This window comes from Lactuca serriola, chromosome 1 (genome assembly GCF_051521515.1).
Source record: "Lactuca serriola cultivar US96UC23 chromosome 1, Lser_US96UC23_V15, whole genome shotgun sequence".
NCBI lineage: Eukaryota > Viridiplantae > Streptophyta > Magnoliopsida > Asterales > Asteraceae > Lactuca > Lactuca serriola.
In genome coordinates, this window is record NC_136408.1 from 51603509 (window position 1) to 51675042 (window position 71534).

Consider the following 71534-nt stretch of genomic DNA (forward strand, 5'->3'; position numbering starts at 1 on the left):
CGTAGGAACAAGAAACGTGACATGCGTTCCCTTTGGATTGAACGCATCAATGCTGGCACTCGCGTCCATGGTGTATGTTATACCTCTATCCTTTAGTATGGAAGAAATACCAATGATTTGTTTATTATATTTATAGCTTCTTACTTTACTTTATTTGTATGTTAAAAAATCTACATAAGTATATAGCAATATTATCTAACTTCAATGTATGTCACTCATTTTCTCAAATATTGCACAGGTGAATTATGGTAACTTTATGCATGGACTAATCAAAGAAAACATCCAAATTAATCGAAAGGTTTTGTCAGAGCTGTCTATGCACGAACCGTATAGTTTCAAGGCTCTCGTTGATGTTTCTCGCACAGCTTTCCCTGGAAACCGCCCACTCTCAACCACACCAAAGAAGGAAGGCCTTGCGATTCTAGTATGATTTTTTTTTCCAACAACTTGTAGTCAATAATGTTTTAGAGTTCTAATTTTTCATCATTATGGGATTTACGGAGAACATTTAAAAAAAAAAAAAATCAAAAACGTTATACTTATACCCCAACAGTATCTGGTGTTGACATAGTGCCTTTCTGTCAAGAGATTGGGGGTTCAAATCCCGTTTGGGATAGTTGTCTAATTTAGTAGACTAGAGTGTGGTAATCTTTCAATCTTACAAAAATTCTACAAAAATATATTTATTACTTTAATATAGTAGATTTTTGTAACATAGTAAATGAACTTTTTAGAAAATTCTATACAAGTGGACAAGAACCTAATACTCGCTCTACCTGGTCAGCCAAAAAGCTTAGAAAGTTCTGATATTGTGTGTAAATACCATCATAAGAAGTTTGTATTAGCTCATAGCTATATGTGGATATTCGATACTATATCTTATATACAAGATCAGTAACTCAACTTTTCAATGATTAAACTCATACACTTATTTCGTTTTTTCAAAATATGGAAGTTGTACACATAATTGGTCGTGAATGTAGATTTAACTATTTTTTAGTACGATAAAAAATGTAAGAGTCCAGGCAATAGGAATATGTTTGATAGTTTATGATCTTTCTAAAAATAATACTATCATATACCTATTCTATTTCGAATACTTATTTTTTACTTCTTCTCCAGTCTTTTGGTCGTAAAGTCTCCATCTCTAGTCTGTTGAACTGTTAAATTTTACGAATAGAGACTACGGGCGTATTTTTTGCATGACGTTTTTAAAGGGAAGTTAAATGATTATTAAGCAATACAATTATCTTTTTTAAGTGTTTCATAAAGCAGAGTTGAAAACTTAAACCTGACAATTGGGTTGGGTTCGGGTTGGTGGGTCAGAATAGATTGATCCAACCCAACATATATAATATATGGGTTGGTGGGTTGGCAGGTCACGGGTTGGCGGGTTGAAAACATCAACCCAACTCAACCCGTATAAGTATATGGGTTCGTGGGTCAGTGGGTCGAACCCAACCGTATAACCCATTTAATAAGCAACAAATTTTAAAATGAAATTAAAAATTACAAACAAAATGAAGTCATAAAGTCTTAAATATTCAACATAAAGTCATAAACAAGAGTTACAACAACGAGTGATGTGCGACAGCCGGAGGACGAGAAGACGAGTGGTGTGCATGCGACACTGCAACAGTCAGTGACTCAATGCCTCAATCGATGGAGATGGGAGATACGGAGTCGTGAGTTTGGAGACTGATGATTGAATTTCTTTTTGATTAGGGGATTCTTAGGGGCTAGGCACGTTAATTCGACTCGAAGATGTTTTGCAGTTTTGGAATTCGAAAAACGATTAAATGATAATCAAATATATATATATATATATATATATATATATATATATATATATATATATATATATATATAATCTCATCCCAAACCTGTTTATTTTCGTGTTGGGTTAGTGTTGGGTCGAGGATTGTCACCCCTATGAAAACTTATGCTTTTAAATACTAGAATTGCATTAAGGCTATGGGGAGTGGTCACCAACAACCCACCGAAAAAGCATTGTCACATTTGTGTACAATGTCAGCTTCATCACCAACTTACTGGAAAATGTTTTTTTTTTGCGATTAAATTAAATAAAAACATAATAAAATGTTTGACATTAATTGAAACCACGTTACATTAAAACATAGAAAATTAAACCTAAATTATTAAAAAAACATTAAAAAAAATTAAACCTAAATTACTAAAAAAACATAGAAAATTAAACATAAATTACTAAAAAGCATAAAAAACATAGAATCTAGTTGTGATATTTGTCGAGAACTTCTTGTTGAATTTTTAAAAATGCCCTTAAATTTTCCGGATCGAGATTCGGTTGCGGCACCATGTTTAAAATTTGAAGATCGGTGAGTGTCATTTTTCGCCGACGGGCTTCCTACGTTCATTCAAATTTTCTTTCTAAAAAACTTAAAGTTTTGTCTATTTTCTCCGCTAGTACGTCCTCGTTGGTTGATTTTCCGCTTGAAGATGCCCCATTTCTCGCTTTGTCCCTTCCCAAAGGTCGACAAAGTTGGACGTCCGGTGGACCCTCCTCCTTGGCGTCAAACTCATCATTGAGGTCGAGGCTAACACTAATGTCATACTCGGACGTTCTCGCCCTTTTGTTGAAGTCGGTGGTAGATCACGAATGCGTTGTATCCGAATAAAGGACCCATTTTGGACTATTACGACAAACTTCCATTTTGAATTGACCGAGTCGTATGTCCGACTCGTTTGCCTACCTAATAACGCGTGGAAGTTGTCTAAAACACGATTCCAAAAACTTTGATGCGTTTGCGCGTTGCTGACATCCCCGTCTTGTGATAATAAAATCCAAACTTTAGCTGAAGTTTCCTCCTCCTCTTCGGTCTATTGCGTACTTTTCTTTTTCCTTGGATCTTTTGATTTTTTTTTGCCTTATACGCCTTGGTTGTGTTGCTTCAACCCATTCGTTGTCGTCGTCATTGTCGAGGTTTATAGGTTAAGATTAAGATAATGAAACTTGATATGATTGTGAAGGTTGTTGACGTTCAGAAGTTTGAGGTTGAAATTGCGGAGAAGGTGTTGAAAGGCTTGAAATTGGGGTTGATTGAATTGTAGTGGTTGTTGTTGTTAGTAGTAGTGTGGGTCGTATGAAAAATTGATGAATATAGATTGTTGTTGGATTTGAGATATTATCAATTTGAAGTGTTTGGGTGTTTGAGTGTTTTGATTTGGATCCATAAAAATATGTGAAGTAGGTGTATTTTTTGTTGAATAAGAGTGTGTGTGTGTTTGAAATGTAAAATGTGTATATATAAAGAAATTTATTAATAATTGAGTGATTATTTATTTATTTTAATTATCAAGCGGTCAAATATCACCCAACCCCCCTCCCCCAACGGTCAAAACGAGAGGCCCAATCAAATCATTTGTCTTTGCATCCACGCCACAATCAAAGTGTTCGCTTTGGGGGCGGTGTTCACGCGCCTTGAGGGGCTCCACGTTAGCCTCTCACGCGTCTTCCACCTCCCACACCGGATAGCCTAAACGTAAACCTAAAAGGTGGCAGAAGAAGCCACAAATTCTTCTTGTCTCCAAAACATTTAAAGCATCTGGTTGTTAAACCTTCAATGCATACAACTTTTAAAACCTCGTAAAATGAAAAGCTACCAAAACGTCTATTCGATATCATGCCAAAATCTTATCAGTATCTAGGAAATAATGTGGCATTAACTTCCAGTTCCTTAGGGAGGAGGGAGTCCTTCCCTTTCAACCCACTCAACCCACCGCCACATCAGCTTTTTTTGTATCTTTCTCAACCCACGACACATGGAAACCCTATCTTTTTCAACCCACTCAACCTATTTGCCACATTATTATTTTTTATTTAATTAAATTAGAAAATATAAAAAATAAAAAATAACATTTTTTTCTTTAAAAAAACTTTTGTTAATTTAAAAAAAAATCTAAAATATTTAAAAAAAATCATGCATTAAAAATATGAAATGTGTACAAAATTATATAACCTAAAAAAAAAAAAGACTGAATCACGTGAATCACATGCACGCTTTTAATATTTATATGCAAATTATTATCAAGGTCTCAATTTGTTTGTTTTGGAATTAATTACATTGCTGAGTGTGTAAAGAAGAGAAGAGAGAGAATTTAGAAAGAGATAGAGGATGCAACAACGGTTTGTAAAGCTCGCACAAAAGCTCCAAAAATGAACCCGCATGAGCCCGCACATGTCACGGAAGCATAACTTAGAGGTACCGACGGTACCTCCCCAAAAAACCAATGGTTCCGTGCTCCCTTAATGCTCCACATCGAGCCTTGCAAAAATTTTGCAAAACCAAATTGAAAGCGGATTTCCACATTTTGAAAGGCTTGTAAAAATTAATTTTGGCCATTTTAATAGTATTATATACACGTTTAAATATTCAAAATTTGTTACCACTGTATATTTGATTTTAAAATTGGTTTAAGAAAATCACGATATCAGTTTTAAAGAAATCAAATTTTTGTTAGCTTATTTATTATTTTATTATTTTTTATTTTTAAAGGTAACCTTTGGTTTTTTGACTTGTATATTGTCTTTATACTTGCATTGTTTAATATTTAAACTAACGTTGAATATATATATATATATATATATATATATATATATATATATATATATATATATATATATATATATATATATAACTGTGTTTTATGTTAATTTCTTACTAAATAATTACTCATCACTAATATTTAAGATAAATATTAAAATGTATAAATTAGTTGTTGAAATGGCGGTAGAGGACCACTTTCGAAAGATTAGTCATATTGCATTGATATACGAGTAATTGTAAAAGCTGATGTGATATATTTAAAAGATTAATGATATTGCAGTGATGGATAACCTTAAAACAAACAAAATTAGTAAGGGTGTTCATAGACCTTAACCACCATATAAAATCACATTAAAAAGTAACTCCTCTTAAACAATGGCAAGTCATTATTCTCTCAAAAGTACCAACTGATTCTTAAAATCAAGCAGGATGTGGGGAGGTACAATTAAAGAAGGAAATAAGTTATGAACAACTAGAAGAAATAAGTTCACTAATTAAACATAAGAAGTGAATGGCCGAACATTTTTATGCATTTTCTTACTGTACTTAAAAGTTTTAAGACAACTCTAACTCACTAGTAAAAGATGTTCAAAACCACTTTTTTTATACAAGTTAGGTCTAGTTTTTAATGCAATGTTGTAGAACAAGATGGTATTTCTTGAGAAGCTCATTGATATATATATATATATATATATATATATATATATATATCATGGTTGCAGAAATCGGGATTAATCGGCGATTAAGTCGCTTGGCGTTTTCCAACCATCGAGGATTAGTCTATTAATCTGAAACAGGTTTGGCGGGATTAATCGGTATTGACGGGATTAATCGGTCAACAAAAATCAACAAAAGTAAAAAGATAAAAAAAAAATTAAAAATTTTCAAAAAATCAACTTTTTTTACTCTACAATTTTCAAAATTTCAAAAATTATACCAAAATATTCATATTTTCGTATTTTCAAAATTTCAAATTACAAAATTTCTTATTTTTTAATTTTGAAGTACTTGTTTTTCTTAAGATATATTAATATTTGATTAATTTTAATATTTTATTAATCATCTATGGTGTCCGATTAATCCACGATTAATCCTCGCCAAGACCGATTAATCCCTTAACACTAGTCGACCGTCGAGCTACCATCGAACGATTTTTTCAACCTTGATATATATATATATATATATATATATATATATATATATATATATATATATATATAAAATTAAATAAAGTGAATTAAACAGAATTTAATGTCATATTATTCATATGGCTAATTATTTTAGTATGTGTAGTAGCATAGTTAACTATTAGCTAATATACGGTTTTTAATTTTGCGTTGAAAAGTTTATGTCTTTATTAAGGAATATATTCAAATGTTGATACAACTAAATAAAAGTTTAAAATTAAATATCAAAAGTTTATATCGAACTGATATAAAATTTACCGTACTTATATTGTGAAACCAAAATAGAAAAATATTTCTATCTCAACTCAAAATCATATTTATATTTTCTTAAGATATATTAATATTTGATTAATTTTAATATTTTATTAATCATCTATGGTGTCCGATTAATCCTCGCCAAGACCGATTAATCCCTTAATACTAGTCGACCGTCGAGCTACCGTCGAACGATTTTTTCAACATTGATATATATATATATATATATATATATATATATATATATATATATATATATATATATATAGTGAATTAGACGGAATTTAATGTCATATTATTCATATGGCTAATTATTTTAGTATGTGTAGTAGCGTAGTTAATTATTAGCTAATATTCATTTTTTAATTTTGCTTTGAAAAGTTTATGTCTTTATTAAGGAATATATTCAAATATTGATACAACTAAATAAAAATTTAAAATTAAATATCAAAAGTTTATATCGAATCAATATAAAATTTACCGTACTTATATTGTGAAACCAAAACAGAAAAATATTTCTATCTCAACTCAAAATCATATTTATATTTTTAAAATAAAATAGCAATACTATTATTTGTATGGTAACATACTTTTTTTTATAATAATACATCATACTTTTTTTTATAACAATAAAAAAAATGTTTATATAAGATAAACGAAGATAAATTTTTAAAATTACATAATGTAAAAATTAAAAAGTAATAAAGTGATGTTTTTATACTTTAAATTTTTTTAAAATAAAATAAAAAAACCAAAATATTTAGTTATGTATTGTAGTTTGAGTATTTTAGATAAAGTCTAAACAACAAAAATTATTTATATATTAAATAAAATATATTTATATGATGATTAAAATTTATAAGTTTTAATTTTTTATTTATATAAATATTACATTTCGTGTAAAAATAGATATAGTTCATAGATTTCATGTAAAACAATGTTGTAAAAACTAATTTCTAAAATTCTAACTTTAAAAATATATATAATGACGAAGTTGTGAAAAATTAAGAAAAAATTTTAAAAGAAATTTGAATAAAAAAAAAGGTAAACAAGAGGGCAAAAAATATAAAAAGGAAAAAATGAAAGACTAACGAGGAAATGACACAAATGTCCTATAAAGTTTTTAGAGTTGGCCGATTCAGTTTCTAAAGTTTTTGCCGGACTTTATGAGTCCCTAAACTATGATATGAGCTGCTATTTTAATCTCTGTCAACCTATAATAGCCGGTTCACAATGCGACAGTGACCATTTAAACCAAAAAAACTCACATTGTTCCCCTATAAAGCAAAAAAAAAAAAATGGGGAACAAATTCTTATGCCACAAAATGGAAGTGATTTAGGAGAAGAGAAAACTTCCAAATGAGAAAAGAAGAAACTCTTAGTTTCAGAAATAGAATGAGCTATTGGAGAAGCAATTTTGAAAGATCCTGACATCAACAATATCAACAAGCATATTCTTCATCTAATAAAGTGAAATTCAATGGTTTGTTTCTTTGATCTTGTGGCATAAGCATTTGATCCTTGAACGTATTTTTTTGGCTTTATAGGGGCACAATATAAAATTTTTTGGTTTAAATGGTCACTGTGTATGGTGAACTCGCTATTACAGGTTGATAGAGACTAAAAGAGCAGATCGTTTCCTAGTTTAGGGACCCATAAAGCTCAACAAAAATTTTATGGATTGAATCGACCAATCCTAAAAACTTTGTAGGGCATCTGTGTCATTTCCCGAAGACTAACTTTGTAATATTTTAAATGATTATTGTGTAAAATTTCACAAATGATCACTAAGTAAGTTTCATAAAATGACATAAATTATCATTATCTACAATTCTTTCAACTTAACGGATCTATCCACGGTAAGGATCATTTGTGTGCAAGATTTGTTCATTAGGGACCATTTTAGAGAAAAAATTTCATAGGGACCGTTTCATGGAAAACGGTAAACCTAAAGGACCAATTTGTGAATTTTTTTTCAAAAAGCTTTATCTTATACGACACGCTTCTTTTTTCAAACTAACGCGGCTCTTTCTGTAACCTGCTTCTGCCCGCCCTCCCCCACGATCACACAAGCAAAAATGGCTCACATATCGACTTGGCAATTGCAAAGAAAGTTGGTCCCTGCTGAAATGGAGGAACCAGAACTTGACCCCATTAAGAATTCAAGTAAAAGGAGAAAGACAGAGAAATCAGCTTCAGCGAAGGTGAAAGCTCACAATCAGAAGAAACTCCGCCGAAAAAACCCGGATATCAACGTAATTTCAGTTGTTTACGACCGTTCTTGCTCGTTTTCATACGGAATCATCACGCAAGTTGCTATAATTTTAGTTTGATTTCTTGTAGGTAGGAAATGAGGCTGACAAGCAGCTGAAATCGTGCCATCAATGTCATAGGAGTGAAAGAGATCGCGTTGTTGAGTGCAAGAAATGTCAATCGAAGAAATATTGCGTCACATGCATGACTAAATGGTAGTAATTTTGAACTTGTAATTACATTTTCTTAAGAGAATCCTGTACAACTTTGTGATTATGTGTTCGCCTTGAAATAGGTACCCCAATGTATCGGAGGAGGAGTTTATCAAGGCTTGCCCTTTTTGTCGCAAAAATTGCAATTGCAAAGCATGCTTGCGTGACTATTCACCTAAAGTTAGTTTTTTGAAGCAAACTCTTGGTTATTGTTAGTTTGTTACTTGTGTAATTCCACATACTCATAACAAGTTTGTTAATAGTTTATGCAGGTGATGCAGGGGTATTCTTGCTCCAAACCTGATCAAATTCGATACTCAAAGCATATCATACAAAAAGTTTTGGCTTTTGTGAAACGTCTGAATGCAGACCAACTGAGGGAGAAGCTAATAGAGGCTAAGGTTAAAGGTAGCTTATTTTGATTCCTTTTCTAAGTAAGATATTCATATACTTAAAACTATAAACAAAAACCATATTTACTACTTTCCTAATATTATCTCATTGGGCAGGATTGTCTCTATCATACTTACAATTGCAAGACGCTGAGTGTGAGGTGGATGATAATATATACTGGTAGGAGTCTTGCTCTCATGGGATGACTACTTAATCTTGTTAAAGAATGTTACTGTGTTGACTATATGAAGGTATTAAAACTTATATTTTTGTGTAGTGACAAATGTGGAGCATATATCTTTGACTTGTATAGAAGTTGTGAATGTGGTTATGATCTATGCCTTGTATGTTGTCAAGATTTGCGTGAGGGAAATATGGGTATGAAATCTGGATGGAAGTTCTCTATAGATGGTAGCATTCATTGCCCACCAATTTATATTGGTGGATGTAATGAGGGAATTCTTGAGTTGAAACGTATAATGCCTGTTGATTGGGTTGTAAATATCTTGGAGAAAGCACAAGAGATATACAAAATCAACACAAGTGATGATATTGATATTCATCAAACTTCTACCAAATGTGGCATGTGTTGTTATGATTCTGAAGCTAATGAAGAAAATTCTAATGGATGTTATTTGTATTCTCTAAGTGCTAAAGACATTCAACCTCAACAAGACATGCAGCATTTCCAATTGCATTGGTCAAAAGGCGAGCCTATAGTAGTCAATGATGTGCTTTCAACTTCCTCAGGGCTAAGTTGGGAGCCAATGGTTTTGTGGCGTGCTTTTCGTGACATCACAAAAAATAGCAATCGTTCCCATACATGTGAAGTGAATGCAATCGATTGTTTTGATTGGAAAAAGGTGAGTGTTGATCTTCACAAATTCTTTAGGGGATACTCAGAAGGTGGATTCAAAAAGGAGATTTTGAAGTTAGAAGATTGGCAACCTTCTTGCTTATCTGAAGGAGAATGGCCACGTCATTTTGTTGAATTCATTGGCTGTTTGCCATTCAAAGACTACACACACCCTAAAAGTGGCTGCCTGAATGTGGCTGTTAAGTTGCCTGATTTGTCTTCCAAACCTGACATGGGTCCACGTATGGATATAGCTTATGGAAACTCTGTTACAAAGCTTCACTATGATAAATCTGATACTGTATGATTTCTTTCTTTTCTTCTTCAAACCCTATTTTGTTCTACCTTTCTTACTCTGTGTATGATTCTTAGTTTCTTCCTTACATGTTTTTTTTTTTTTAAATAACTTGCAGGTGAATGTCCTGACACATACTGAATCTCCTATCCTTTCATCCACAAAGCTTAATAATACCAAAATGGTGAAACATCAAGATGAAGCTTTAGTTTGTGAGGAGGAAGGTGCTCTGTGGGACATATTCAGGAGGCAAGATATACCTAAATTAGAGAAATATCTTTGGAATCACTCAAGTGACCTTATGCATGCTGATTGTCTTGCATTTGAGAAGATTGTTCACCCTATACATGATCGGATATTTTACCTGAACATAGAACATAAAAGGAAGCTGAAAGAGGAATTGGGTATGTCTTGATCTCGAGTATGTATTTCACTATTTTGGTGATTGTTTGTTATGTTTATACAGATTTATTGATCCTGAATAGGAATCGAACCATGGAGCTTCAAACAAAAGCTGGGTGATGCTGTTTTTATTCCAGCTGGTTGTCCGTATCAAGTTAGAAACTTGAAGGTCAGATCAGATTTTTTCTCACTATATAATACTTAATACTTGTATGAATGCAATCTTGTTTTGTTTGTTATTAATTTTGCTGATTAAAAAAAAAGCCATCTCCTTATAGTCAAGTACAAAGATTGAACTCAACTTTGTTTCACCCGAGAGTCTTGGTGAATGCATCCGCTTACAACACGAACTCCGTATGCTTCCCAACAATCACAGGGCCAAACAAAATAAGCTAAATGTAAAGTCTCTCACGTATTAAAGTATTGCTTATATTAATAAGTAATTTTATTATCTAACTTGTTACTTTTCTGTGGTATATTTAGATTGGGAAAATGATGCTATATGCATTAGACCATGCCATGATGGATTTGGCAGGGGTCAGTGATTCAAACAACCCCATTGATGATCTGAAGGTACCTGAGACTTCAAAGGGTACATAAACCATCACAATTAACCTATCTTATAGTGGCTACTTTTAAATTTCTGATTTCACATTGCAATTTGTGAAAACGCAGATGATCATGCAAATAATTTCAATAATAGCAACGGTTGGGTGAATGATACTGAGAGCGGTGACAATTCTGACCAGACCAGCAGTAATGAGTGGTTGACTGATCATACTCATGAAGCTTCTAGAACATTGATGCCTGATGAAGGATTGTGGCGGGGGAATGTTGTTGGGTTGGAGGTGAAAAAGCTACTGGAGGCTGTTGAACACCAATACCCAAACACATTTCAAGGGGTTCAAATTCGTGCAAAAGAAATGTGGATTTCCATTTTGAAAGAATTCCATGCGGTCATCAAAAGTTTTCTGGAAACATCCGTGGATGCAGTGGCGGAGGACCGGTTAGCTAACCTTCGGGAGGATCTTAAAGAATTTGAGAGGTTTGGATTTGATCTGTCGTGGGCCCACAAGAGGATAGACATGGTTGAGAAGCTTAAATTTGGAAACGAGCCTTTACAACAAGAGTTGATGGCGTTGAAAGAATCGTTAGAGCCATTGAAGGAAAGGTTGGGTGGGAGATGGAAACAGTTTGTGGAAGCTCAGGAGATGTTGAAGGTGGCACAGTTAGAGTATGATAATGCTTCAGATGCTCTGAAAAAGAAGGCACGGGAGGTGGCACACAAATTTGGTGATGAATATGATCAGGTATTGAAGGGCCATCTTGGTTTCGGTATTTTGCAAGGCTACTAGCTCACTTGTGGACTACAAGTATTCAAAATCTATCTTTTGTAATATCTAACTTAATTATTAGAAACAAACCCTGTGCCACGCCATGTTGCGGAATTTTTGTATATTTAGGCAAGAGAAGAGATGATTTACAGTATGATTAGATCTAATTATAATATAACAAGTTAAAAACTTTAAAAATAATTTAAGGCCAAAAAGAGAAAAAGGATAAATGATATGAAATACATCAATAAATTGGAAAATCCATCCATTTTCATCATCTTTGTATTTATCCAATAGTTTTGATGTGGTAATAATCTTTTTGTGCCAAATAAGCAAATCGTAAAATATATTTTATTAATAAAAATACATTTCAATGATTTTGTTGATGTGTAAAAATTAAAAAAGTTTAATTGTAAAATCTCATAAAAACTATTTTAAACGAAATAAAGATAATACTTTTAATGTGGATACGACCAAATGAAATTTATGGAAAAAATATTATAGAAAAGTTTAAATATCTAGAACCCTAAGAGTAAAAATTGGATAAGAAAACTAAAAAAAATTGAGGGAGAAAGTATTAGAGTTAAAGTGAAATACGTATAATCTTAGAGGTAAATTCACATAAAAACCCGAAAGAATGAAGGCTGTATTTCAAAATATCCAAAATTCTACGTAAAAAGAATAAATAAAACCAATGCTGTTACGATTGCAACTCCGACACGATCCTACGACCGCATCTAAGTAAATTTATCTCAAGGATTGTTTTTCGGAAAGATTGTTGTAAGATTGTAGGATCGTAAGATCGTAGGATCGATACTATTTTTTTTTCTTGAATTAACTATGTATAATATATATTTTGAATTGTTTAATGATGTATTGGATATGTATTTTTATATTTTATATTATTTATTGTTAACTTAATAATTAAGAGATGGATGAAAATGTATTTGTTATGTACTAAAATATTTTTGGTAGGATCTTACGATCACAATCTTACAAAATGAAAAAAAAATTATATAAGATTCCGATCTTTACAACTTTGAATAAAACCAAAAAATTACAAATTTCGTTGTAGCGAAAGGAACTTAATATGGGTCTCTCAAGTAATAGATAACGAGAGATTTCATTGGAGTGAAAATGAACTGAATTTGGGTCTCCCAGGTGATAGATAAAAAGTAAGAAGTCAGTAATAGAAAAACATAAAAATTTATTTGTAAGAAGGGAATCGTACTCAGTTGTCAAGATCTTTTACAATCTACAAAACGACACAACACCATACTTATACAAATTAATAAGACAGGTGATAAAAATATTATTATAACTATTAATCAAGAGTTAATAATTGTTATGTGCCATTTAAAAATGGTTAATAACTGTTATAACTTAAAGTTTTTTTTTGTTTGTATTGTTTTCGGGAAACAAAAATTCAATTAATTAGAATCATGACCGAATACATTGTTTTCGCATGATTTAAATACATTGACTTCAACGACATGTCTTCACCTTCGTTTTTCAATTAAGTAGAGTTGTGTACATTTCAGTTTGCTTGTGGCAGGCGATAGCAGTGTTCGGTTTTCATCGGAGTTGAAACAGTAAACGAATTTCAAAAATCTTCAGTGACATGTGGAAATCGATTTTTAAAAACCGATCTTATATGTAAGCTTTAGAGTGTCGATTGATTTTAAAAAATCGAACCACAACTCAAACAAGGCGTCGGCTAGGGTTATGGCAAGAGAAGAGAGGGATTGGTCGAGAGGAAACCGATGAGTTTTCTAGAGATGTTTTCGGTGAGAAAAAAGAGGAATGGGAGGCTAAGGTTTGGTTACTTGTGATTGGATACAATGGCGGTGGAAGGATGAAAATTGAGGGAGACAATGTTGCAGTTTTTATAAACGGAGGTGATCACACATAAAAATTGATGTCAAAATTAATTTAAAAAAAACAACCAAGAGGAACCAAATAATGTTCATAAGGTGCTCCCTCGGAATATATATATATATATATATATATATATATATATATATATATATATATATATATATATATATAGAGAGAGAGAGAGAGAGAGAGAGAGAGAGAGAGAAATGAGTTCTATGGAAAACGAATAACTAGGGCAACATATAGAGGAAGCAATAATCAAGTGCCACGTATTCATTTCTTTATTCACAAGTAATATATTGTGGAAGTTATTTAACTAGACCAACATATGCAAGAACCAATAATAGTCTTTTTAGCTTGACTAGGGACTAAATCCGATATAAAACCGAATGATACAGACCCCTGAGTTGGAAAAAAAAATATTGATCAAACGCGCAAAGTACATCAATTTAATTTACAATTAAAGTAACACATGGTAAAATACTATAAAAATTAAATCAAATTAACAAAAAGAAGAGTAGTTTTAAGTTTGATGATGAATAAACACACAAATAAATTGGCTCAGAAGAGCATAATCTATAAATTTAGAACTTTTGGACGACCAAAATAGTCCGTAAAGTACATCAAATGTTTTTGTAAAAGCCTCCAATTATCTTTATGTTCACACAAAACTTTATATTATAACTAGTAGGTATGCCCACGCTCCGCATGGGACGGAGGTTTTTTTTGGTTTAGTAAGCAGTTAACCTTGTTTAAATAGTAGCAATTGGAAATGAATTACAACATTTTCTTTGGGTAAAGGTCCTCACACATGTAAATGTAATTGTCATCAGGTGCAATTCCAACGCCTGTTGGATCAACAAAAATATTTTCCAACAGTTGGGTTCTTGAAGGAGCATGTGTTTCATTTTTTTCCCTTCCGCTTTCTACCACGACATTGCAACCTCCAAATTCACCTATGTTCTTCTCATTTCTGTTTCAAGTTTTGCTTTCTGGTGACTTTCCCATGCTTGAATTTTTATCTCTTCGTGTATAAATCCGAACATACATCATAAATAATGTTTAAAAAAAATTAAAAGGTGAAATAACATTAAAAAAAACAAATAAGAGTAGATGCCCGTTTTACCCTTTTGTTTAAAAACACATACTTTGCATTAAGTTAAGATTCTCGGCATATTCTCACGCAACCACCCGTTTCTCAAACTCAACTCTGAACGCCTCCTCAGCCAAAATGTCCGTGGTGCACTCCATCGCCTTCTTTTCCGTGTCTTCTTTACTTGTCCAAGCCGCAATGTTCATTTTTCCAAGTTGTACCCCTACCTGTAAAGGTCCGATTAATCCAACAGAACCTGAACACAATAATAAACACACAACTATGAGAAATTGAAAAATCAAAAATCGAATCAGTGCCTAATGAAGCAATAGGAACCTGCAATGGAAACTGATTGCCCGTTTGGATCAATGATATAATTTCATGAATTTCTTATATAAACTATAATATATCATATAAAGCAATATCCAATTTTCTACAATATATTTAAAAAAGGATGTCTAACTTTCTATTCTATCTGAACAATCAGCATCTAATTTATCTAAACTAAATAATTTTTGATTGATAGTGATGGTAATGATCGATTTTTACATACATAAAAATGGTCAAATTTTAGTTTCATAATATTTGGATTTAGATAAAAAGTTGATCCTGAAGATAACAAATAGATTGTTGAACATGTAATTTGTTAAAGTTATATATAGGTATTAATAAATAAAATTATATGTAAAATTGTTGACTACATGAAAGACATAATATTAAAAAAAAAGTGATTATATTGTAATGATACCTTCCTTCCAGTTTCGAACTCAAGAGTGGGTTCTCCTGTTAATTCGATTGCAACAACTCTAACAAGGTGAACATTTCAACATAATTTTGGGAATTTATAGTGAAGCAATGACCTTTGCTAGAAATCATATCGAAAAAAATGTGCAAGGATAACAATAAGCGCAGGTTATTGAATTTTCATTTGTTACAATTCTATCAAAATACAAAAAGTGTAAAATTTAACCACCAAAACAAAGTTATTAGTATTAAGAGCCGAAAAGGTCCAACATGTAAGAAAGAGTTGTAATTGGTATATAAACAATCACCTTATAGAGATCATCGTATGTAACTCTTCTATGCTTGGCCTTCACTTCCTGTGTTATTAAATACGTAATCAACACAAATTAACTTTATCATTAACAATACAAAAAGACACTGGAAAACACATTCTGAAGAGGGACAAATAAAGATTAAGATTGATCAATTTGGGCTTAATTTCTTTGTATTCATGATTGAAAAACGAAAAACTATACTTTATTGTAAAAATTGCATTAGACCTCTAGAAAACTGTAACCACTTATAGTATATGAATATACAAATAAAAATTTTATCACCTCATCTTTTTGCAAGAAAACTGTAGAAAATTGTAACCATTTATGATGAATGCAAATTGGATTTGTATCACGTGATCTTTGCACAATGCTTTTTAGAGACCTCTGAATCATGCGTTGATAAAGTAATAAAAGGAAAAATACAGTTAATAACTTTTGGAAAACCAAAAGGATAAAGTTGACATAAAATATAAAGGGAAGAGAAGTTTGCAAACCTGGACACCACAAATATATTCCCTAATACTCCATGGTCCAAATCCAAGGTTTAAAGGCTGAAAGTTAAGCTTCAAGTTATTGCATATATGGTTATAACTATCCCAAATAAAATGGTCATCAATGTGTACCTTATAGTTTCTGACGACTTCTCCCACCAAAGCCAACTCCGGTGGTCCAGCTTCTTCGGAAAAAGCTTTGGATTCCTGATTTCCACACTTCATTGGTGTAGTTGGAGAGAAAAAACAATGTTGTGAAGAACATCTGAAATTTGTTGATTCTTAATGGTTGGATATATAAGAAATAATCAATGAAAAAAATATTTAAAAGAGGTGTTAAATATACGTGACTTCTATAGAAATCCATGACAAAAGAACATTTGAACATTCTTTGAGACATTTTGTCGAGCACCCGATGTGCATTGTATCCATAATAAAATTGTAAACATAATTCATTACTTCTAACTAACCTAAGAAGAAAAAAAAACAAATTTAAGGTGTTCAAAAGTATAAAATAACTAATATGGAGAAAAGGTTCATACCTATAAAGATCATCATTTTTTCAACTTACAGGAAGTCACGGAGAATTCAGAAGGCAAAAAGACATACATGATTTACAAAGTGAAGTGAAGGTTTGGTTGTCAGAACTAAAATGGTTTGGTGAATCGATTGTTAGAGGGCGGACCAAGTTTGGTGATTCGGTGGTGTTAGAAGGCGCTAATCCAGAAAACCACGCACCTCCTACTTCCAGTTGTTGTTCGACTCACCCTCAATCTCTCACTTCGTCTTTCCCCTTCCCTCTCAATTTCTGGTAACAATGGGTCGCGAACGAAGCAAATCCAAATAGATACAAAGTGAGAATTAGCGGATACCCTAAAATTTTGAAGAAGTTTAAGAATTTGTAACGTAAGACAAAACGTTGATGATATTGCGATCAATAGTGAGTAAATCAATCATATTAAAACCAAGAAAATTAGTTCAGGAGTTGACTAACCAAATCGTAATGCAATACGATGGTGAAGTGAACGATAACAGAAGAGAGAAGGAGGAGGGGCAGAGAACTGATTCTTCTTGGATGTGGAGATTTTAGATAAAAGGTAATGGGTTTGCTGATTCAGGAGATACAACCGATTAAGGGATGATAATGGTGATCGAGTCGGTCACATTTTAGGGGAACGACGGGAGAATAACAGAGATAGAGAGCATATGAGGGGGTACCTTGAAAGAGAAGGCGGTGACACCAATCGATATATTTGGGGCGGTGGCGGACACGATTCAGACTATGAGGCAGACACGTGTAAGGAAGAGACTAAGAAAAAGTAAATGTGGATCACACGTGGCGTACACATCGACCCAACCATTGACTACCCACTTTCAATGAGGCAAATTCAGGTCCACAAAAAACTGAGAAAATAGCATAAAACGCCCCTTACAAAAAGCAAGCGAGAATTGCAATCAAACCCATAAACAGGGGACCTTTTCTGCCAATTTTCTTATGAAAGTATATTGTAGTTAAGCAAAGAGAATTTTAATATATATATATATATATATATATATATATATATATATATATATATATATATATATATAAAAGAAAAATACAAATAATTATTCATATCTTCAAAATTTGATTACACATATTATTTTTTCGCATATAGATGTATGATTGTACCTTTTTCAATATAAGTGAATAATTAGTTGAGTTTTTTATATTTTTCTAAACTAGTTGTGAAACCGTATGTTAAACGGGTTGGATAAAACAAAAAATTAACCATGAAGGTTTAAATAAAAATTTATTTGAATTTTAAATTTGATTTTTTAAAAGCAAACATATTAAATACTATATGCGTTGTAATATTATAATTTATTTGTTATTTTCAATTAAGGCGACTATTAAATGAGATGTAAATATGAATATGTTAATTAAGAAAATATAAAAAAAAATGAGAAAATGACAAATGAAAAGATATTTATTCAAAAATACCAAAAAATGACATGTGTCCAAATTAATGAAAGAGTGACATATGACAAAATTATTTTCATTTATCAAGAGGGATTTATCTAGATATAAAAATAATTAAAGAGTTTTTCGAACATAAATAGATAATTCTATATTTCAATGTATTTTATTTTAGAGTATAAGAGTTTATCTAAAAAAATTAATTAAAAAGTTTTCGAACATAAATAGATAATTCTATATTTCTATGTATTTTATTTTGCAATTTTGTCGAATTAAAACAACGTGTTTACCCGTGCAAGTGTATGACACGTGTGTTAGAGGAGCGTGGATAACGCGCTAGATCCCTGGGACACCGTCGCCAGCAGCTCAATGTTGAAGAAGCGCTCCTGCCCTTCCCTGCAGTTCCTCCCCACCGCCGCAGCCGTCATGTCCCTCCGTCCTTCCCCATCTGTAATCACCCTATCCATCCCCTTCAAACCTCACACACGCATTCACTCACTCGCCCATATACTAATGACACTTTATCCAATTTCCACTTCATACTAATTGAGTTTTCCTTGTTGTTGTACATGGCAGTACAGAGGCGGCCGGAATCAATGGCGAGGCAGAGGATTCTCCAATCGTCCGCACGCAACCGACAAGATTATCAGCGGTAATAACGATGATAATGGTGAATTCCGGCCAGATTATAATCCTCCGCCGCCGCGTTCCCATTTTCGACCTAATTCCGATCCACGTTTTAATCAGGGCCAATATGTTCAGCCACGGGGACAGCCACCTCCACCGTATTCAAATCCATACCAACAGTTCGCGCCACCACCTCTTTACTATCAGAATCAACAGTTTCAACAGCAAGGACAACCTCGCCCGCATTTTAATCCAAATCAACAGTTCAGGCCACCTCCATTTTACAATCAAGGCCAACAGCAGTCGAATTTTGATCAGAACCAACAGTTTCGGCCGCAAGGACAGCCACCACAGCCTTATGGACAGTTTCGCCCGCAACAGCGGTTCCGGCAGCGTCCGTCGAAGCCATTGGACTATCGTAATTGGGAGCAAGCAAAACCAGGGCCTCCTCCTGGATGCGGTAAGTAATGTCCGTGTAAAATTCTGTAACTTTCTTCAAGTTGGCATTAACATATTGGTAAACATTTGTGCAGAGCGATTTACAATCCTTTCTTACAATATTCTTGCTGATTACCTTGCTATTAATCATCGAAACAAACTTTACTTTCACATTCCTCGCCATATTTTGGATTGGGAGTTTCGGAAAAGAAATATCATGTTTGAGCTGGGATTGTGGTCGGCTGATATATTATGCTTTCAGGTTTCTCCTCTGTCTCATGTTCTGTTAAGCTTTCTTTCTATTTCCTTTTACAGTCTGAGTGTCCATACTCTATAAAATTGAGTTTGAAGTAAATAAAAGTCTTAGCTCTCATTAGTTGTTTGTTTTCTGTTTTTTACAGTAGTTTATTCATTTATGCAGGAGGTTGATAGATTTGAGGATTTTGAGGAAGACTTAAAGATGCGGGGCTACAGTGGTATTTGGAAGGTAAATGCTGTTAGTGGTGTCAATGTCTCTGTGTGGGAATTTTCAAATTTGTTTGTTTGTTTCTAATTTTTCTCCTTTTTCTGTCTATCAGATGAGAACTGGTGAGGCAGTTGATGGTTGTGCAATATTTTGGCGTTCATCAAGGTATCCCTTCATTTTCATCATATGCTTTTACTATGAAATCAGTTGTGAGATTTAGGCTCTTATCCTAGATTCAAGCTTTTACATGAGGAAGCCATTGAGTACAATAAGCTTGGACTGAGGGATAATGTGGCTCAGATATGTGTTCTAGAGGTGTGTTTGTGCTTAAATGAAGTGTTAAAAACTTACAAAATGCATATTTGTGTTCATTATTTCACTAAATGTTATTCTTACATTGAACAGTCACTAAATGGCAAAAGTTCCACCGAATCACCTACACCAATATGGTAAGTTTAAGTTTAGCATATTCTTCTATTTTTATAAATTCTTCTATTCTTACATTGAACACTTTTTATGTGACTGCAGCTCTAATAAAGTAGTCATATGTAATATTCATGTGCTTTTCAATCCTAAAAGGGGAGAGATTAAGCTTGGACAGGTATATATCTGTTTATGCAAAGATGTCATGATTTGTGAACCTTGTAAATTTACTTCTCCTTCACATTTCGCAAACAGGTTAGGGTTCTTCTAGAAAGAGCTTATGCTACATCAAAACTTTGGGATAATGCTCCTGTTGTTCTTTGTGGAGATTTTAACTCTACCCCTAAGGTATGTATGATGTATCTTAACTCTTCCATTGTACATATCTAAACCTCAAATTTTGACTGTATTTATATCCCAATAACTGTTTCCTCTTTTTTACTTCAGAGTTCATTGTATAACTTCATATCAGATCAAAAGGTTAAAATTTAAATAACGTTCCAAATACTAAAAGTTGGTTAAATTTGTTATTCTTTGCTAAATTTACCTCTCCATGCAGTTAAATGTATCTGAACTTCCTAGAAACAAGATATCAGGTCAAGATTCTGGTGAAATTCGACCCAAAAGACAGTTTACTAATACTTTCAGGTATGTATCAATATCATCATATCATAATCTATTTAGAAATTACAAAATGATGGCTAAAAATAAATAGGTTGCATATTTTTGTAGAACTCAGCCAACTGATAATGCAACTCAATCTCCTGATAACAAGGAAGTCCAGCAGGAAGACGAAAAAACCACTAGTTTGCTTCCTGATAAAACACATGAACATGAAAAAGTTGAGGGCAATGCTGGAAACACTACTGTGACATTATCAACAGAAGAAATATTTGAAGGCATGGAAGATGTATCTGTAAGTGTGAGTGAGGATTCCACTTCATTTTTGTCTGAGTTACACGGGGCTGATGGATCTGAGTTTGTGGGAGTGAACATGAGCTCTGAGGGTGGTGAGCTGGATTCAGGAGGAACTCCTGAGAAGTCTGGTTATGGTTATGACCCATCAGGGTGGACCCCAATGGAAATAGAGGCTGCAACAGGAAGTTCAGAATGCACAACTATGGAACATCCTTTGAGATTAAGAAGCACTTATTCAGAAGTTGAGGTGCCCATCTTTCTCTTCTTGTTTGCATCCAATTTATTTATTTTAAAAGTTAACGAGTTTTTGTAATTATGTTTGTAACTTTGTATTTTAGGATTATTCAGGAACAAGAGACTCGAATGGGGAGCCCCAGGTGACTAGCTACCATAGGACTTTCCAAGGGACAGTTGATTACATTTGGTGACTCATCATCTCCCTTTCATATATATATATATATATATTTTTAATTATAAAAAAAAAAAAAAAAAAAAAAAAAAAAAAAAAAACAAGGTTTGACTCGTATTTGTTTACATGAAGGCGATCTGATGGTCTCCAGACTGTGAGGATCCTTGCTCCTATACCAAAACATGCAATGCAGTGGACTCCTGGATTTCCTACAAAGGTATCTTTTACTTGTATTTATTCTTATCATTATGTTATGTGAGTTATGAGAATATGTTATTTGGATATATATGTCAAAATAATTTTTGTCTTGACAGAGATGGGGAAGTGATCATGTTGCATTGGTTGCTGAGTTGGCTTTCAGTAAAGACGTGAATGATGAAACATCACAAGATGTTTAGGTATGGATCTTTTATTCTTCCTTTTATGTTAGTGGCATTATTGTCTTTTGTCTGTAAATTAGGCTTTTTAACTCTTCTATTCAAAAGCCAATATACATACTTTCTTTAGGCTTCATATCAGTGTATAGATGATCTTTTCCATGTATACGGATGATAATTAACTTTTTGATGGATTCTTGTTTGATTATATCAGTTTGCAAGAATGAGGCTATACGTGAAGATCCTACAATGACTTAGATAACAAAGAGGATTTGTGTTTTGCTAAAGCCTAAAATACAAGTATCTTTGGAATGTAATTCTCACCTAAAATATGTTTACGTGGGCTGATTTGACAAAGGTTAGGTTATGTGTATATTTATACATTTCTGTTGTGACTTTTTAAGCAATAGGAATGATTAATTGCAAATGACATATTAGCTCTTTTGCTTTGGTTATCAAATCCATAACAGTGATGCTATGCTAACTTTTACTCTATTTTATATAAGAGAGAGCATGATAGCTGTTATGTTATTGTAAGAGGTAGATGATCGTCCCAACTTCCCCAAAAATTGTTTACTCCGAGCATATTGAAAATTCAAAAAATATCTGTATCTAGAATATCAACTTATACAAGCAGAAGTTCCCAAAAGCTAATACAAGAGGTTATAAGAATAGATGAAGCATATTACTGAATATTTGTGTTGATTCCATATCACTATGGTGAATTCTCGGATTGATGTTATGATTATGTTTGAATAGAACATAAAAATATCATGTGAAACACAACATTTTGAGGAAAAAACTGCTCGTTTTTGTGGGTATGGTCTAATAACCTTTTAACTTGCAAAAATAGTTGTTTTGATGTAGTTTAGTTGTGGATTTGAACCCTAATATATATGTTTATTTATTTTTAATTTGTCATTAGTATATTATTATTTTAAATGGGTTCCATCAACCTTTACCTCCCTTCCATACCAAGTAATCTCTCCAGAGTGCTGGTTCGTCTTCTCCGATGAATTGATTAGATATTTAGATTTGAGGTAAACAACGCATCTAGCCCTTGATGATGTACATACAATAAACAAAATGAACAGTTGTTTGATTAATCCATTATTCTGATAAACGTAATCAATGATCAGTTGTTTGATTGTTTGATTAACTAATTAGTAATTTATGATGCAAAACTTCACAAGCCGTTTGGGCAAATATCCATTGCAAAAACAAGTTTGAATATTTAACCCATTTGCAAATTAATAGAAATCAAACATGTTAGGAGATTGAACACATTTTGATTTGCCCATTGCACTCTTGGGCCATGAGGTGTACAAACCCCACGTTTGCGGTGAGATGAAGTGGTTGTGCGGTGAACAACACACCTTGTGGTGTGGTGTGAATCCCCGCCTCTTTCTCCCTTATCTTCCTTCAGGTCTCTTTTTTACCACTATAAATATACAACTTTTACTCATCATTTCACACAACTTTCTACAATTTCTAACATTATCCAAACCTTCATTTATCGAAATGAATCCAAACAACCATTCCACCAATCTCACCCATGATCTGGTCGAAACAAATCACGTGGAAGTGGTTCAATGATCAATTCGAAATGTTGTTGGACCATCCGGCCTAGAAACGGAAAAGGAAAGGTGTCCACTAAAAAACATAGGAATCCCCTCAATAGTGGACATCGCAAGAAGAAAAAGTGTTAGCATGTCATGGGTTGATATATACGAGGATTCCAAACACGAAAATGTTCTAGCAAATGATCATTTTTGGCAACGCATCTGTGATGTGTACCATTCAAAACACTAATTGACGACCAAGTCTATTGATGTGAACAAGACTCTCACAAAGTTCAACGAGACCTACAACAATTTGAAAAGTCAACAAAAAACAGGGATAGTGATATAAACATTTTCGAGACGATGATAGAAATATTTAAGATCGAAAATAAAGGGAGGTCGTTCAAATATGTCGATATTTGGAAGTTCGTATTCGTTTTCCAGAAATGGAAGGAGTTACGTGAAAAAAATCGATTCGAATTTGTGAAAACCCTTTGGCTATCATGAGTTACACCCAGAGTCTCCCATCCTAGACGTATATACATAAGGATGCTCCAAAATATAGTTTTCAAATTAACAATGGCTCAATTGAGCAACATACTTTCCAAAAAGAGATTCTACGCTATACACAAAGAATACATATAGTAAACACATTACACATAGGGAAGACGATTACAGCAACTCCTCAAAGCATATCCAATATATAGTAGCATAGAAAACATCTTAAAATAAGAAATCAATATAGGACTTGTACTTCCGGTAAACTCACATGAGTTGCTTTCTTAACTAGGCAACATTGCTTCTTATGCTCCAAGAGGGATGATGATGCGGAAGGATGATCGGGCAGACGTTTTAGTTAAGCTCTATCTGTCTCTCAGGACTCGATCGAGTCATTCTTGTGTGTACTTGTCATTCGTAATGGTTTTAATAACTCTTTCTTGCTTTCGTCACTTGTCATTCAGGTACTAGTATCTGTAAATCAACTCCACTCTTTCTTGTACCTGGCACTAGTAAATTTGTATCTCGGTTCATGGCATGTTAAAACGACTCTATCGGCTTATAGTCATTCCTGGCACTCGGCGCATGTCTTTGATCAACACCGGTTCCGTCACTCGTATCTGGTTGAACCAGTACTTCCTTTCTGCCATTCTTAGGGACCACCCACTCCCGTTCCTTGGTTGTTGGTGTATTGGCTCTTTGGTTTAGTTCCCGGTCAAAGCCGTGAAAGCAAGATAGGGTGAACACATATGTATCGTAATATGGGTATGAGTATAGTATATGTACAAACAGGTAAGTATTTTCAAGATTCACCTATAGATATGATCAAAAGTTACATATTGACCAAAATACCCCCAGTAAGGGTACACAACTCAACTTATACATCTAGTGGTCATTATATACTTATATGTTGTTAATGGAAACCATTGGAGGCCAAACAAATGGACGTTAGGGATGTACGAACCCGACCAAAACTGATTGAAACCACATAAGAGTATTCGGTTTTTCGGTTCCTTGAATTTCCATTTTTCGGTTTCAGTTTCGAGTCGTTTCGGCCTTGATACAAAATTGATCTCATTCCCCTACAAAGGAAATTAAACATAGAACCGAACCGGAACCGAAACCAATTGGAACCACATAGGGATATTTGGTTCGATTCTCCGTTTCTTGAATTTCCATTTTTTATTTTTGGTTTTTTTGATTCCGGTCCAGTTCTAGTTTCGGAACCACTCTGATGTAATGCCGGTGTCAGATAGACATAAGTGAACGAAATCTCTCATATTGAATGTCACAATGGGTAACATAAGAATGTGGTACTAGTTTTTCCCGTTAAAATTCACTCTAATAACGTAACCATAACCTAAAATTTGGTTATTGGTCTATAGAGTAAGGTCAAAAGTTAAAGGGAAATCTATAGAAAAGTCACAAACTTTTGGGAAAATTTTCAAAAAAATTATAAATTATTTTTTTTTTAACAGAAAAGTCTTATTATTTTGAGAAAATTACATAATCTATCATTTGCTATCCAAATATAAAAAATGACTTTTTCGTTAATTTTGGCAAAATGTTAAATAATCAGGATTTTTTTTTTTAAAAATAATTTTTAAGACTTTATAAAAAAAATTCTAAAATAATGGAACTTTTCTATGTTAATCCCAAATTTAAATGAATTGAAAACGGTTATTATTTGTTGTCATGCATAATGCATTAACCATTTTATTTATTGTAAATTTATTTTCTAAAATTTCACGTTTATAAGCAAAGCCGCTACAGGATCCAACGGGTCTGCATGCCACATTGCCGCACAACGACGGTTCCGTCGCTCAACATTACACACAACCACCGTCCTCGGCAGTCTATCTATCTTCTTTTTCTCTAACTCTCTAGAATCAAATGAAAATGGAGGAGCAAGATGGAAACAATTGAACGATTCATCTAAATGTAAATATAAAAGGATACAAAATAATTGAACAACTTTGTGCAAGAGGTAATCATCTCTAATCTCGTCTATAATCGTCTCCCCTGGCCATTCGCATGCGGGAACGCTTATTTCTTTCCTGGATCTTCATCTATCCCCGGTAATCGTCCTACTTTGTTATTGTTACGTACAATGCCTCATATATCTCTTTCTTTTTATCACGAATTAATTCCGTTACGTAATTTTTGAATTTAAGGATTATTTAGGTTTTATTTTTCAAAATCAAATTATGAGTGCCCTTTTTCAAAATCTCTATAGTTGTCTGCATTGCTGTAGTGTGTTCTACAATGTATACAAATGTATTTCTCCTATTAGTTTTTGCGAGGAAACAATATGTACATGCACCGATTTCAGAAATAAAGTAACAGAGATTAATCCAAACCGATTTCTTCAGGATTCTCTTTTTCGTAGAAAACTTAAGGGAAGATCGGGAGCGTGACAACATTTTTTTTAAACAGGAACTCTATCTCCAATAAATCTTCCTTTTTCCCCTTGCATTTTCTATCTAAAGGATATTGATTTAGCATAACTTGGTGGGTTTTCATCATTTGTGTATTTTTATTAGTCTGAATCAGGACATTTTCAAGGGTATCGAATGTTTTCAGCATATTAAGATTGTTAAATATCATGACTCTGGTGGTTGAGAAATAGGAGTGAAAGCATCTTCATGCATAATGAATTGCAATCTTCAGTTTCTCCAAAGTGTTTTTTATTTGTTTCTATTATAGCACCACAGATACTAGCAGAGTTTCAATTGATCTAAAATTATACTTTTCTTTAACTTTTTACACGTAAAAAATATTTAATTTCTTCTTGTAATATTAACCCGACTAATTAACAAACTACATCAACGATTTCTGGTTATTCTAATGAAAAGATAGGCAAACCTAAGCTCTAGATAATTTATTTCTTCTTCTCATTTTTAAGTGGTAGAGTTGCTTGATCGTATCTGCAATGGATACCCCTAAAACTCCCTTAAGTGGGATTAAAAAAGATCTTCAAGGAAGATTGCAGTGTTACAAGCAAGATTGGGTCAGGGCTTTAGATTCAGGCGCAAGGTATATATAATTATATATCATTTAGCTATAAATTATAACCTGTATTGAAAAGTTAACTATTTAGTTCACTGTTACTAATAATCATATATATATTTATTTTAGAATATTAGCTCCAACAGCATACATCTTCTTTGCCTCCACCCTTCCAGTGATTGCATTCGGTGAGCAGCTGAATAAAGAGACAGGTACAGATAGATACAATATATATGTGTTGTTAACAAATCATTATGCTTATTTGGCTTAAGAAGTTATATGTTTTGAGGACAGATGATACCTTGAGTGCAGTGGAAACTCTGACATCTACTGCTATATGTGGAGTTATTCATGCAATATTCGGTGGACAACCTCTTTTGATTTTAGGCGTTGCTGAACCTACTGTTATAATGTACAATTACTTGTATGCTTTTGCTAAAGAAAGACCAGAATTGGGGAAGAAACTGTTTCTCGCTTGGGCTGGATGGTATTATAGAACCTTCTAGAAATGCCTCAAGTATAATTATCATGTGTTCATCTTATTCTTTCCTATCAAACATATGATAATAAATATACATATTCTTCTTGTTTTTAGGGTTTGTGTCTGGACTGCTGTGATGTTGTGTGTTCTTGCTATACTCAATGCTTGCACACTCATCACAAGATTCACAAGGGTTGCTGGTGAACTTTTTGGCATGTTGATTTCAGTGCTCTTTATGCAAGAAGCTATCAAGGTATATGCAGATGCACTTGTTAATGTTTTGACTAATATATATGTTATTTTTTATCCATAAATGTTGGATAATTTGTTTTAGGGAGTTATTAGTGAGTTCCATGTACCAAAAGGAGAAAATGAAAGAATAGAGGAGTACCAATTTCATTGGCTATATACAAACGGGTTGCTTGCAATTATTTTGGCATTTGGTACCCTCATGACTTCCATCAAGAGTAGAGGTGCCAGGGCTTGGCCTTATGGTGTAGGTAATTGAAAAAGTCATGTAATTTTTTTATTTTTTATTTTTTACATGCATTTACTTTTTCATTTTAATATGTTTTATATTTTTTTTGGTAAGGATAGGGTGGATACGTGGTCTTATAGCAGACTATGGGGTTCCTCTAATGGTGTTAGTGTGGACTGCAATATCTTATATCAAACCTAGAGATGTTCCTCCTGGTGTTCCTAGACGCCTTTTTTGTCCCCTTCCTTGGGAACCTGGATCTTTGTCCCATTGGACAGTCATTAAGGTAATTTTTTTAACTTTTATTGCTATTATTATAACAAGTACATCTATTATTGGTAAAGAAATGTAAATATGTTGCTATTATCATATTATGGGTTGTATATTAATATCATCATTAAAAAATTGAAGTATGTTGCTATTATGGGTGAGGAAATGAAGGTAGATTGTACCTTTCTATTAGAAAGTAAAGATTAATGTTATTTCAGGATATGGTGAAGGTTCCAGCAGTTCATATTTTCACTGCTATAATACCAGCACTGATGATAGCAGCCTTGTACTTTTTTGACCATAGTGTTGCTGCACAAATGGCACAACAGAAAGAATTCAATCTCAAAAACCCTTCTGCTTACCATTATGACATATTGTTACTTGGATTCATGGTATTAAATACTAATACCCTTAATTAATGCCTTTTACCCTTTTCTCCATTTTATATATTATTATTATTTATATTTCAACAACCATTACATGTGTGAAATTAGACTTTGATTTGTGGTCTGGTTGGTGTCCCTCCATCAAACGGTGTCCTCCCACAATCACCCATGCACACAAGGAGTCTTGCAACTCTCGAGAGACAGGTAGGTTACCCATGCAATTATAAAACAACTTTTTTCAACAAATTATAAGTTTTTTTTTTCATTAATAATAAAATGTTGTACTTCATGGTTTGGTTTTTTCAGATTATGCAAAAGAAGATGGTAAAGTGTGCAAAGGAAGGCATGAAAATGGAAGCAAGCAGCTTAGAAATCTATGGAAAAATGCATGCTGCTTTTGTTCAAATGGATCCTCATCCACAAGTACTTTAGTTACAATTTTTAAATTTTCAAAAATTTTAAAATCACCTTATTTAAAAAATTTCCTCCATTACAGAGTCCTGCAGTGAAGGAGTTGGAAGACTTGAAGGAAGTTGTGCTGAATCAAGAAGATGGAGGCGAAAACAAGGTCAAATTCGACCCTGATAAACATATTGAAGATCACATACCAGTTCGTGTGAATGAGCAAAGACTAACAAATCTATTACAATCCCTGTTAGTGGGGTCCGCAGTCTTCGCTATGCCTGCAATACGGAAGATCCCTACCTCTGTTTTATGGGGATACTTCGCCTACATGTCAATCGATAGCCTTCCGGGAAACCAATTTTGGGAAAGACTATTGCTCCTTTTCATCCCTCCTGGACGCCGTTTCAAGTAAGTTCAAATTTTAAAAATATTTTTATAAATTTGATTTAATTTGCGACTTATTGTGTTGTGGTGTATTTGGGTCAGAGTTTACGAAGGGCCTCATGCTTCATATGTGGAATCGGTGCCATTTAAATACATAATGATGTTCACATTCCTCCAGCTTGTGTATTTCTTGATTTGTTATTTGATCACATGGATACCAATAGGTGGTATATTGTTTCCATTACCCTTCTTTTTTCTAATTCCAATAAGAGAACATCTTCTTCCCAAATTGTTCCCTCATCAACATCTTCAAGAACTAGACGCGTCTGCTTATGAAGAATATATCGGGCCCCACGCTAACAATGGCAGTCTTTCACGCAAGGTAAGAACTACGAACACCGCCGTTATCTTTTTCTGCAATTTGCATTTTTCTTTTTATGTTATTTTGGATGAAAAACTTAAGTAAATTATAATGGAATATAATTAGTTTTTGAAAGTTGGATAAGTATTTATTTGAAGGTGTTTGAACAGAGAATTGAAGGGTTTGATGAGGAACACTCGGATGATAGCGAATATGATTTGTCTTCCACGGAGATATTGGATGAAATGATTACTCACAGAGGCGAGTTGAAGCTAAGATCGAGCTTTAACGATAAACAGTTTCATGTTAGTAAATAATAATCTCTCATTTTTCTCTTTCTGTATCACAAAAATCCAAAAAAAAAGAAACTTAAAAATGGTGAAATTGTAAAGTCGTTTCAGGTTCACCATCCGGATAGCGACTCACAAGCCTAGAATGACATGATCAGTCGACTTACTTATGATTCATTGCTGGACAACTTGTTGTGATAAGTTGGCCTCATCTACAATGGAAAATGAAGTACACGTCATCCATGAAGCAAATTGCATGAGAGGGAAAATGAGAAAACAGGTTTTGACAAGAACGCAGAGACAACGAAGAAGGTGAAGGTTTTGGAAATGATAAGCATTCTACATATGTTAGAGCCTTTTTTTTTTAATTATTTTATCTCACGTTATTTTAGCTTTAAGGAAGGCAGGTGAAGTCGTCTTTGTCTAAACTAGAAGTTGTCTTTTTTATTGGATTAATTTTGATATATCCAAGTTGTTGATTATATATCCCACAATCCTATTTGGAAGAATTTACAAGGATAAAGAATTGTTAATCTAATTAAAGAACTATATATATATCATGTCATGTGTCAACCTAGAACTGAATTTACATAAACGAAAGGATCCCAATTAGAAGCATTGATTGCAACACTATTAGTGGAATATTGACTCAAACCACCACCATCCCAACCATACTCACACTGCACCACCGGTTGATCCGATGGCCAAATCCCGGTTCCAGTTAACTGGTTAGCCTCGGTTGAAAACACCGGCCACATGGAATCCATGAGACTAGACTCAAACAAGCCACTTGATTGGTTACTCGCCACCCATGGAATTTCACTAGACCATGGCTCCGTTGCTGGAGGTAGCGGCTCATAGCATGGTTGGATCAACCCGTCGTAGTGGTTAGGACTCGCGACCTCAATGGCATCACAAACACGATCTGGATCAGGCGGCAAAATATCAACCACCACCTTGCCTCCACCACACTTCACCGCCTGATCAGGCGGTGATGGTGGTGGTGGCGATGCTTTTCTCTTTCTTGTACTGTTAAAACACATCACATTAGTCGTTTTTGTATGTTTTGAGCTAAGCTTCGCCTTGAGCACGCCAAGAAGACCTTCATCGCCACCGTCTGAACTACACGCCTCCTCAAAAGAAAACGGCTCGGTGTCAAGTGACACACACGGAACATCGTTTGAATTCGGTAGCTCAAAATTGGTACGCGCGTTATCTCCACGTAAAGTTCGGGCAGCTTGGTCATACGCCCGGGCAGCGTCCTCGGCAGTGTCGAATGTCCCTAACCATAAACGGACCTTCTGTAACGAGTCCTTGATCTCCGCCACCCACCGCCCCGACGGCCGCTGTCGTACCCCTACGTATTTTGGGTGGCCCCTTGAGTTGGGCATCTTTCGTCTTCCCTTAGCACCACCGCTGACTGGCGGCACCGGTGATGTTGAGTTAGCCATGATCTGTGGTTGGGTCGTTGGAGTCTAGTTTTGTGATGAATCATGGGGTTGGGTTCTTATAGAAAATGGATCTTGAAGAATCTAGGGTTTTCGAAAATGGACAAACTGGAAGAAGTCAAGAAGATGGTGTTAAAGACTTGCAGGCCGTGGCTAAATGATAGCGAGATAGATTGCTATAATATAGTTAATGACACCACATAAGTGAGCAAACAATGTTCATGTCTCCTAAGAAGTTATCGATCTATGAACCAAAACAAAATAATAATATTTTTTAAGGGAACAAGAAGTTAAATAGATGAATGTTGGTTGATGAGTAATCCTATTTGGCTGATTTTCTTTGGATTTAGACTAAAAAACATTGTGATTGGTAGACGATAGACAACACCCATTTCGTTATTTTTCTTTGAGATATTGACTGATCGTCATATTTGATTTGTATATTTTGTTATTTATAGACATGTTTTTGGATTTTGCAAAGAGATATAGTCACAAAAACATAATTATTTATATATATATTTTTTATAAGCAAGAAAAAACTCTAATATAATTTTATTTTATGTTTAGAAAACCTTTATATTAATGGTTAAAATTTTAAAAAGGACAAAAATATGAATTTAAATAACGGGTCCACAACCTCCTGGTTGGATTACCCTTGGTCCACAATCTTTCAGTTGGAATGTCGCGGCCCACAACCTTTCGGTTGGTTTGCCCAATACATAACAGGTCCACAAGCTCCTGCTTGGATTACCCCCGACCCACAACCTTCCAGTTGGAATGCCCTGGCCGATAACCTTTCGGTTGGAATGCACCGGTCTGTTGACCTACATCACAAAGCAGTACAGTCTCAACCCCATCGTACCATGTCAACATATACATAACAAATAACATATATCCAGCAACAGATAATCATATAACCAGTTAACAGACTAACAGACAAATTTGGAAATCACTATTGTATAGCAACATCCTGTATACCAGGATACATAACTAAAGGGGGTGGTATTGGTGCATTCGACCCACAAGAACAGTGATAAACTCACCTCACAGTCTGAACGATAGTTGATAAGGTCTCGACTTCGAATCTCAACTTTACCCGTCACTTATCCATCAAAAGTTACCAATTCTCAAACACAATCCAAAATACCCTTAGGTCAAACTTAGTCAAAATCCTGGTCAAAGTCAACAGCCCATAATGTCAAATATCCATCCTCACGTCAAGACCAGACCTTGGTCACATCATGATACTCCACTCGGTCCAATTCCAACTCGACTTGACCCAACCTAGCCAACTCAGTCAAAGAAATCACCTGAGCTGACATCACGACATAAGCACCCACTCACGTCGTGAGCTCTAAGGATCTTAACAAAAAACGGCGGTTATTCAAATCACACGTTGTGAGATCTTATGTCTCATGTCGTGATCACCGTCTAAAGCTAAAAGTCACCATTTTAAGTCCTTATTCCTTTAATTCCTCGAATCCATCTCATCCAGAAGTTAAAAGGGACTCCTAAAGTCCATAAAAATGTTTCCTTTATGGCCATGTTTGCACCATGCATGACCCAACCCATTCTAGGTCAAAAGTGAAGAAATATGCTTCAAACTCTCATGCATGCCTCTTATACCTCACCAAATTCCAGATCTGAACAATATAATGGTCAAGGAACTCTTAGAATCTGTAACATCCCAAGTTCAGAAGCAAGAGTTCAGGGGTGTAAAGTGTAAATGGAAAAGTAGACTCGGCGAGTTGGAGCTTTAACTCGTCAAGTCGGAACGTGTGTTGGGCACGTGATACGTGACCTGACTCGCCGATTCGGCGGCTGGACTCGACGAGTCAGTGCTGGGAAGAGAAAACCCTAAATCTTAGGGTTTGCACCCTATTTAAAGGACCTTATATCCTCCCGTCAGCCTCCTTGTTACCCTTGAGAGTCAGTAAACCCTAAAAGCGTGTGAGCTTCCATTGTTGAAGAGATTCGAGCTTTGGAGGAGGAATATAGAGAAGGAAGCTTGTAAATCAAGAGGCTAGCATCAAGGAATTCGTGTAGATCCAGAATCTAATTCATTTTTGGGCACATTCTGGAGGTAACAAGTCGTTGCTTTGAGCTCTTTCCTTCTAGATCAATTCTTGGATGATGATGCGGGGCTATTGATATGTGCATAATTAGCTAATTATTTAACATATATTCTTGGTTATTTTTGGTTAGTCATGAGAATAATATGGAAAAAAGGTACTTAAAATGCTTTGAATTGTGTTTTCAGTCCAAAAGATATGCTTGGAGGCAAAAAGGAGAAAAGGGAAAGCAAGTGAAGGTTAAAGAATGGAAAGAGAGACTTACTCGACAGTAGGTCGGCATTACTCGGCGAGTACGCGATGAGATGCCAGGAGATATGTACGACTGCTGATCTAGAGACGGATAAGTATTGACCTACTCGGCGAGTTTATTCTGCTACTCGTCGAGTACCCTCTGTTTGAGGATATCTATAAAAGACGAATCCTTATTCCATAAGAAGGCATTCCTGGCGAGTTTTGAAGAGAGAGCTGCGACTAAAAGGTTCAGAAGGCGCTAAGGAACCCTAGGCTTCAAGAGTTGGAAGAATTCAAGCAATTAGGTTAATTCTACCACTTAGACTTAGGAATTAAACATGTTTGCTTTCATAAACTTTGTTTTTATGCTTGTTTCTACTGCAACTATGAGCTAAACTCGTTTTTGTTTCTGTTTGGGGAATACCAAAGAACTCCTATGGTTTAATTATTGATTCTTGTTTAATTGTCTATTGGTGATTTATTAAATTAAGTTTGTTAAAGAACCTTATGTATTAATCACTACTATTTTCTGTTAATTGGAAGGCAATTAGGTTGCATGAACATCACTTAATTGTTAACCTCATATGTCTATGTGAATGCTAAAATATATGCTTAGAATTAATGATTATGAAACTAAGATTAATAAGAAAATAGGAAGATTAATGTGTGAGCTTGTTTGAGAAACCATCAACAAGAGGTTAATTGAATTAATAACTTAATTGACCATTACAAATCTTATTTAATCCAAATAATTAATCTAGGGAATTAATTAGTTTAAACACTTGATCAACGCTTAAATTAGTTAATTGTCTAAGGGTTAGGAGTAATGAACATGAACCTAACTACTATCATTGGTAACCAATAGCAATTAATCTACCTTAACTTAAATAACCATAGGAGTGAATTGGTTGAACCTAAATAGAAACATCTTTATCAAATTTGGTGAATAGTTGTTGTTTTAGTTAATTAGTTAAATTTAGTTTGTTTAAGTTTCTAGTCTTGCAAAACTAGAGAAAAAACCATTTACTTTTATTATTTGTTTTAGTTAAAATTAGCTATTAGTTTAATTTCCGTTCCCTGAGTTCGATACCTTACTTATCAATCTATACCACTTAAAGACAGGTTCACTGCCTTTGTGTGCTCAAATTATTAATAAAAAGTAGGGATAAAACTAGTTGAATTTACACACATCAAGTTTTTGGCGCCGTTGCCGGGGAACGGTTCTAAATAATTAAGCTAATTCCTAATTTTTTCGATCCTTTGTGTGAGTTTACTTGCATAAAGTTCATTTATTGCAATTTAGTATCCAGTAATTAGGTTTTAGTATCTGTTTTAGTTAAGTTAAAACTTAAATTTTTTTTTTGAAATATCACTGATACTCGCCGAGTGCACTCGCACCTACTCGGCGAGTAGCAGTTTAACCAGCAATTTTTTTTTCTTTTACAATCTTTTTGTTCTTTTTACGTTTTTTTTTATTTGATTAATTTCAGGACTCTCATGACCAGAGGAGTAAACACACCACTGGTACCTCCGTTTGAAGATCCCGAATCCGAATTGAAAAGAAACAAAGGGAAGGACGTGGAGAGTTCAAGCACACCAAAGAAATCACCATTATCCAACTTGAAGACTGTTTTTGGGAAAAAGAAGAGCAGTAAATCAGGAGCTTCTAGCGCTTCCTTGACAATTGAGGAGCCAATCCAAGAAGATATTGGATACGAGATCGAGGAAGAAGAGGAGGCAACGTACGAACAAGAAACCGAATCGGAGGAAGAGTTAGCATTCACTATGGCTAACATTGATGAAATTCCCATGGGGGAATGGAAGAAGAGGATGCGCGACGACCATGGCCCGGGACTTGTGCAACCCGCAATTCCCGCAACTGCTACCTTCGAACTAAAAGGTCATATCCTAGCTGCGCTTAAGGAAATACCTTTCTATGGGAAAGATCATGAAGATGCCTACAAACATTTGGATGAAGTAAATGATGTTGCTGACTATTTCAACATTCCAAATGTAACCCGCGAAACTCAACTACTTCGGATGCTTCCGGTAACCTTCAAGGGTGTTGCTAAAGACCGGCTCAAATCACTTCCTCCCGGGTCAGTCACTACTTGGGCCAAAATGAAGGAAGAATTTATAGATCACTTTTGCCCACCATCCAAAATAGCCAAACTCAAGAAGGCCATTGCAAACTTTGAACAACAAGCTGGAGAATCTTTATATGAAGCATGGGAGAGGTACAAAAGTTTACTACGAAATTGCCCACACCATGATCTAAACAGCCAGCAAGAAGTTTCCATCTTTTATGATGGAGTTAATGTCACAACCCGGCAGTTGCTAGACTCACAAGGCCCACTTACAAAGAAGCCACCCCCGGTGATTAAAGAATCAATTGAAGAATTCTCTAAACACTCTAGAGAATACCACAACCCTAGGAATGATGTCACGAGGGGAGCCGCGTACGCTGCTACTGAAGATTTATCCGTGGTCATGGCCATGTTAAAAACCATGGATAGGAGAATGGACAAAATGGATCAAACTATCCATGCCATACGGGTGGGTTGTGAAAACTGCAATGGACCTCACCTCATTAGGGATTGTGATTTAGATGAGCACGGCAACAAAAAGGCACAAGTATGCTATTCGAGCGGTGACCGGTATGATGAAGACTGGCGAAAACAAAAGAAGGAGTGGCTGCCTTACGAAGAGTACAAGAAGGCCAAGGAGGAGAAGTATAGACAAAAAGGAAGAGGCTTTTACCAAAAGGAGGAGCCGGTGCAAGAAAAGAAGCCAAGCTTGGAAGATATGCTAACTAAATTTGTGGCTGCTTCCGAGAAAAGACACAGTGACCACGATGCTGCTATCCAAGAAACAAGAACAATGCTCAGGAACCAGCAAGCATCCATCCATAATATAGAAACTCAGCTTGGGCAACTCGCTCAACAACTAAACCAAAGGTCACCGGGAGAGCTTCCTAGCAAAACCGAGAACAACCCACGAGGCGCGCAAGTGAATATTGTTACCACAAGAAGTGGGAAGATTATTACTCCCTTGGCCCCCATTCGAACTGAAGCGAACAAGGACTCACAGAAGGAAGAAACGGAAGTACAAGTTGAAAACCAACATTCACAATCTGAGAGCCCTACTCGCCGAGTAGGACCGATGGACTCGGCGAGTACATCTAAAAAAACTAATGATCAGCCACCCTTGAAACCATACCAGCCTCCAATGCCATACCCAGCCCGAGCCAAGAAGGAGAAGCAGGAAGAGGAATATCAGAAGTTCCTTGATCATATTAAAACTCTTCAAATAAACATTCCTTTCATTGAAGCCGTTATGCAAATGCCCAAGTATGCAAAATTCCTTAAGGAACTCCTTACTAATAGAAGAAAGATGGAAGAGGTGCAGAAAGTAGTATTGAATGAGAATTGCTCCGCCGCCATGCTAAACAAATTACCAAAGAAGAAGGGTGATCCGGGGAGCTTAACTCTACCTTGCCAATTTGGCAACTTGGCAGCAATTCATGCTTTAGCTGATTCTGGAGCGAGTGTGAACCTTATGCCGTACTCGTTCTTCAAAAAGCTGGACCTCCCGGAGCCAAGGCCAATTCGAATGGCAATTCATTTGGCAAACAAGACGGTTACTTTCCCAAGAGGCATATGTGAAGATTTATTAGTGAAAGTAGACAAATTTGTCTTCCCAGCTGACTTCATCATTCTCGACATGGAGGCGGATCCGCAAGTACCAATCATCCTTGGAAGACCCTTCCTCAACACCGCTAGCGCCATCGTAGATATGAGAGATTCAAAGCTCACATTGCGAGTTGGGGACGACTCAGTAACATTCGGGGTAGACCAAGCCATGAAGTACTCAAGGACTAGTGACGACACGGCGTTCTCAATCGACATGCTTGACGAGTTATGGGAAGAAGACATACCTGAAAATTCCAGCAAGTTTGCAGCTTTGGAAGAAGTATTTGATCCAGAAAAAGATTTAATAGAGATTGAAAGACTGTTGGAGGAAGCAGAGTATGAAGAACTAAAAAACCAAGCTGAAAGCCCTACTCGCCGAGTAGACCCGATCTACTCGCCGAGTTCACCTGAAGAAATGTCAGCAGTCGCGAATACCGCCATCAACTCGCCGAGTACCACACCTGCACTCGGCGAGTCCGCCACTATGCAGAATAAATTGGAGCTCAAAACACTGCCGGACCATCTGGAATACGCCTTCCTGGAAGAAGGAAATCAGAAGCCAATGATTATAGCCTCAGATCTCTCCAAGACGGAAAAGGAAGAGCTTGTACGGGTGTTAAAGACGAGGAAAAGAGCCATCGCATGGAGCATCTCCGACATAAAGGGAATAAGTCCATCCTACTGCTCTCACAAAATCAACTTAGAAGAAGGAGCCAGGCCGGTGGTGCAGCATCAAAGAAGATTAAACCCGAACATGCAAGAAGTCGTCAAAAAGGAGGTGGTCAAGCTTTTGGATGCAGGAATCATCTATTCCATCTCCGATAGCCCATGGGTGAGTCCGGTCCAGGTGGTGCCCAAAAAAGGAGGAATGACGGTCATTACCAACGACAAGAACGAGTTAATTCCAACGCGAACGGTAACTGGTTGGCGAGTGTGCATCGATTATCGCAAGCTAAACGATGCCACTCGCAAAGACCATTTTCCCCTTCCTTTCATAGACCAAATGTTAGAAAGACTATCGGGCCATAGCTACTATTGCTTCTTAGATGGGTTTTCCGGGTATTTCCAAATACCCATAGACCCAATGGACCAAGAAAAGACCACCTTTACATGCCCCAGTGGGACCTTCGCCTATAGACGCATGCCATTTGGACTATGCAATGCACCTGCGACATTTCAAAGGTGCATGACCGCCATATTCCATGATATGGTGGAAAAATTCATGGAGGTCTTTATGGATGACTTTTCTGTATTTGGATCTTCTTTCAATGACTGCCTTACAAATCTTGACTCGATGCTTGCTAGATGTGAGAAAACCGACTTGGTCCTAAATTGGGAAAAGTGTCATTTCATGGTCAAAGAGGGTATAGTATTGGGACATAAAGTCTCTAAAAAAGGAATTGAGGTGGATCGGGCAAAGATAGACACCATTGCTAAATTACCCCCACCAACTAATGTGAAGGGCATTAGAAGTTTTTTGGGACACGCAGGTTTTTACCGGCGTTTTATTAAAGATTTTTCCAAAATTACGAAACCTCTAACACAATTATTATTAAAAGATGCACCCTTTAATTTCACTAAAGAGTGTTTAGAGGCATTCGACCTTTTAAAAGAAAAATTAACTAATGCCCCAATCATTATAGCCCCAAATTGGAATTTACCCTTCGAAATCATGTGTGATGCTAGTGACTATGCACTAGGAGCGGTCCTTGGACAAAGGGTTGATAAGCATTTTCAACCCATTTATTATGCAAGCAAGACCTTGAATCCTGCCCAAGAGAATTATACCACTACTGAAAAAGAACTGTTAGCCGTAGTTTACGCTTTTGATAAATTTCGCCCTTATTTGGTTTTATCTAAAACCACTGTTTTTACTGACAGGATGCCAAGCCAAGACTAATACGATGGGTGCTGCTTCTTCAAGAATTCGATATAGAGATACGAGATAAGAAAGGAATGGAGAACGTAGCGGCCGATCATTTATCTAGGCTCGAGAACCCGGCATTGCAAGAAGATAAGGATGGAGACGACTTTCCAGATGAATACATTATGGTGTCCGTGGGAGAGGAGCCATGGTTCGCGGATATAGCTAACTATTTAGCTACCAAGTACGTCCCGAAGGATTATAGTAGTCAGCAAAAGAAGAAATTCTTTTCGGAGATCAAATATTACTTTTGGGACGATCCATACCTCTTCCGAAGCTGCGCGGATGGAATTATACGAAGATGTGTGTTCGGAAAGGAGAGTCGAAAAATACTAGAGCACTGCCATAGCGGGCCCACGGGAGGACATCATGGACCACACTATACCGCGAAGAAGATCTTTGACATTGGGTTCTATTGGCCTACAATCTTCAAAGATGCAGCCCAATATGTCAAAGAATGCGATGCTTGCCAAAGGGTGGGAAACATTTCCTCCCGTAATGAAATGCCTCAACATAGCATTCAAGTGTGCGAGGTGTTCGACGTGTGGGGCATAGACTTCATGGGGCCATTCCCCACATCAAAAGGAAACAAGTACATCCTCGTGGCGGTGGATTATGTGTCAAAATGGGCGGAGGCACAGGCTTTACCTACAAATGACGGACGGGTAGTGGTACGGTTCTTGAAAAGACTATTCTCCCGGTTTGGTGTTCCAAAGGCCCTAATTAGTGACCGTGGCACACACTTTGCCAATGATCAATTGGACAAGGTGCTCAAGAAATATGGGGTGACCCATAAGTTCTCCACATCATACCACCCGCAAACGAGTGGGCAAACGGAAGTTACCAATCGAGCTTTGAAGCGTATCTTGGAGAAGTCGGTGGGAAGCAATCGCAAGGAATGGTCGGATAAATTGGATGACGCGCTATGGGCGTTTCGTACCGCTTTCAAAACACCTATTGGTACTACACCATATAGGTTAGTTTATGGAAAGCAATGCCATTTACCGGTTGAAATCGAGCACAAGGCATATTGGGCGCTAAAAAGATGCAACTTTGACATGGAAGAATTGAAGACCAACCGTTTAATGCAAATGAATGCCCTTGAAGAACTCCGAAATGAGGCCTATTCTAGTTCGTGGCTCTATAAAGAAAAGACCAAGAGATGGCATGACCAAAGAATCAAAAGCAAAGACATCCATGAAGGCCAAAAAGTACTACTCTTCAATTCCCGTCTAAAACTTTTCTCGGGCAAACTCAAATCAAGGTGGGATGGTCCATTTGTGGTTAAGACGGTGTTTCCTCATGGGGCTATTGAATTGATCTCAAGAGATGGCACGCCATTTAAAGTCAATGGCCATCGAGTGAAGAAATATGAAGAAGGAGTCCCCCGCAATGAAGGAATGGAGGAGCTCCTGCTGTGCGGAATTGCAAAAACATAGAAGGGGCGGAGTCCAGCTAATGACTCCATCAAAAGAAGCGCTTCTCGGGAGGCAACCCGAGTTTCACGTTTGCATTTTCTTTCCCTTTCTTTATTTTTCGTATTGTTTTTTTTTTCATTTCTCTTCATTCATTCTACTTCTCTAAGTGCTTGAGGACAAGCTCTACTGAAAGTGTGGGGTGGAAAGGCTAAAATAAAGAAATTCACAAAGTAGCATTGGCAAAAACTTAAAATTTTTCAACCTGAGACATCTACTCGGCGAGTACATCGGATATACTCGGCGAGTAAATGTTCGTGTACAGCCAAAAATGTATGACACGCGTGTCTACTCGGCGAGTAGATCCATTATACTCGGCGAGTAGACGGTTAAAACTCAGTAAATTCAAATCTGTAAAAACTACTTTTATTCAACATTTCAACCCCCACACTCGCCGAGCATCTTCTCTCAGCCATCTCTCAAGAGTTCTTCAAGATCTAGTCAATTTCCTTTCTCTTTCTCTTAATTCAACCACCAAGGTAACATCTTTGCTCTTTAATTTTATGAAAGGTCCAATCTTTATCACATATCTCTCCATATTTGGTATATATTTTCGGATTTGGAGACTTTTCCCCAATTTTTAGGGCTTTGATTTAATCATGAATTAGATGTTATTTGGTAAAAAATTCTTCAAGATATACGGTTAGATACACAATTACCACAAAACCCTATGAACAAATTGGACCATTACACTAATTCCACAGATACGGTTTCGATCTGTCCGAGTGTTCATCGTACTCGGCGAGTATGCTCGCGTACTCGGCGAGTTGGTCACAGCCAGACTATAAATTTTCCTGTTTTAATTGCTGGGTGATATTTGTTGCTGTGTTTTTGTATGTTTATGCAGATATCATGGCAAGGAGAGGACAGTCATCACGTGGAGGAGGCCATGGTGATATGCCATGGTTAGCCTTTCAACAAATTACCTCTAAATCCTCCAAAACTCGAGCCCTAAACAGGTTGGAAGCGCTGCGACAGAAAGAAATTCACTTGCCCACTGCAGTGGATTGGGGATGGATGGGAAATGTCGACTTGGAAGAGGAACTTACTCCATATTTGGTAAAAGATTGTAACTTGGGTTATGCCAACATCACTTGTGATGGTTGGCTGCAATTATTTAAAATACAAGAGCCAGTATATGCGGAGTTGTGCTGGGAATTCTTTGCTACTATTTCATTCCGAGGTGGGAGTGAATATTACAATCCAAACACGATCTCGTTTTCTTTGGGAGGAGAGATGCGACAATGCAGCATGGTTGAGTTCTCTTGGCGGTTGGGCATCTACGATCAAGATATGGCGATGACGGATTACTTTGAAGCCTTCTTGGAAAATACCTACAAAGAACTTCCCGAGGGGGTGGTGGCATCAACATGGTGGAGTACAATTGCTAACCGGGTCTATATACCTTCCACTGCTCAAGAAGGGCATATTCGTTCTCCAATCCATCGACTCATTCACCGATTCGTTGCAAGCACGATCAACATGCGAAAGGATGGGGATAAAGTTCCCACCCTTGATATCTTTTATATGTGGAGTATCATCACCCCCGATGTTTTCTGCAACCTCCCATATTGCATTGCTAAATTTCTTGCGGAGGGAGCAGTTAAGGAAAAAATCAACTCGAAGATCAATGGGGGTATGTTCATTACTCGGCTTGCACGATCATTTGGAATCTTGGGATTACCGCAAGCTCAAATGCTGACGATTATCCACCCTCCTCCATTCAACACTGCACTTTATAGGAGGGCTCGGATAGTGGAAAAATTTGGTGATTCTTTTACTATTCCGAATGAGGACGAGCCGGCGGTCCCCGAGGAGCCGGGAAGGCGGGTTAGGCCAAGAAACGAGCGGGTACGAGAAGACCCACCGGTGATTCCGGTGGAGGATAACGAGGGATGGAATCAAGTGGAGTATCGACGATACTTGGATGATATAGGGCGAGGGGTTAATTACACCAATCAATCCTTCGACTATCTTTTCCAACAAATGCATATTGCCCCGCGACCGGGACCCGGCTATCCTTACATCATGAATTGGGACGAAAGGATGCAAAGAAGGGGTGGAGAAGGAGGTAGTGGAGCTGGAGGAGCAGGGATGGACGAGGAAGAATGAAGATTTTATTTTGTTTGATTATGATGTTTGTTTTAAGGACAATTGTGGACATGTAACCTTGGTTAAGTGGTTTGAATTTTAGTGTTACTTTTAGTTTTCTTTTCAGGTGTTGAAGCTAGGATGCATGCTATTTAGGAATGGTCAAGCGAGGAATGAGGGCCTTTAGGAGTGCTTATGGAGTTTTGTTCCTAGGATCGAGTCCGTACGAATCAAGAGTTTATTAAAGTGTTGTTGTTTAGAAAGTTTCTTGGAGAGTGCATTTATATTTGCATGTCAACACTAGAATAAAGAGAGCCAGCGTTTAGAAAATTTTTGGAATTATATGCTCTACTCGCCGAGTGCACTAATACTACTCGGCGAGTACGTCTGCTTCTGCACGATCTGCTTGTCCGACACCTTCTACTCGGCGAGTTTAATCGCCTACTCGCCGAGTATCCTGCTGCGAGAAGAATTTCTGATTTGTTCTGGATAGTTTTTCTGCGCCATTCATACATTCTTTATGAGTTACTACTTAAAATTGTGCAACAACCCTTTTTCCTTGGAGTTTTCGAGCTATCAACCACACGAGACTTATGACACCCGTGCCATGGATGAGCTGTTCCCATGGTTAAAGTCATTAGAAGAAGGAGTTGAAGACGAGGGTGTCAACCTAGCGACTGCTACCCCAGGGGAGTTTGTTCCAACTTTCTCTCTATTTGCATTTTTTTTTAGTTGTTATAATATGCAATGAGGGCATTGCATAAAATAAGTGTGGGGTAGGGGGTTAGTCACATCTTAGAACACTTAGAATCTTAATTTAGGCTAATTTTTTAATGCTTAGGGCTTAAATTAGAAAATTTTGGTAAAAATTAGGATTCCATATTAGAATTATGTTAATAATTGCATGAGAACCCAAATGTTTAGTTGAGCCTATACACGTTCTAGTGCATTTGTGGCTTCCTTATTTCAGTGAAATCATGAGACAAAAACACGACCTTGCTCGGCCTGAGGGATGCAATATGTTTAGCAGCCTAAACCTGAAATGTATCCAGGAAAGTTTTTATCATTAGCCAATAAAGGTTGAGATTGAGCGCCACTGCTTAAGCATGTAGGGATTTTAGAAGGAAAATTAAAAAAAAAAAAAAAAAAAAAAAAAAAAAAAAAAAAAGTTGTAAGAATTTTGGAGCAAATGAAGATCAAATATTCCAAGAAATCCAGAAAAGTTGAAGATACCAAAAATCAAACAACAAGGTGGTGAATTCGAAGAAATTAAAGATCTAATGTCAAAGAAGTGAAGAATTCCAAAGAGCTCCAATGTGGTATCAAAAGTTGTAATTTTAGAATATGTATGCTTGGGTTGCTCAATTAAAAATACCTTGAGGGTAAAGAGATTTTCTGAGGATGGATTCGGAGGGTTGCATAAAATGAGCATAGTTCGGGGTGAGTGGGCGAATGTTTATGAGGATTGTGAGTATTTGAAGTATGGGGGTTGTTAGGAATTTTAGACACAAATGCATGCGTTGCGGTCTTGGCATAATGGCTGGGAAGGATTGGAGTTATTAATGTGATTTTAATGTGTTTAAAATTTAGTTTTGCTTGGGGGCAAGCAAAAGTCAAGTGTGGGGTATTTTGATATGTGCATAATTAGCTAATTATTTAACATATATTCTTGGTTATTTTTGGTTAGTCATGAGAATAATATGGAAAAAAGGTACTTAAAATGCTTTGAATTGTGTTTTCAGTCCAAAAGATATGCTTGGAGGCAAAAAGGAGAAAAGGGAAAGCAAGTGAAGGTTAAAGAATGGAAAGAGAGACTTACTCGGCGAGTAGGTCGGCATTACTCGGCGAGTACGCGATGAGATGCCAGGAGATATGTACGACTGCTGATCTAGAGACGGATAAGTATTGACCTACTCGGCGAGTTTATTCTGCTACTCGTCGAGTACCCTCTGTTTGAGGATATCTATAAAAGACGAATCCTTATTCCATAAGAAGGCATTCCTGGCGAGTTTTGAAGAGAGAGTTGCGACTAAAAGGTTCAGAAGGCGCTAAGGAACCCTAGGCTTCAAGAGTTGGAAGAATTCAAGCAATTAGGTTAATTCTACCACTTAGACTTAGGAATTAAACATGTTTGCTTTCATAAACTTTGTTTTTATGCTTGTTTCTACTGCAACTATGAGCTAAACTCGTTTTTGTTTCTGTTTGGGGAATACCAAAGAACTCCTATGGTTTAATTATTGATTCTTGTTTAATTGTCTATTGGTGATTTATTAAATTAAGTTTGTTAAAGAACCTTATGTATTAATCACTACTATTTTCTGTTAATTGGAAGGCAATTAGGTTGCATGAACATCACTTAATTGTTAACCTCATATGTCTATGTGAATGCTAAAATATATGCTTAGAATTAATGATTATGAAACTAAGATTAATAAGAAAATAGGAAGATTAATGTGTGAGCTTGTTTGAGAAACCATCAACAAGAGGTTAATTGAATTAATAACTTAATTGACCATTACAAATCTTATTTAATCCAAATAATTAATCTAGGGAATTAATTAGTTTAAACACTTGATCAACGCTTAAATTAGTTAATTGTCTAAGGGTTAGGAGTAATGAACATGAACCTAACTACTATCATTGGTAACCAATAGCAATTAATCTACCTTAACTTAAATAACCATAGGAGTGAATTGGTTGAACCTAAATAGAAACATCTTTATCAAATTTGGTGAATAGTTGTTGCTTTAGTTAATTAGTTAAATTTAGTTTGTTTAAGTTTCTAGTCTTGCAAAACTAGAGAAAAAACCATTTACTTTTATTATTTGTTTTAGTTAAAATTAGCTATTAGTTTAATTTCCGTTCCCTGAGTTCGATACCTTACTTATCAATCTATACCACTTAAAGACAGGTTCACTGCCTTTGTGTGCTCAAATTATTAATAAAAAGTAGGGATAAAACTAGTTGAATTTACACACATCAGCTATTTAGCATGTTTGAGATCCATCTCGGGTTCTGGGACTAGATCCGGGGTTGCAACTTCAGATCCAGACTTATCTTGGTCCATGGAGGCATAAAATATCAGCCTTTGTGCATGTATAAGAGCATTCTTGTCTTGAACCTTCTTTCTAGCTTGTGTTGAGCCTATATTGCCTTGCATGCACGTAAAGTTGGAAACTTTACGTGTGGAACTATCCCTAAGAGTCCAGATCTATGAGTTGGAAGCAGTGAGATGGTCTGAAATCGTCTGAATAGGGATGACTTAAGTAGACTCGGCGAGTCTGTTCTTGGACTCGACGAGTTGGGTCGCAAACCCTAAACCAATTGGTTATGATGCAAATCAGTGATTTGAGTGGTGACTTAGTGAGTTGGACAGGCTAGGACTCGGATTGAAGGACTCGACGAGTCATGGGGTGACTCGGCAAGTCCAATAACGAATTGTGGGGTTCTGAGTTCATGAACTCGGCGAGTCATTAGGATGACTCGGCGAGTAGGGTCAACCAGGAAGGTTGACTTTGACCAGGACTGTGACTTTGACCAAGAGTTGACCAGTTTGACTTCAAAGGGGTATTTTGGTAATTTGGGCTCTGATGGTTATGGTTTCAATGAAGTTTTAGGCGGTGGTGTTCGTGGCGATGATCGGGAGTTTTGATCTCATCTCTTCAGTTCGGCATTTGCAAGGTGAGTTATCCGCACTATACTCAAGGGTCTAAGGCACCAAGGTCGGCCCTTTGATTTGTATTTGAGATAGTTACGTTTGTGACATGATAGATCAGTATCCTGGTAGATTGGATGTGGTTATGCTTAGTGACCTATAGTTAGGTCTAATTGTCTGTATGCTGGTAGGAGATTACCTGGTATATGTGTACTTGGTTGATTGGTAGTGGAGGGTATTCCATCCCGAGGATGATAGGTTCCTAGTATGTTGTCTCTATAAACTATTATATGGCTATCCAATAGGTGCACATGTTTGTTAGTATGTGGGCATTCCAACCTGATGGTTGTGGGCCAGGAGTATTCCATCCCGGTAGGATTATTGGACTCATAGTAGGTGGGCATTCCAACCCGATGGTTGAGGGCCTGGGTATTCCATCCTGATGGATGATTGGACCCATAGTAGTTGTCTCTATAAACTATTATATGGTTATCCGATAGGTGCACATGTTTGTTAGTATGTGGGCATTCCAACTCGATGGTTATGGGCCAGGAGTATTCCATCCGTGTAGGATGATTGGACTCATAGTAGGTGGATATTCCAACCCGATGGTTGTCGGCCAGGGGTATTCCATCCCGGTAGGATGATTGGACTCATAGTAGGTGGGCATTCCAACCCAGTGGTTGTGGGCAAGGAGTATTCCATCCCGGTAGGATGATTGGACTCATAGTAGGTGGGCATTCCAACCCGATGGCTGAGGACCTGGGTATTCCATCTTAATGGATGATTGGACCCATAGTAGTTGTCTCTATAAACTGTTATATGGTTATCCAATATGTGCACATGTTTGTTAGTATATGGGCATTCCAACCCGATGGTTGTGGGCCAGGAGTATTCCATCCCTATAGGATGATTGGACTCATAGTAGGTTGGCATTCCAACCCGATGGTTGAGGGCCTGGGGTATTCCATCCTGATGGATGATTGGACCCATAGTAGTTATTGTATGTGTAGGAGTGTGGGCATTCCAACCCGATGGTTGTGGGCCGAGAGTATTCCATCCCGAGGATGATTGGACTCGTATATTGGCATTCCAACCCGATGGTTGAGGGCCAGGGGTATTCCAACCCGAGGGTTGACTGGACCCATAGTATTTTGTTCATTGTTATATGTGCATGGTTGTATGTGTATGGGTATTTTGGGGGTAACTCACTAAGCTTTCGGGCTTATAGTTTCAGTTTATTGTTTCAGGTACATCAGGAGATCGTGGCAAGGCAAAGACGTGATCGTACCGCTCCTCACTTTTATGATGTTGTTTCTGGGATACTCTGATAATAAATTATTTGGAAACCTCTTTGTAATAACTAATGGAACTTGGGTTGTTTTTGAAAGTTTAAATTGGTTTGAAGTTTTTGTGTGTTACAGAATCCATAAAGTTACTAACTTTATGGATTTACTTCACTCAAGCATGCTAAACATGAAGAAAAGCGGACAAAATCCTAGATATATCCACGAAATGTAATAAATTTTGGATCTTTGATACTTACAAAGGTCGAAAAGCAAGAAGAGGTGATGATAATGTTGCTACTTTTTCCACTCCACCACTAGATTACTCCTTTCCTCTTCTTCTCTCCTTCTACAAGCTAGAAATGGCACCAAATTGGCTAAGAACTTTAAGGATGATAAAACTCAGGGTTCTCTGGGGCTTAGAGGGTGGACAACCCTAGCCCCCTCTTTCCTTTAAATACCGAAAATTAGGGTTTTTGGTCCTCGGACTGCTCTCACATCGTGAGCACTGGATTACTCACGTCGTGAGCCTCAAAATGATGTGCGGGTCTAAATTACTCCTCACGACGTGACAAGCATTCCTCACGTCATGAGAAGGGCTAAAATTGAAAACTTTTAACTCAATAATGATTCTTATTTTTTCCAAATAAGAATCTTATCTTCTCCTTTGACCAAACAAGCCCCTTTTGTTTTTCACCCAACTCCAAAGTTTTTCCATACAAGCACATCACATGATCAATCACTCTTGAGTCTTGAGGGTTGATAGTTGATCCATTTCATCAAGTTTCTTAGCAATTGATAAGTGTGTAAATTTTCCCCAACAATGGTTTGATATTTAAGATCCTTCAAGCATAACTTCAATATATGGCGTCTTCTTCAAATTCATCGATTCACAAAAGCTTTAAGTATGATGTGTTTTTGAACTTCGGAGGTAAAGACACACACAACAACTTCATCGATCATATTTATTATGCTCTTCAGCAAAAAAGCATTTACACTTACACGGACGACAAGAGAATCAAGAAAGGGGAAAGGATCAGTGATGAGCTCTTAGGATCCATTGAAGACTCAAAATTCTACATCATTGTATTCTCAGAGAACTCTGCATCTTCGTCATGGTGCTTGGATGAGCAGTTGAAGATAATAGAATGTCAGAAGATAACCGAGCATACAACTTACCCTGTCTTCTATGACGTGGAACCCTCAGAAGTCCGCAAACAGAGTGGAGCAATTAGAGAAGCCTTTGCCAAACATGGAAACAAAGAGGTTGCTGGAAAATGGAGAGAGGCTCTGAAAGAAGCTGCAAATATGGTCAGGTGGGAGTTGAAGAACATTGTTGATGGGTAATTCCTTGATCAATGGAATCTTATGTTGTATCTATTATTATCAAATTCTAACTCAAACTCTCGTTTGTGAAAGATTGAACATGAAAATTCATTAATTTAATGACTAGGGTTTCTTTAAAATACAGACATGAAGCTAAATTTATCCAAAAAATTGTTGAAGAGCTTTCATTAGAATTACGTGATGGGTTTTAGGCATAAGAACAATCTTATGTGCTCATACAAACCCTAATGCTTGGATCTAGGTTTCTCTATTGTACATGCAATGAATCCAAGACTAATAAACCCTAGATCTAATATATATTAAACTGAATTAGGGTTTAGAGAATTACCTTTGATTTTTATATAGCAATAACAATCAATTCCTTGCTTGGATTGGCTTCAAAAGCTTGGTGCCTCAAGTGTTGCACCTCTAATGGAGTCACAAACACCATATACAACTTGGATGAAGAGGCGAAGAAAGGAGGCTGCCCAAAAAACGGCTAGAAACCCTAGAGAAAGACTTGTCCACGTTTTTGGGGCATAGGTGCCCTTTATATACATGTAGGCTATTAGGGTTTACAACTAGGAAACCCTAATCTGACTGCTTAAGCCCTAAGCAGCCCATGGACTCCTTAAACATATCCCTTGGACGATTTCTAATGGGCTTCCCATAGAATTCGTCCAACCTATATTTTATTAGGTGATCCATAGCCCAATTATAATTATCTTATAATTACAACTTCAGTCCCCTAAGTTTAATTAATCTCTTTTAGCCACAAAATTAATTATCAATTAATTCTTGACTAATATTAATTAAACAATATGATTTCTCCTTTAATATATTATTCTCATAATATATTAATAAATCATATTTATACCTTTCTCTCCTTAAATCATCCTACATATTGCTATGGTGAAGGCAACCCAAAAAGACCAAGCTCATAATCGGGTCAAGTACATACCAAAATAGTTATGGACTTAGACACTAATCCAATAGTCTCCCACTTGGATAAGTCTAATAACTATTTTCCGTATGACTTCAGAACCTGATCAGCAATCGTAGCTTTCAAAAGTCGCTGTCAACTCTGATCTTATCAGATAGCGTGTCCGTTAGATAAGGGATTATATATTCCTCTATTCTCAAGATATCGTATAGACATAAGACATGAATTTCAATCATTCTCTCTATACTATTCCCCGACTTCCGATTTATGACGACTAATAACAGACTACAATTGAACACATCAACTTAGTCCCGGCTTGGTCAAGCGCTTAGGTGTCATCACTAAATCATCGAGAGGCCCACAGATATCGCTTTTATCCCACTTTGGGTAAAAGGAATGGATAAACTTCAACTCAAATGCTCGCTTGCATTTACTGATCGAATCACACACAACAATAAGTTTTATAACACCAAGTTACTGGTGCGTTTACTTATTATCAATGTGCAAGCGACCAACAAATAACAACTCACACGTCTCGGTTTCAAGAATATACAATATTATCGTCTCACTAATCACTCGTGATAAATCCATGAAGTGATTCAAGTGAGCATGGGTTTAATCCAATACTCTAATCTTATCAAAGCACTCATGAACTCTGCAGCAAACTTGTGCCATGTCTAAACACTTCAGACAGTCTATAGACAGATTCATGACAGTCTTTATTCATACCTACTCCCAACGTATGACCGACTATGGATGTTTGAATAACCTAGTTATTCTGGAAGTCAAAACATGCAAACCGAAACATAACAATAATACTTAATCCTATACGGCCCCAAACTTGTGAGCGTAAATAAAACACCTCTATTTATCCACCATATTGATTACTCATTATTTATCAATGTTTTGGATAACCAACTCATTACTTGAATAACAAAAATTTGTCCCATGCTCCAAGCATGCACACTTTGTTTCCTATGGTCCATGCTTTGTGAAATAGATCAATTGAAAAAAAAATTTCAATGATGCTCATTTCACAATTCTTAATCCTTACCATTAGTGTAAGAACACAAGGTTCTTGCCACTACTAGAATATGCTAGATTCTAACCTATTATGCAACGATCCTTTCGCAAAGCCATAGCACAAAAGTCACCAAGACTTGGTCAATGAGATTACAAAGTACTCTATCAGAAATTGTTACAAGACAATTCCACAGACGTGAAGTCTCACATTCAAAGTACATTCCTTTGAATATCCTTCTTGCATAAAAGTTTCTAATCTAGGCATAGACTCTCAATATCCAACTCTGAATATGGAAACATTTCCACATTTGCCATATGACAACTCATTCTTAATAGAATCTTATCTATTCATAATAATGTCGATATGGTCCATCCAATACCATACTTCCAACTACTCACAAGTGACCAATCCTTAGCGAACTTTAGATTGTCTTTTTATAGTTGTTTAATAAATTTAGTCAAAAACCGATTCTAGTCTTTTTTTCCCTCTTAATGCGCTAGACATTTGGAAAATTTTAGAATGGTCAAATATTATAGCATTTGCAATCGATCCTATACCCAAAGCGTATGGGACACGATGCATAATGTCTTACATAAAGATATGATACTTTATCAATCTTCTGCCATAATATTTCATGTGTCACGTTCTCACAATTCGAACTATGAAGAGGGATGCCGTAATCATAATCGAAATTTGAGAACACACCATGTATCCTTTGACTAAATTTATTAAAATTTCTCAATCTAAGCTTTAGATTTTGAAACGAAGTATAATATTATCTCCCTTAATTATAGCAAAACAATTTTTCAACCCATGCAACTTTGCAAATTGAATCTTTATTTTTCTATAATTAATAGTGCTAACTTGCAATACTTGCCATAATAATCATACAAGCATAACACTTATACTCCCACTATCATGATGATTATTATCATATAAGCATAACACTTATGCTCCCACTAGCTTTGACTTGTATTCAGAAAACAAATGAACTTCCAGAAAACAATGCCTATTGAATTTCTGAAATTCATATTTCTAATACCAGATGCTTCGATAAGCCTTTATCTAAGCTTCTTAAACTTATACACATTTGCCTTAGATAGCTCATATGTGTGTTTAAACAATTCAGAACTTATGTTACTAAGTTCCAAATGTTGAAACTAATTGCCAAATTTCACAATTCGAACTATGGAAAGGGATGTCGTAATCATAATCGAATTTGAGAATACAATTTTCACAATCGCTATCTTCTTAAAATCTCTCTTAGTGAAAGTATTTCCTCACAGTCATTTTCATGAAGGAGGGAATCTTATGACACTTAGATTTTATGGTGTATGAGTTCCTATCCATGTGAATTTGCCAAAACCAAAGTTTGTGACAAATCTAAACTCATATGGACTGAACTTTCTTAATCTTGATTTCTTGCCTTATGGTAACACGAGTGCCCACCATGTCTTCCAAGTAATTTAGCAACTTATCCTTACATATCAATGTACTTTCCATTGATCAAGGTGCTTTGTCTTTATGCATTCAAATGAGAACTCATAGAACTCACATGCATAATTAACTCAATTGGAATGGCACAGAAATAAAATAATGTCAACACAATAGGTTGCAAACCTCAAGTCGTGTGCTAGTGATGATCGATAAGGTTTATTCTTGATTTGTTTTCGAAACCTTTTAAAAAAACATTAAAACTCCCACTGACTCCTTGACATATAAGGTTCTCTTATCAAGAAACATTTCTTGATAAACAAATATTCAAGAGTTGGTGTAGCATTTATCAAGACAAAACAATTCACAAATTGGTCCTAGTTGGTCTTTGTCTTATCGAAGACATCACAACTTACCAGTTTCTAAGAATAAGAAATTTTTTCCAAATTCTACATTTTTTAAGTGTTATAAACCTACTAAAGACCTTTTACTCAAGTCACAATCTTGACTCTAAGACTTGATATTGGAACGAATTATGATTGACTTCTTGATTTAACCATTTCTACAATTCTCGATTCCTCTTCTTAAACATGCAATTGCACTAAGACTCACTTAGAGGATCAATTGAGACATGGTCCTTAATCATTAAGACTTATCATAAAACACAATAAAAGGTACTCTCCCTTCTTCTTAGAATAGAGAAACTTTTATCTTTCTGCCTACTTGATTCTTCTTTATTCGTTCTACTATTCATTGAAACTCTTTCAATCAATTCAGAATTACACTTAATCTTATAAGTATAATCATATTTACTAAACTTTAGTAAATCATGACGAATATCTTTGTCACTCTTGTGGTGGACTTGATCAACGCACAACCTAGTGTACTTGATCTCCTAGTCCTTCAACTGAAACTTTGTCAAAGAATTAGTCTAAATTTCTCAAATGTGAAAGTTTTTCATTCATCATACAATACACGTTGCATGATTCCAAGTTTCTGTCCAATTGAAACTTGGGCGATGAGAAACTCTCCCTATTTGGTAAACTTTTGATATTTCCACAAATAATACAATTAAGAATCAAATCCATTATTGCTAATAATAGAAACCTTCAAACATCAATTTTTCATACATGCCATTGCAAGGATAAATAAATAAGATAAAATCAAAATTCATTTTATTGCGGAAAAAATTTGTCCTTATAATGCAATTCAATTGAAAAACTATGTCATTACATATTTCTATTATAACTCCAAGTAGTAGCTCAAGAATCCAATCTTCAAGTAATGCGATCGAAATCCATTTCTTCACGATCAGATTCAGCTCACTTCTTCCCTTAAGCTTCCTCTCTTTTCTTCGATCCTACAAAAACATCAAAATGTAATCTTATCACATCATGTATTAAGAATCTAGAATAGGAACTTAAAAGAGTTAGTTAATGGATTTTACCTGAAGCAGAGCCATACGTCTTGACTCTCCCATCTCTTAGATCTCTCAGGTAGTTAGGGCAGTTTCGTCTCCAATGCCCTTTCTCTTGGCAATAAAAGCAAATGGAGTCCTTTGGCACAACACATCGGACAATCACAGACTTAGCTCTTTCTGGACTTCCAATGTTGCCAGTGTCCCTTGAAGTTTGGGAGTTTGATTCACCAGACAAATTTGCTTGACCAACATGCCAAATCATTGTTGATTCAACAGCTGTAAGCAAATAGGTGAGATCAATGAGGGTCACTTCGTGATCCATCATATAGTACTCTCTAACGAACTCACTATATGATTCAGGAAGTGACTGAAGAACCCAGTCAACAGCCAACTCACTTGAGATCTCGACACCCAACATGCTTAACCTATCAATGTGTGACTTCATCTCTAAGATGTGTGCACACACAGGTTTCCCATCTTCGTGTTTACTTGCCAAAAGGGCTTAAGGGAGCTTGAAATTTTCAAGCCTTTGAACTTGTGGGTTAGGGAGAACAGGCGGAGGAGGTGGAGGAAGTGAAGCATGACTCTCATTTCCTTGATCGTATCTCAGAACGTCATCTTCATTTGGAAAACTTGTTCCATGGGATTTGGGAAGACCATGATTGTCAGAACTAGACATCTACAAAACGGGAGGAAGTTCAAGTCAAGTTGATTAGAATTCTTGATGCAACACCCAAATGAATCATCAAGCTAGGATCCAACACAATACTCTACAACCTAGAGGAGGGATGCCATAATCTAGTTGCGGAATATTTGAAGGTAGGTAAATGACAATTTACCAATTTCCACCATGAAAAACGAAAGGAATTTTAAGTTTTAAATGAATTGAAACTCCTAGATCTTTTGAGATTCATTGAACTTTTCAATGGCATGTTTAATCTCGATTATGCCTTACTATTTGTGACTAGGATGCCGAGGATCACAAACAAGGTGTGAATAACCATACGAATCACGTGGTGCACTCAATGCTACTATCACCTAATTAAGGTGCCGGTTAGCTACACACGCTCCATTGATCTATGACAAACATCGAGTCACCCTTCGCTACCAATGTCATCCCCAAATTAGTGTGTCGGTTAACCACACACGCTCCACTAACGTTGGACAAGGGTACGAAGTGTAATTCTATGGATTAGCATACAATTTCACATTTTTCCTAAAGTAACTATGATTTGGGAATTTGTATAAGCCTTTAGTTACTTTGTACTTCATTATACTTATAATGGAAGGTTTCAGTCCTATCCTACCCGTTCGGCTAACGACCCTCCACTAGTCAAGAGTGCGGTGGGTAAGAGTGGATACCCATTCAATCGCCATTTTATAGGCAATTTCCTTAAACACCCCTTATAGACCAGTTTCGTGAATGAAGCATACTAACGGTAAGACTGACTGTTTACTCATACATATATAATATTAGACTTTTAGTGTTATATATAGTATAGGGTGTATTTTACACTTTTAAAATACTAGGTGGTTTAACTTAGTAAATTATACTTTTAATTTAATTAAACGTAAACCAAACTTTATGGGTTTATTAAATCACTTTTAATTATACACTTTAATTAATTAATAAAACCATAAGGGTGTGATTTTAAGTTTTTCAAATTACTAGGGTTTTAGAATTTAACATTTCAAAATTAAACTTTTAATCAACTTTTAAATTCCAAAACTTGAGGGCAAGTTTTGAAACATTTCAAAACATTAGGGTTCAGAATTTAAATGTTTCAAAATTAAACTTTTTAATCAAAATTTAAATTCCAAAACTTGAGGGCAAGTTTTGAAACTTTTCTAAACATAAGGGATCAAATAACAAATAACATAAATTAAATAATTAATTTGGAGATTATCTATATTTGACCTAATCTCATTTTATTCATAAGATAATTACCAAATAATTTAAATAATCCATATTTATCATATAAGGAAACTATTATTCAAAAGATTTGAAATTATCTTTTGTTTTATGAAGGATAATCATCCAAATATAATAAAAATCGAATTTTATCATCAAAATATGTTTTTGGTATTGATCCTTCAGCAAAACAGCAAGAATTCCCGATATTCCCTCTGTCTGACCCCTGGACTCGCCGAGTCAGGTCGGGCAGAGGCCAAAAAATCGATTTTCAGTAAATAATTCAATATATAGCATGACATACAACAGAAACCAATCAAGTCTCTGATACCACTGATGGGTTTTAGGCATAAGAACAATCATATGTGCTCATACAAACCCTAATGTTTGGATCTAGATTTCTCTATTGTACATGCAATGAATCCAAGACTAATAAACCCTAGATCTAATATATATTAAACTGAATTAGGGTTTAGAGAATTACCTTTGATTTTTATATAGCAATAACAATCAATTCCTTGCTTGGATTGGCTTCAAAAGCTTGGTGCCTCAAGTGCTGCACCTCTAATGGAGTCACAAACACCATATACAACTTGGATGAAGAGGAGAAGAAAGGAGGCTGCCCAAAAAACGGTTAGAAACCCTAGAGAAAGACTTGTCCACGTTTTTGGGGCATAGGTGCCCTTTATATACATGTAGGCTATTAGGGTTTACAACTAGGAAACCCTAATCTGACTGCTTAAGCCCTAAGCAGCCCACGGACTCCTTAAACATATCCCTTGGACGATTTCTAATGGGCTTCCCATAGAATTCGTCCAACCTATATTTTATTAGGTGATCCATAGCCTAATTATAATTATCTTATAATTACAACTTCAGTCCCCTAAGTTTAATTAATCTCTTTTAGCCACAAAATTAATTATCAATTAATTCTTGACTAATATTAATTAAACAATATGATTTCTCCTTTAATATATTATTCTCATAATATATTAATAAATCATATTTAAACATTTCTCTCCTTAAATCATCCTACATATTGCTATGGTGAAGGCAACCCAAAAGGACCAAGCTCATAATCGGGTCAAGTACATACCAAAATAGTTATGGACTTAGACACTAATCCAACATTACGCTCCATCAATTTTGTCATTAACGAAAAATTAGTAGGCATGGAGACACGGGTCAATTATGCGGTATCATCTTTAAGAAGTGGTTTTGATGATGATGTTGGCATGATCGGTATCAAGGGGATGGGAGGTGGTGGGAAGACGACTTTGGCCAGAGCGGTTTTGAATCAAATATATAATCAATTTCAAGGTAAATGCTTCATTGAGAATGTTAAGGAAGTTTCAAAGGCTTCCATGCTGGGTTGAAATCGTTGCAAAATCAATTCCTGTCATATGTCTTAAATGAAAAATGTGTCAAGGTAAGTAGTGTTCATGATGGGAAAAACATCATCAAGAGGCTGATGCGTAGTAGAAAGGTCCTTGTTGTTCTAGATGATGTGGACCATATAGACCAGCTTGAGGCATTAGTCGGTGAGTCGAATTGGTTTAAACCGGGAAGTACAGTTATCTTTACAACAAGAGATGAGCAAGTTCTTGTAGCACACGGAATGAAGTTGATTTGTAATGTCAAACTATTATCCGATACAGAAGGAATTTGCCTCTTCAATAGGTATGCATTTGGGAGAGTGATTCCAATTGAAAGGTATACACGACTATCAAAACAAGTCATACATTATGCTGGTGGTCTTCCTTTGACAATAAGAGTTTTGGGTTCGTTTCTTTGTGGTAAAAATGAGCTTGAATGGATGGATGCCATAGAAAGGCTAAAAATAATTCCATTAATGGAAACTATGAAAAAGTTGGAATTAAGCTATATAGGTCTAGAGGAGGATTACAAAGAAATATTTTTGGATGTCGCATGCTTGCTGCAAGGTGAGCCAAAACATTTGGCATTAGAAGCACTTGAAAGCTATGGATTTTACGCTAGAAATGGTTTAAGAGTTCTTGAGCAAAGATCTCTCATAACCATTGATGGTAAGCATGTGGGCATGCATGACTATATTTAGGCCTGTCGAAAAAACCCAATACCCGTTCTACCCACCCGACCCGTTCTGAATTCGGGTAGAATGGGTCGGGTAAAATGGGTAACGGCTACGAACATTCGGGTAATAGGTTAACCCGATAATAATATAGGTCGGGTTTTAGGTATGAATATTTATTTTCGGGTATACCCGAATACCCGAATTCATTTTTTAAATAATATCAAATATACAATGCAGTCACGTACGCACACTTCAAATAAAACAAAATCCTTCGTTTCCTTCTTATTAACGACGGCTCGACAGTCGACGCAAACTTGCAAAGGGAATATGACACTGAAGCTGAAGTCCTGAACCGTCATCACAATTCTCAGTTTCTCACTATCCCACGGAATAGAATTAAAAAAGTACATAACATATTATAATAATTTGTATTGTTATTATATATGTACTTGTTAATTGTATGGAGTATTTTCCTACCCAATTCTTTATTAAACCAACTAACATGTAAAAAAAAAAATTAAAAATAATCAATAAGTGTCATTTAAAAAAATTGCAGGTATACCCGATAATTACCCGACCCGACCTCAAACCCGAATACCCGAAACCCGAAAACCCGAATTACAATATAGGTCGGGTATCGGCTATTATTTTCTTAAGGAAATACTCGTTCTACCCGACCCGTTCTACCCGAAACCCGAAAATTTTACCCGTTCGACACCCCTAATCATATTAGAGAACCCTTGACCTTCAGTCGGCTCTAAATCTGGAGGTGTTAGATCTTGATATTTGCGAGGATTTGGTAGAAGTTCATATGCCAGATAGATGTGTTAATCTCAGATCCCTCCAACTTATTAATTCAAAGTTGAGGACCCTTGACCTTGGGTTGACTCCCAATCTCGAGGATTTATGTCTCACGTGTTATGATTTGGAACAACTTCACATGGCCGATGATGGATGTCAAAAGCTCTCATCCCTTAACATCAGTCATTCAAAGTTGAGGTCCCTTTACCACGGGTTTACTCCAAATCTGCAGTATTTAAATCTTACTCATTGTACTTTACTTGACAGGCTAACATTGTCAGATACAAAGATCAGATACAAAGATTAAGCATTTTCCAGATAGCATATATACATTAAAACATCTGAAAATTCTCCAACTTATATCTTGTGGGCTTAAGAGGTTACCTGAGGATATTGACCGATTAGAATGTTTACATGATTTATTAGTTACCAAGTGTAAACATTTACAAAATCTCCCGAACAAAATCTGTAAGATGAAACTTCTAAAATATCTCAATCTCCGCTATTTTATTCGAGTTGCGAGATTGCCCGACGAAATTGGACTTTTAGAGTGTCTAAAAGAGTTGGATATAGAAGGTACATGCATAAGTTATCTTCGACGGAGCATTCTTTGGTTGAAAGGTGTGCGCATCTATGGGTCAAGAGAGCTTCTTTAGTTGTGTAGCTTTACATCCGAGATACAAACCTCAGGATGTGGATTTTACTGCTACGTAGAGGTGTAAATTAACGACAGTGTGATGTGAGTCTCTTCTACTATGCTTTAACAACTATTATAACAGTTATATTTACATTCTGTATTTTCTATTAATCACCTTCATCTGTTGTTCATTTACTAGTACAAAGCTTCCCTTGCTAATTTAGGTCTAATCTATACTTATTCATTCAGTTGTTGAGTCTTCTATCTTCTGAATGAATAAGACTTAGATAGACAACATTATGTTTGTTGTCATGAATCTGCATCTTTTGGCAAACCACATAGACCAATCACATAATTTTGTACTTAATATATGTTAATCTTATTATATTATTCAAAATTTGGATTTGTAATGAGAAATAAGACAAAAGCTTGTATTTCATAAGCTTTGGTAAAGTACACTTTTTTCGTCCCTATGCTTATATGAAAATTACGGATTGGGTTCTAACCTAAATTTCTTTTAACATTTTTCATCCCCTAATCAAGATTTTGTAACATCAAACTTCAACAATCACTCTATTATTTTCATCAAGAACTCAACTAGCTTCTTTTATTCTTCGATTTGTTCATCGATTGCATCCTTTTTTATCTAAAAAAGAATCAGCTGTTTCAATTGATTCATATTGATTGCCTTTCTATTATGATGGTTTCAATTCTTTCTTGTTGGATCATAGAATTCATCTTCATCACTATCATTTTGTGTTCTGTTTTTCAATCAACTTAACATAAATTGGAAAAAAAGAAAATCTGTAAATACCCCTAAATAATGTATTCATCTCTTTCTTCTTACTCAACCCATACTCTTTCATTCATTCGGCGTTTCCACCAAACTTTTATGCTCCCATCCACCCCTCAAAGGGATCATGATCATCTAACCATCTCATCTCACTTATTAACTCATCCAACTTCTCATAAATCTGTTTACATCTAGGATGAGCATTATCCCCAATAACAAACATATGCAACTCCGACTTCACCTCAATCCAACTACACCCCGGTTCTTTCTTTAATCCACCACACCTCATCTTTTTCCTTACCTTCGACACCTCTTCCCACATCCCAACATCCGCATAAATATTCCCTAAAAGCACATACGCACTTGAATCTTGCGGGTCCCACTTCACAAGCCAACTCGCTGCCAACTCACCCACCTCCACATTCTTTTGTAACTTACAAACTCCAAGTAAAGTCCTCCAAATAACATCATCCGCCTCCATAGGCATATCATTTATAACCTTCAACGCCTCCTTCACTTTCCCCGCCCTCCCCAATATATCAACCATACATGAGTAATGCTCTAACTGAGGCTCCAAACCATAGTTAGTAGCCATCGAGTTAAAGTAACTCAACCCCTTTTCAACTAACCCCACATGAGCACACGCACGAAGAACCGAAACAAAAGTCGCTTGGTTTGGCTTCACGTTGTTGACTTTCATTGACTCGAAAACACTTAAAGCTTCCTCTCCAAGCCCGTGTTGAGAATACCCACAAATCATCGCGTTCCATGTCACAAAATCTTTATTTACGGTTTTCTCAAACATCAATCTTGAATCTTGCATGTTGCCACATTTTGAGTACATGTCCACAAGAGTGCTTGAAATGAACACATCGGTTTGCATTTCTTGTTTGATGATTTGTGCGTGTATTTGTGTTCCTAGATTGATGGTTGCAAGATTTGCACACGTGTCGAGAACTGTCGCGAATGTGAAGTTGTCGGGTTTGGTTCCCGATTCCAACATTTTTGAAAAGAATCTTTGGGATTCTTCGCTTTGTTCTTGTGTTGAGAACCCTGAAATGATTGCATTCCATGACACCATAGTTTGTTCTTCCATTCTTTCATGGAGTTTCTTTGCATCTTCAATGTTTCCACATTTGGAATACATGTCTACTAGAGCACTTCCAACAAAAGATTCAAAACTCACTCCTGATTTCACAATTCTACCATGAACTTCCATTCCATGTTTTAAAGATTTCAGACTAGAACAGCCTTTTAAGACGCTACCAAAAGTGAATTCATCGGGTTCAAAACGTGAACTTAGCATTTGAACAAGAAGTTGAAGGGTTTCATGTACGTTTCCGTTTTGTTCATAAGCAGCAATGATTGTGTTCCATGAGACTGCATCCCGTGTTGGCATTTCATCAAACACTTGGCGTGCATCAGCTAAAGCTCCACACTTTCCATACATGTCAAGAATCGCGTTTTGTACACAAACGTTTGATAGGAACTTACTTTTGATTGTTAACCCATGTAATTGGAGTCCAAATGTATACGCTTTGATTACAGCACATGCGCTAAAAGCACCAGATAAACTAATGTCATCAAAACCAAGATCAGTGTTTCTCAGATTATGAAACAGCTGCAATGCTTCAAATCCTTGATTCAAACGAGCACAACCTGTGATAATCGCGTTGTATGATTGTAAATTATGGGTTGATAAGGTGTGAAAAAGTTTTTTGGAATCAGATAACTGGCCACATTTTGCATACATGTCTAAAGTTGCAGTTCCTACTATGGTATCAGAGCCAAAGTCCATCTTTAATGAATGGGCATGCAATTGAGAACCAAACTGTAAAGCAGATAAGCATGCACATGATCTGAAAAGGCTTGCGTAAGTTGATTGGCTAATTCCTAATCCTTCTTTTTGCATATTCTTGAATAGTTTTAAGCCACTTAAAAACTCATCGTTTTGAACACAACCAGCAATCAAAGCACTCCATGAAACCCAATTTTTCACAGGCATTTCTTCGAAAAAGGTTATGGATTCCTTCAGTTTCTTGCATTTTGCATACATATCTACAGTTGCACTTGCAGCCACCACATCATGAACAAATCCCATACGAATTAAAAGTCCATGAATCTGAACACCTAAACTATAATCCTCCAAACCCAAACTGGCCTTCAGAACCACAGCAAATGTAGTCGCATCCAACCCCACACCCTCCCTTCGGATACGCGTGAAAATTTCAAGGGATTTCCAATAACTTCCATTATGTAAGTACCCTGAAATTAATGTATTCCACGAAACCACATCTCTCTCGGGCATTAAATCAAACATCTCTTGAGCAATATTCAGTAGCCCGATCCCTGCATACCCGAAAATCATAGCGTTCCAAGAAACCGTGTCTCTTTGAGGCATTCTATCGAACACTCTGTGAGCATACTCCATGTTGGAACACTTTAAGTACATTTGGATTAAACAATTCGTAACGAAGACAGTGGGTTCGAACCCAGATACAATCATATGAGCATGCGCTTCTTTTCCATGACGAAGGTCCTTTCGATCTGAACATCGTTGGTATAAGTGGGAGAATGTTCTTTTCACAGAAGTAGTCAAGGGTTTGGCAACGGTGTGTGTATGGGTAGAGTATTGTTTGGGGAAAAACGGGACAACGAAACTTGCAAAGCAAAGCTGAGAGATGTTGAGTGGCTTGAACATATGAAGTAATTCTTTAGCGCGGTGACCGTTAGGCATTCATCAGTATATATTGTCCATTTTCCCTACGGTGGGGACTGGCGTTATTTCAGGGTATATATGATCCTTCTTTAGTGGATCTGGATTTTCATTCCAAACCAAGCTTCAATCGTCTGGTGACAGCGGCGGTGGTATCTGAACAGAGAGAGAAGTTCCGATGGTGGTGCGCTTTAACGTTTCAATATCTCAACCCAATGAGAGAGAGAGAGAGAGGGAGGGAGAGCTGATGGGTTCTCTATGGCGGTGGTGGTGTGAGCGGTCTGGATTTATACTCAGGGAGGTGGTGGTTAGGTTCCTTGTGTAGAACGGCGGAGGGAGAGTTGCAGTAACGGTTGTGTTAGGTCGTGGACTGGTGGGGGAGGAGCAGAGGGGGGTGTTTCGTAGTTTTTTTAAGAGGAATTGTATTTTGTGCTTAAAGTGTGGTATCTTCTGTGTTCTATTAATTTAAACATGTGCTTAAAAAAGAATAGAAAAAACACGCAAATACAGTTAAAATTATAAGTATATACGCTAGCCAGTTAGGGAAGCAAAATAGTGGTGGTCACAGTGTAACAGCCCGAAATCTCAGGTATTGTTTAATTATGTTTTGGGGGTGAGTTAAGAGGGGACTCGGCGAGTTGGAGCCTAGACTCGCCGAGTAGGATCGCAGACTTGGTCGCGGGTCCGCGACTGGACTCGACGAGTCCAGATATGGACTCGGCGAGTCGACGCTGTTCAGCAGAAACCCTAACCGTTCGGTTTTGGATCGTATATAATGCTCTTATATGCCGTCATTGTCCGTCTTTAGTCGATTGAGAGGAACCCTAAACGGCTGTGGGCATCTAGAGCAAGATTGGAGGATATTAGGGCTTGAAGAGATTGTTGGGCAAGGAGGAGAAGGGTTTTGGCTAAAGGAACAGCAAGGGATTCGAGTTCTGCGGTTTGGAGACTCAGAGAGGGCGTATTCCAGGTAATATTTCGGATTCCTTTATGTTATTTTGATGTGTATGCGAAATTAGGGTTTATGAAACCCATTTAGTGATTAGATGGGTTATTATGTTATTACCCAAACGTTTATACCCCAGTAATAAGGTGTTTAGAAGTCCAGAAAGTCTCATGATTGTATATCTCGGGACCATACGTAATTCAGGAAGCAGTTGATCGTCTGCATGGCATGGACTCGCCGAGTTGTTCTTCAGACTCGGCGAGTGGAGTCGGGGTGGCCCCGCGATTCTTCCAGGGGTAACTCGTCGGGTCGAGGAGGATACTCGACGAGTAGATAAGGAATCTCAGAAAGTTGGAGGACGTCTAGACTCGCTGAGTCGCCATGGTACTCGCCGAGTCCGGTCGAGTTGACCGTTGACCGTTGACCAGAGTTGACCTAAGTCTGACTTCTTAGGGATAGTCACACTTAGAAGATATAAGTATTAATGAGATATGTGATGTTATAGGGAGGTTGTAGCTCGTCGGATTGTGCACGAGTGATTTCAGGATTTGCTAGCTTTCAGCTTTTACGAGGTGAGTCTTCTCACTATACTGTACCCGGAAGGGTTTGACTGTGTGACCGGAAGGTCGGATATGATATGTGATATGTATGCTATATGTGGTAAGTTATTTGTTATATGTGCTATGTATGTTATGGGCCGGAAGGCGATTATATTATGGGCCGGAAGGCAATATGTTATGGGCCGGAAGGCGATATGTTGTGTGATGGACCGGAAGGTCGGCGTGGGTAGGACCGGAAGGTTTACCCAGCAGGGACGGAAGTCCCCTGAGACACATGGACCGGAAGGTCGGGCCTGGAAAGGCGTATGTGCGTAAGTTGTATATTGGGGAACTCACTAAGCATTTATGCTTACAGTTGTTGTGCATGTATTTCAGGTACTAGCGAGGACCGTGGGAAGGCGCCGGCGTGATCGATACACACTGAAGACTACTTTTATGATCTTGGGATTTTGATTATTTGTATTTGACAGAACACTTAAACTATTTATGCCTTGTTTTGAATGGAAATAAATATATTTTTAAAATGAAAAATTTGTTTGAAAATTTGAGTTGTTACAATTGGTATCAGAGCCTAGGTTTGAGGGATTCGGGTGCACCTTCGGGAGTAGCTGAACTCAAACCGAGGATTTGAGGGAAACTTTTTAAATAAAGGCATAAACTTTTGTAAATGGTTTTGTGGTAAGCAAGAAAGAAGCAGTGTGTACGATCAGTCAGCGCCCGAACGGTAAAGATCCCCAAAATACCTTACAATATTATATGATATGAATTGTTATGCATGCTAGAAGACTAGGTATCCATGATAGGACTAGAGTGGCCTGATTTGTGATGCCTTAGTCTAGGGAAATTTGCCTATATGAGATGCGTTGCTAGCATGCGGGTAGATAGTGCATATCAGCAGTAGAGTACTCACTATCCGGAGTTTGGGGAGGAGGACTTGGGATGAACACTGATGCGGTGTGGTCGGTAGTATTGGGCCCGTACTACCGAGGACACCGGGTCAGTGGGAGACCCAAGTAAGAATCCCTGGATATCGGGGACTGAGTAGGGTTGCGTATCGAGTGCGATTATACTCGGAGGAGTCTCTGATAGTTTTATGTTGTATTTCAGAGACATCATGGTTAGACCACGCCACGGAGCGAGTACGAGCGGTGTGAGTGACGAGGATATTCGTCAGATGATTCACGAGGAGGTGGCGGCCGCGATCCGGGCTGAGATCCCGGAGATGTTTGGGTCTATTAAGACCACCCTGATGGAGACATTCGATGAGCGGTACGCCGCGTTGACTGAGGCTGCAACCGCTGCAGCTACCGCAGCTGTGGCCGCTGCTAGGCCACAGGGAGGTGACTCGTTGCTGTTCCGAGAGTTCAGCAACACGAAGCCACCGGAGTTCGATGGGACGCAGGATCCGATTGCTGCGATGAGGTGGATCGCAGACATAGAGGGGTGCTTCTACACGTGTTCATGCCCGGAGCACCTGAGGGTACGGTTCGCTTTGAACCAGCTCCGCCTGGGAGCGAAGGACTGGTGGAAGTTCGTGACGGCGAACTTCACTTTGGCAGAGACTACAGCGGTGACATGGGAGGGGTTTACTGCCATGTTCATGGATGAGTACGTTCCCCCGGTGGAGAGGGAACGATTGGTGCAGGAGTTCTTAACCCTCAAGCAAGGTACTGATTCTGTTGCGGTGATTACGCGGAAGTTTCATGAGAGGGCGATGTTCTGCCCCGAGCTGGTGTCCACTGATCAGGCTCGGATGAGCCGGTACTTGGGAGTGTTGAGGAGGGATATCCGGGAGTTTGTGTCGAACTCCACCTACCATACTTTTGCTGAGCTTCAGGCGAATGTCAGGAAGCGCGAGATCGAGTTGGAGACCCAGGCCAGGGAGGAGGCCGAGTCTCAGCGGGTGGACCGGCGACCGGCTCAGTTCCAGCCGGCAGCCAAGCGGACCAAGTCCGCCGATGCGAGGACGGGAGGTTCGAAGAGCCGCACTTGCGGAAAGTGCGGCAAGGGTCATGAGGGGGCGTGTCGATCTGGTGCTTGCTACAAGTGTGGCAAGGAGGGGCACATTGCTAGGGAGTGTCCCAAGGGATTTACGGTTTGCTTTCATTGCAACCAGACTGGCCATAGGAAGGCCGAGTGCCCTCAGCTTCTTCAGGGATCTGCACCTGCTGCCGGAGCTACTGCGACTCGACCGGTGAAGGCCGAGGCCCCGAGGGCTCGGGGGAGAGCCTTTCAGCTGACTGCGGAGGAGGTCCGCGCTGCGCCCGATGTTGTGGCAGGTATGTTGTAATTCATGTAATTATTTTAATGTCGAGATGTTATGCTTATGTTATTATATGCGTAGGTACTTTTCTTGTGAACTCTGTGCCTGCCTTAGTGTTATTTGACTCGGGTGCGAGTAGGTCCTTTGTGTCCTTAGCCTTTAGTCAGCATATCAGCGTTAGTCGTGAGTCGTTGAGTCGACCTTTGAGAGTTTCTATAGCTGACGAGAAAGTGATTTGTGCCACGGAGGTTCTTCGGGGATGTGTACTAGAGATTTTCGGGGTTCAATTCCCGATTGACCTAATCCCTATTGCGATGGGTGATGTCTGTGTCATCGTAGGCATGGACTGGTTGAGCCGATTCGGCGCTGTCATCGACTGTGAGCGTCAGCTGGTGACCATACGAGACCATAGTGGGGGAGTCCTTTCGGTGTACGGCGAGGGTACCCGTTCGGGATCAGCTTTTTGTTCGGCCGCTAGGGCGAGGCAGTGTCTACAGCAGGGCTGTAAGGGTTTTGTGGCGTATGTGATGGATACGCGGGAGGTTCCCGAGAGACCGAAATCAGTTGAGGAGGTCCCTGTGGTGCGTGAGTTTCCAGATGTTTTCCCCGAGGAGCTGCCGGGAGTACCTCCTGTGAGGCAAGTAGAGTTTGGTATCAATCTGGTTCCGGGGGCCGCGCCTATTGCTAAGGTGCCTTATCGTCTTGCACCTCCAGAGATGCAAGAGTTGTCCTCGCAGCTCCAGGAGTTGTTGGGGAAGGGATTCAGTCGGCCGAGCAGCTCGCCGTGGGGAGCACCTATTCTGTTCGTCAAGAAGAAGGATGGTTCACACCGGATGTGTATTGATTACCGGGAGTTGAACAAGTTGACGGTCAAGAACCGTTACCCGTTACCGAGGATCGATGATTTATTCGATCAGTTGCAGGGAGCGTCTTGGTTTTCCAAGATCGATCTGAGGTCAGGGTACCATCAGGTGAGAGTGCGGGAGGAGGATGTCCAGAAGACAGCGTTTAGGACGCGATATAGGCATTATGAGTTTGTGGTGATGCCTTTCGGACTCACCAATGCCCCGGCGGTGTTCATGGATCTCATGAACAGGGTATGCAGACCGATGTTGGATCGGTCAGTGATTGTATTCATCGACGACATTCTGGTGTATTCTAGATCTAGAGAGCAGCATGAGGAGCATTTGAGGGAGGTCCTTGAGGTATTGAGGTCGGAGAAGCTTTATGCAAAGTTCTCCAAATGTGACTTCTGGCTGCGAGAGGTCCAATTTCTAGGACATGTTGTCAATCAGAAAGGGATATTGGTCGATCCGGCCAAGGTTGAGGCGGTGATGAGTTGGGAGGTGCCGAAGTCACCTTCTGAGATCAGGAGCTTCCTTGGGTTGGCAGGGTATTACCGGAGATTCATCAAGGATTTCTCCAAGATCGCAGTGCCACTCACCAGATTGACCCGGAAGGGTGTTGCATTCTCATGGGGGCCCGAGCAGCAGACCTCCTTTGAGACACTTCGCCAGAGGTTGTGCGAAGCCCCGGTATTAGCTCTTCCAGAAGGGATGGAAGATTTTGTGGTATATTGCGACGCATCGATTTCGGGATTGGGTGCAGTGTTGATGCAGAGGGGTCATGTGATAGCTTATGCGTCGAGGCAGCTGAAGCCTCATGAGGCGAGATACCCTACGCATGATTTAGAGTTGGGAGCAGTAGTGTTCGCTCTCAAGATTTGGCGTCACTACCTGTATGGGGTTCGATGTACGATATATACGGACCATAAGAGCTTGAAGTATTTGATGGATCAGCCCAACCTAAATATGCGTCAGAGGAGGTGGTTGGATGTGGTCAAGGATTACGATTGTGAGATCCTGTACCACCCAGGCAAGGCTAATGTGGTAGCCGACGCGTTGAGCCGCAGGGCGGAGAGCACTCCATTGCGAGATGTATGCTTGAGACTGACTGTGATGACTCCAGTATTGGACGCTATTCGTGGGGCACAGGCAGAGGCTGTGCGACCAGAAATGCAGAAGAAAGAGCGGGTTGTGGGGTTAATTTCAGAGTTTGTTAAGGATAGTCGAGGGCTTATGACATTTCAGGGTCGGATCTGGGTACCGTTCGTGGGCGGTACGCGTATTACTTTGATGGAAGAGGCTCATAGATCGAAATTCTCGATCCATCCCGGTGCTACAAAGATGTATTTGGATTTGAGGAAGGAGTATCGGTGGCCCTGTATGAAGAGGGACGTGGCATGGTTCGTTGAGAGGTGCTTGACCTGCCGTAGGGTTAAGGCCGAGCACCAGAGACCGCATGGCAAGTTACAGCCATTGGAGATCCCCGAGTGGAAGTGGGAACAGATCACTATGGATTTTATCACCAAATTGCCGAGGACTGCCAGGGGAGTTGATGCAATTTGGGTGATTGTGGATAGGTTGACGAAGAGTGCACACTTCCTTGCCATCAGCGAGAGTTCTTCAGCGGAGAAGTTGGCAGAGATATATGTGAGAGAAGTGGTATCTCGGCATGGGGTGCCGATCTCGATTGTGTCAGACCGTGATGTGCGCTTCACTTCCAGGTTCTAGAAGAAATTCCATGAGGAGCTGGGTACTAAATTGCATTTTAGTACCGCATACCATCCCCAGACAGACGGTCAGAGCGAGCGGACGATTCAGACGCTGGAGGACATGCTCCGAGCGTGTGTGTTAGACTTCGGGGGTAGTTGGGATGCGTATTTACCATTGGCAGAGTTTTCCTACAACAACAGCCATCATTCGAGCATTGGTATGCCACCTTTTGAGTTGTTGTATGGTAGGAGGTGTCGGACCCCCATTTGCTGGGGAGAGGTGGGAGAGAGAGTAATGGGCAGAACGGAGATTGTGCTCCAGACGACAGAGCAGATTCAGCAAGTGAGACAAAGGTTATTGACTGCCCAGAGCCGACAGAAGAGTTATGCAGACAGGCGCCGATCCGAGCTTAAATTTCAGGTCGGCAACTTCATTCTCCTGAAGGTCTCTCCTTGGAAAGGGGTGATTCGATTCAGGAAGAGGGGCAAATTGGGGCCCCGGTATATTGGGCCATTTCGTGTGATTGCAAGGATAGGCCGGGTAGCCTATCGGTTGGAGTTGCCAGCGGAGTTGGGTCAGATCCACGACACTTTTCATGTGTCGCAGTTGAGGAAGTGCATAGCCGATGAGTCGGCAGTGGTTCCATTGGAGGATATTCAGGTGGATGCGAGCCTGAATTACGCGGAGAGACCAGTGGCTATCAGAGATCGGAAGATCAAGGTTCTGAGGAACAAGGAGGTACCTCTGGTGTTGGTTCAATGGCAACACCGTAAGGGATCGAAAATGACTTGGGAACCGGAACGCGAGATGCGGGAGCAGCATCCGGAACTATTTGCAGAGTGAGACTTCGAGGGCGAAGTCTAATCCAAGTGCGGGAGAGTTGTAACAGCCCGAAATCTCAGGTATTGTTTAATTATGTTTTTGGGGTGAGTTAAGAGGGGACTCGGCGAGTTGGAGCCTAGACTCGCCGAGTAGGATCGCAGACTTGGTCGCGGGTCCGCGACTGGACTCGACGAGTCCAGATATGGACTCGGCGAGTCAACGCTGTTCAGCAGAAACCCTAACCGTTCGGTTTTGGATCGTATATAATGCTCTTATATGCCGTCATTGTCCGTCTTTAGTCGATTGAGAGGAACCCTAAACGGCTGTGGGCATCTAGAGCAAGATTGGAGGATATTAGGGCTTGAAGAGATTGTTGGGCAAGGAGGAGAAGGGTTTTGGCTAAAGGAACAGCAAGGGATTCGAGTTCTGCGGTTTGGAGACTCAGAGAGGGCGTATTCCAGGTAATATTTCGGATTCCTTTATGTTATTTTGATGTGTATGCGAAATTAGGGTTTATGAAACCCATTTAGTGATTAGATGGGTTATTATGTTATTACCCAAACGTTTATACCCCAGTAATAAGGTGTTTAGAAGTCCAGAAAGTCCCATGATTGTATATCTCGGGACCATACGTAATTCAGGAAGCAGTTGATCGTCTGCATGGCATGGACTCGCCGAGTTGTTCTTCAGACTCGGCGAGTAGCTTGAAGATTTACTGGGACTCGCCGAGTTGTTCTTCAGACTCGGCGAGTGGAGTCGGGGTGGCCCCGCGATTCTTCCAGGGGTAACTCGTCGGGTCGAGGAGGATACTCGACGAGTAGATAAGGAATCTCAGAAAGTTGGAGGACGTCTAGACTCGCCGAGTCGCCATGGTACTCGCCGAGTCCGGTCGAGTTGACCGTTGACCGTTGACCAGAGTTGACCTAAGTCTGACTTCTTAGGGATAGTCACACTTAGAAGATATAAGTATTAATGAGATATGTGATGTTATAGGGAGGTTGTAGCTCGTCGGATTGTGCACGAGTGATTTCAGGATTTGCTAGCTTTCAGCTTTTACGAGGTGAGTCTTCTCACTATACTGTACCCGGAAGGGTTTGACTGTGTGACCGGAAGGTCGGATATGATATGTGATATGTATGCTATATGTGGTAAGTTATTTGTTATATGTGCTATGTATGTTATGGGCCGGAAGGCGATTATATTATGGGCCGGAAGGCAATATGTTATGGGCCGGAAGGCGATATGTTGTGTGATGGACCGGAAGGTCGGCGTGGGTAGGACCGGAAGGTTTACCCAGCAGGGACGGAAGTCCCCTGAGACACATGGACCGGAAGGTCGGGCCTGGAAAGGCGTATGTGCGTAAGTTGTATATTGGGGAACTCACTAAGCATTTATGCTTACAGTTGTTGTGCATGTA

At 37.7% G+C, this 71534-nt stretch overlaps 7 protein-coding genes, 1 non-coding gene and 1 pseudogene across 8 annotated transcripts in view; 6 read left to right on the forward strand and 3 right to left on the reverse strand.

Moving 5' to 3' along the window:
- Positions 1-550, forward strand: part of LOC145088126 (uncharacterized) — a 1240-nt gene extending 690 nt beyond the window's left edge. The window contains exons 2-3 of the mRNA XM_079026347.1: positions 1-72; positions 239-550. The exon at positions 1-72 is cut by the window's left edge and continues 130 nt beyond it. Of these exons, the coding sequence (XP_078882473.1) occupies positions 1-72; positions 239-430 (264 nt within the window). The 3' untranslated portion in view covers positions 431-550. The remainder of the gene's footprint in view (positions 73-238) is intronic.
- A 7524-nt stretch (positions 551-8074) lies between these two features.
- Positions 8075-11944, forward strand: LOC145088136 (lysine-specific demethylase JMJ26-like). The gene is made up of 11 exons (XM_079026358.1): positions 8075-8283; positions 8372-8496; positions 8577-8673; positions 8757-8901; positions 9003-9066; positions 9164-10043; positions 10156-10441; positions 10523-10608; positions 10718-10837; positions 10923-11031; positions 11115-11944. The coding sequence occupies exons 1-11, from the start codon at positions 8107-8109 to the stop codon at positions 11792-11794; spliced, it is 2769 nt and encodes a 922-aa protein (XP_078882484.1). The 5' UTR covers positions 8075-8106; the 3' UTR covers positions 11795-11944.
- Positions 11945-18546: 6602 nt separating this feature from the next.
- On the forward strand, positions 18547-22371 carry LOC145088144 (DNAse I-like superfamily protein). The gene is made up of 16 exons (XM_079026366.1): positions 18547-18703; positions 18830-19340; positions 19414-19580; positions 19740-19805; positions 19897-19949; positions 20018-20099; positions 20190-20233; positions 20313-20385; positions 20463-20555; positions 20655-20687; positions 20767-20855; positions 20940-21372; positions 21464-21549; positions 21667-21751; positions 21849-21932; positions 22126-22371. The coding sequence occupies exons 1-15, from the start codon at positions 18623-18625 to the stop codon at positions 21930-21932; spliced, it is 1980 nt and encodes a 659-aa protein (XP_078882492.1). The 5' UTR covers positions 18547-18622; the 3' UTR covers positions 22126-22371.
- Positions 22372-25754: 3383 nt separating this feature from the next.
- LOC145088152 (putative boron transporter 6) lies at positions 25755-30546 on the forward strand. The gene is made up of 14 exons (XM_079026379.1): positions 25755-26049; positions 26877-27007; positions 27110-27192; positions 27275-27467; positions 27576-27714; positions 27796-27961; positions 28059-28225; positions 28428-28601; positions 28704-28799; positions 28902-29018; positions 29092-29408; positions 29487-29766; positions 29916-30050; positions 30138-30546. The coding sequence occupies exons 2-14, from the start codon at positions 26904-26906 to the stop codon at positions 30177-30179; spliced, it is 2013 nt and encodes a 670-aa protein (XP_078882505.1). The 5' UTR covers positions 25755-26049; positions 26877-26903; the 3' UTR covers positions 30180-30546.
- Positions 30547-30573: 27 nt separating this feature from the next.
- Positions 30574-31629, reverse strand: LOC145088161 (uncharacterized). Its single transcript, XM_079026389.1, has one exon. The coding sequence runs from the start codon at positions 31484-31486 to the stop codon at positions 30605-30607; it is 882 nt and encodes a 293-aa protein (XP_078882515.1). The 5' UTR covers positions 31487-31629; the 3' UTR covers positions 30574-30604.
- A 4329-nt stretch (positions 31630-35958) lies between these two features.
- On the reverse strand, positions 35959-36065 carry LOC145080639 (small nucleolar RNA R71). The gene has a single exon (XR_013695234.1). It is a non-coding gene; the product is annotated as a small nucleolar RNA R71 (small nucleolar RNA).
- Positions 36066-48776: 12711 nt separating this feature from the next.
- On the forward strand, positions 48777-49450 carry LOC145054817 (toll/interleukin-1 receptor-like protein pseudogene; annotated as a pseudogene).
- Positions 49451-57143: 7693 nt separating this feature from the next.
- LOC145054827 (TMV resistance protein N-like) lies at positions 57144-58048 on the forward strand. The gene is made up of 2 exons (XM_079003092.1): positions 57144-57311; positions 57401-58048. The coding sequence occupies exons 1-2, from the start codon at positions 57144-57146 to the stop codon at positions 58046-58048; spliced, it is 816 nt and encodes a 271-aa protein (XP_078859218.1).
- A 1838-nt stretch (positions 58049-59886) lies between these two features.
- On the reverse strand, positions 59887-63393 carry LOC145088175 (Pentatricopeptide repeat (PPR) superfamily protein). Its single transcript, XM_079026413.1, has one exon. It carries the CDS (start codon positions 62990-62992, stop codon positions 60353-60355), a length of 2640 nt encoding a protein of 879 aa, XP_078882539.1. The 5' UTR covers positions 62993-63393; the 3' UTR covers positions 59887-60352.
- Positions 63394-71534: the final 8141 nt, after the last annotated feature.

Coding starts and splice junctions, on each gene's coding strand:
- LOC145088152 (XM_079026379.1), top strand. CDS start 26,904: ATGGATACCCCTAAAACTCCCTTAAGTGGGATTAAAAAAGATCTTCAA. Junction 27,193..27,274: donor GCAGCTGAATAAAGAGACAG/GTACAGATAGAT, acceptor TTTTGAGGACAG/ATGATACCTTGAGTGCAGTG. Junction 29,409..29,486: donor CCTCCTGGACGCCGTTTCAA/GTAAGTTCAAAT, acceptor TATTTGGGTCAG/AGTTTACGAAGGGCCTCATG.
- LOC145054827 (XM_079003092.1), top strand. CDS start 57,144: ATGGAGACACGGGTCAATTATGCGGTATCATCTTTAAGAAGTGGTTTT. Junction 57,312..57,400: donor GTAAATGCTTCATTGAGAAT/GTTAAGGAAGTT, acceptor AAATGTGTCAAG/GTAAGTAGTGTTCATGATGG.
- LOC145088161 (XM_079026389.1), bottom strand. CDS start 31,486: ATGGCTAACTCAACATCACCGGTGCCGCCAGTCAGCGGTGGTGCTAAG.
- LOC145088136 (XM_079026358.1), top strand. CDS start 8,107: ATGGCTCACATATCGACTTGGCAATTGCAAAGAAAGTTGGTCCCTGCT. Junction 8,284..8,371: donor GAAAAAACCCGGATATCAAC/GTAATTTCAGTT, acceptor GATTTCTTGTAG/GTAGGAAATGAGGCTGACAA. Junction 10,044..10,155: donor ACTATGATAAATCTGATACT/GTATGATTTCTT, acceptor AATAACTTGCAG/GTGAATGTCCTGACACATAC.
- LOC145088175 (XM_079026413.1), bottom strand. CDS start 62,992: ATGCCTAACGGTCACCGCGCTAAAGAATTACTTCATATGTTCAAGCCA.
- LOC145088144 (XM_079026366.1), top strand. CDS start 18,623: ATGTTGAAGAAGCGCTCCTGCCCTTCCCTGCAGTTCCTCCCCACCGCC. Junction 20,386..20,462: donor GAGAGATTAAGCTTGGACAG/GTATATATCTGT, acceptor TTTCGCAAACAG/GTTAGGGTTCTTCTAGAAAG. Junction 20,688..20,766: donor ACTTCATATCAGATCAAAAG/GTTAAAATTTAA, acceptor CTCTCCATGCAG/TTAAATGTATCTGAACTTCC.